Raw genomic sequence first — 60,948 nt, forward strand, 5'->3', positions numbered from 1 at the left:
ATAATACTCTGAAATCGTTTACAACCCGAATTAAGTATTATTAAGATAATAATTACACAAAAATAATCGTTTTTGTTAATTATCTACAGCGGTCACCTCCGGTGAAGAGCATCGAAACAAAAACATTTGTCGAAAGTTCGAGTCACAATATAAGATGATAACGAGTACCTATTAATTTGTTAACAATCAGTTTACGTATCGACTTAACTACGCTGCAATAATGCTCAGTATTATAATTAACTGACCTGATGAACCAGGCGGCCCGGTTGAAGCGAGTCCGGTTAACTTCCGGTTAAGTTCCGTTCCGTTCCGTTCACCGAATAGCGCATAGTGTTCTAAGTAAGGGAAATCTCAAATCGCCGAAAAACTATTAATTATTAGTGCTTGATTCACTCGGCTTACTATTGATTAGTCGTCCGCTTCAAAGCAAAAGAATACGAATACAAGTGTGTATAACTGCTACAGACGCGCGCAACTCTACAAGTTTAGGCTGTGTGTGAATTGTCTATCAGTTAGTTGATCAGTCAGTAACGTTACTATTTTATACGTAGGTAGGTACAAATTAGATGTTCTTTCCACATCTTTAACTTTCTTCTGTGTTTAACCAACTGTAGGTAAGGTTACACTGTAAGTAACTAACTCTCCGTTTAGTCATTTAGTATAACCGGCCCTCATCTGACCGCAACGGACGTATCACACCTATGCCGGCGGCATCAAACGCACCGCGACCCGCACCCCTCTCTTCTTTAACCCCCCTCACTGCTCTATCCCCATCGGCTGCATCACACGGGCCGACTCAGATGATAGTCCCATGAGAACTAAAAACGTGAACAAAATTATCGTAAAGGAATGCTAGATGTGCCTTGAGCGTGGTTGTTGAGTTTTCAAGTCCAAAAACGTAGAGTTTAGAGATCATAACTTAAACCTTATCGAAAAACATGGCTAAAGGAAATGATTACGGTTAGGTCTGATTTTAAAATTCTCAGATAAGTTCATAAATAAATAAAATAAATATCACGGGACAATTGACACCAATTGAATTGAATTGTTCATGTTCCTTCATATGTCAGAGCCTTTTGCCGGTGTCATGGGAACAGGTGGAAAGACTTATTTTAATGATAATAATAATTGAACATTTATTTCAGGCAGGTTTATTTAACGTTTATGTCGAATTTATTAATTTAACCACGTATTACAATATTAAACCGTAAAGTATTTGTAATGCGGTAATAAAACAGAGTTGCACGTTTTTGAATAATGCTCATGAGTTGGAATAAAATATGAAAATTATTATTTATTGCTTAGCTTAACTTTTAAGAAGGAAAAATAAGTTAATAAGAGTGCTCTAATCGTCTTATGTACCAGCAGGGCTACTTCGAAACTCGAAACTCGAAGTTCGTGTCGTGCGGACCCTCTGACACTTATACTGTTTAATACGAGAGCGAGAAGGACGATACGATACGAACTTCGAGTTTCGAGTTTCGTAGTAGCCTTGCTGATCATAATACGAGAGCGAGAAGGACGATACGATACGAACTTCGAGTTTCGAGTTTCGTAGTAGCCTTGCTGATCATGCATGACTTTTAAGCCTTAGATACTTTATGACTTTACCTGTTTACGTTGACAAACGTTTATATCATTTCATTACCAAATCCTCTTCCAGTGCGCATAATTTGTGTATAGCGAACTAATTCGGTCTTTTTCAGATTTTTATTGATTCGAAATACCTAATGGGTTGATTGATTTCTTTATTGCTGGCCGTTGCGGCTGCGCGGCTGTTGTTGATCCTATTGACGCTTGTCTAAGCATTAATTGAGATAATTGCCCGTATTAATGATGTTCACGCATAGTCCAGGACTTGTTTTGACACCTGGTTAAGTGCTATGAGAACATTATTATATTGTTAGATGGGCCTCGTGGGATTTTTTGGCTGATTGTTTTGGATTTTGTTGAAGTTTTATTGTTTGTTGTTAATTGGTCAGTTTTTGTAATACTAGCTCTTGCGTGCGGCTTTGCTCGCGTCAACTCAGATTAACGGAATTTTTCTCTTTGTAACAGATAATAGCGTGTTTTAAAGTCACATAGTCCCATGTATTGAATCTTTTTATCTTTATTATTTACTTACTTTAAAACATACACATACTATTCTACGGGAACCAGGATCGTGGGTTTAAGCCCCGACTTGCACCTCTGAGTTTTTCAAAATTTATGTGCGTTTGAAATTTACCACGAGCTTTACGGTGAAGGAAAACATCGTGAGGAAACCTGCACAAACCTGCGAAGCAATTCATTGGTGTGTGTGAAGTTCCCAAGCCGCACTGGGCCCGCGTGGGAGCTACGGCCCAAGCCCTCTCACTCTGAGAGGAGGCCTGTGCCCAGCAGTGGGACGATGAGGATGATGAGTAAATAAGCAATCGTGCCGTTTCCTCTCTGAATAACTCAAACTATAGTTAGTTCCTAATAAAATAAAATAATACATCCATCGATTCCGGCATTGCACAACATAAATAATAATTTCCTTAAATGCACTTATCTCTCAAATTAATAGCTCATTTGCCCGTGTAATAATGTCGTTAACTGGTCTCTCAATTTACCCTTTACCATGATGAAAAGTCTGTAATGATTCTGCGTGCACTAAACGAATGCTTGATAACTTTATCCTAAGTATCCAAACCGCCAATGAAAAGTGAACGAATAAAACTAAAAATGCTACTAAAACTTGTACTTTACGCCATTAAAAGAGGTGGGAAATTGCTGGGTTCGATTAAGCACCGTTCGAGAGGGATTAACTCGCACTAAGGAGTATTAAGAACATTTAGGGTATACCTCCACTACATACGTGTACGCATTGCCTTTTGTAAATGTAAATGTTAGTTGTTAATTTTTGGAATTCTGTACCTATCCTAAAAGTGCTCAACTAGGCTGGATTAGGTACTAAGCCTCCACTGTCTGTCTATCTGTCGCAACGCATAGGTAGACACAACAAAATTCAAAGATTGGATTACTGTGACCACTTTAAATAATAAAATAAAAATAAGCCAAATATGTGTTACGTACGGGCTACGTCTATTATAGAGTTCCCGGTTCGGTGCTGATATGCGGCAAAAATCGATATACTCGTATTAATCCAGTAAATTCGATTTAAGACGTGAGTTATTCATCAACTTTCATTTAATATTACTAGTTACATAACTTTTAGATCAAACTAAGCAGTAATTTTCAAGCCAATGGCTCTCCTTGTAGTTTACAACAACACTTACCTATCTATGACTAAATTATGCGTTTTATCTTAATATTTTGCGAATGGGTCCCTAAAGCGAGCAATGGTCTTAGTAAACCTACAATATTTATAAAAAGCCTATTTAATAATCAACAAAAACTAAATCTACACTTTGCATACGCCAAAAAAAAGTTTATAACATTATGTCGTTGTATATGCAGTTCGGGAGGGCAACAGGACAGCATTGGTAACTTCTTGGCTCCACGCAACCTTGTCCCAAACAATGTGATCTCATTGCCGAGTCAGCAGCCTTCGGCGGACTATAAAATGTTGCCGAACTTGAACAAAGTCATCAATTGGTTCACAATAGTTCACATTTCATCTCAAATTACACGTATACCCGTAACCTGTCCTCGTGTACTGAGCCAAGGCTCGCGCGAAACGTATTCTGAAAGAAATTGGTTATTCAAAAGGGCCTTTCCTTGAATTTTGCTTTGGGCCAAACTCTAAAGTGCCAACAAATAGCCTGAGCTCGTGAAGGCTGAGCCAATTTCTTTAAATTTATTCGTCCGTATGGTGGTATTAGTATCATGTTTTTTTTTAAATTGAGTACCTACCTACAGACGTACTTGGAATGCATGCGATATTATTAAATCTAAAATAACGATAGCAAGTACCGGTGCCCTTGAGTGATATAAACGAAATAATAACCGCTTAATTAAACTTCTAGTCTCCTTGTATTTCTTATCTTCAACTGTGAACTGCGACAGAAACTCTGGAAACATTATTTTGGATGGTATGAGATAAGAATCGCTTTTAAAAGTTTGATGAAGCATTGGCACACTTTCCGTGAACATGACTTTTCCATTCCCCCATTGTAGACTAGGTAAGTACATACTTCAAAAACTTTCTTGTTCTGTAATATCTTACAACAATACCAAGATAAATAAAGAACTGTTAGTGACAGATTTCACATCAAATGAAAGTAGGTAGATTTGATTATTTTCGCGGTAATGCTAATTTACGGGAACGACATTTGCTCCGTTTGTTTTCTAGAAAAATAAAACTTTCTTGGTGTGAAAGAAAGTGAAGGAAATGGTTATTTTTGTCACGATTTGACTATGGATGTTAACACCTGATCCCGCACCAGCTGGACTGGATTCGCCGCACCGGTCCGGAGACAACCGATTCTCCGAGCATTGCCGAGGTCAGCCGAGGTCGGTGGTTTACCGTTACAGCTTTCAGGTGCTTCAGTTTTCTTTTAGAACTTAAGCGTAGCTAACAACCGGACGAATTTACGATTTTGATTATACGAACTGTACAATTTTCGACTCTTCTATGCGTATTGTTGTGTTGAGTTCTTAACAATAAATTCAGAGTTTTTTCTTTAATTATGCTAAGAGCTTTCAATGTTTATATTTGCTAAGTCTGTGTTACGATAATTATTAAAACAATCTTGTAAATAATCATCGAGGTCCGAAAAAATGGATCTAAATCAATTACTACTTTTTTGTTTCAGTTTTTTAAGATTATTTTCCTTTGTCGTCAAGAAAGAAAGAAAGAAAAGATTAATGCTTACAAATTTGCACAATGTAAATAGACAAAAAATAAAACACTACAACTTTGGCGATTTACATCGCAATAAATCTTCTTGCATCGGTCCAAACAGAGCAAGCAAAGCAAGCATAATCGTTGAATGAAAGCCACACCTTATCCAACAGACATTTATCACGATGAATTAACAAAACTGTAACACAATCAGTAATTAATAGCCCATATTTATCGGGCTCAGCATAAATACCATCATCGTGTTCTATCACATCGAAACAACAACTCAAAATAAAATACTCGCCGGAGTGGTAGACCTCCAGGTGCGAGTGCATAAATATACTAGCCGACGACCCGCTGGCTCGCTCATGCCTGCTGTCATATTAACTGTTACATTAAATTACGGTCACAAAACTGATCGACCTCTCATACTTATTATCAAATCCCTGACCGAAACAAAACACGCTCTAACATAAAACAAAACAGACGAGATTTAATTGTCTCGTTTGAAAACCTTAAGCCGTTTCAAGCGCGAAGCGGCGAAGCCGGCAATGTAGCGCGGCTCGCACATTGATTTCGGCTCTTTCGAAAAGGCTTTTTTGTCGATTTGTTTGTTTTAATAATATTTTATCCGATGTGATGGAGCGGACGCATTTGTCAAAAGTGTGTGAAATATAGTGGGTCCTAAACTACGCCCTGGACGAAGGCACTCCTGGCTAATTAATTAGTGGGTATGTTAATGAGGGGATGCTTATACAAAGTAATGAGTTTTCACTATGCATATTTAATTCTGTATATACTGACGATGATAAATAGTAACTTATTGACTTTGGAGCTCACAGTAATCGGAGCCATTCCTTATTCTTCCTCGGTTACAAATATGCATACCTAACTCAGCATCGCTAAGTTTTGTCCGAAAATTTCACGTAGTTAACTCTCGTTTTTGTAATCCTCTTAAGTTTTCTTCGTAACTCATTTATAATTTACATTTCAGCAACAATAATCCCACAATACCGGAATCGGAGAAATAGAGCAGAATACAAAAAAAACTGCAATACAATCGCTCTGCACCAAAAGTATATTAGCGTCACAGTAGGAATAACGTAAAAGCAGCGTGTCGAATACGTTTCGGTGTCGCTTCGTTACGTGTCGTTTGGCTAACGACTGTAATAGGCGAGTGTCATTAACTGTATTAACCCTAGTGTCGCCCGTAATTCCGATGGTGAATATTGCAAGTCACTCTCGACTCACGCGCTAGGTTTGGGACAATCGCCCCTATTATGAATCTTCCCGAGATTAAGAAGCGCAGATGAGCAACATGCTTGTAAAGAAAAGAAGTACTGCCTATCTATGAAAAATGGGATATTTTTTTTTTTTTTTCAATACGTGCTTACTTAGTTTCGTTCAAAATCTTCTGGGATAAGCTAAATTAATACACCTGATTGTTATAAGGAATAAATAGGTACTTACTACAAATAAATCCTTGTCGCCCAAAACATTGTAATTCTTGCGTAGTCTGGGTACGCTACCTAACAAAACTATATAAGAAATACATAAGTTGAATTTGAAATAGGTAGTCATCGACCTATTGAAAATTTTATTTATTGAACTAGCTTTTGCCCGCGGATCCGCCCGCGTGGTATTCGGTTATCGCGCGCTGTTCCCTCGGGAACTTTGCATTTTTCCGGGATAAAAAGTAGCCTATGTCACTCTCGGGCCCATAAATTATCTCTATGCCAAAAATCACGTCGATCCGTCGCTCCGTTACGGCGTGAAAGACGGACAAACACACAAACATACAAACACACTTTCGCATTTATAATATTAGTATGGATGGTTTGCGATTGTCCATTTAAAAAAAAAAATTTGGTATGACGATTGTTGCAATAAGACAGTGAAGAAGAAAAAAGGAAAGAAAGAAAGTGATGTTTAGGTGCCAACAAATACCATTTGCTGAAATTTACCAGATAATGGTATTGTTAAATAACTTTCAAAATCAAAATCAATGAAAATATTGCTTATGTAATGGGCATTACCTAATACAAAGTCTTTTTGCCAGTATTGGGCAGAAATTGTCTCGATAATCACCCGACATTGCAATCTACTTAGATGTTTATTCTGGCAACACCACTTCCCGATTATGAGATACGATACAGCCGTCGGCGCCTCTGATGTCTTTTTTTGACAACAAAGGAGTTAGTGAAATTAGTAATTTCTATTGTTTATTTAAAATAAGAATAAATGTAATCTGATAGCCGTTTGTTTGGAACAGAGGGAACTAAAAAGTTTGCAGAGTTCCAACGCAACACTAAAGCCATATATGCCTAGCAGAAAGTTGTTAAACAATCCTCTCCTTTAATATGTCAATTATTACATTTATTTCGTAATGTTTCGTAAAAAGACTTTTCGCAGTTAATCTAAACATGCCTAAACATGCATTAAATGTGAAACTAATATCAAAAGGGTTATGCACAATCCAGATGGCACGTCACGTAATTCCGATAAGGCTGTTGGGGCCAAATAACCGTTCATTAAATCCAATTAGGGACATTATTATATTCACTTAACTCTGTCACGAGGATGTGACGCCACGACCCGTAAGTGAATGTTTTGTCATAGCCTGGCAGTTCACATGTCGGCAACAGTTTTCTCTAAGGTTTATGAAGCTTATGGAACCGCAGTGCAGTACCTGCGAGTAGTAGGTGCTTTAGGACTTATTGCGGACTGTGTGACGAGATAGGACCTATTTCTTCGTTAGAAGTGTCACTTTTTGGTAGTAACAGATTTAGGTTCGCATGTCTGTAATAAAAGTGACAAAAATAAGGATATACCAATTGTTTTTAGTATAATTCGGAATATTTCAACAGATGGTTTGGTTAGTTTGACTGAAAGGCTTTTATCGGATTTTTACAACAAAACACGTATCATGCCTTGGACACGTTAGATACACTTTAAACATTTTTTTATGATTAAAATTCGGGTTTTATTCCGCGTACCTTGTTTTTAGAGAAGCTGATATTTCGGCACAGTTGCATGCGCCGTGATTACGAGACGTATGACTTTGAACATTATTTTCGAAGGCACGAGAACTTTGTCAACCGTAATTAAAAACTAAAATAAATAAAAAATGGATAGGTAAAACGGTGTTCATCATGTCAGCCGAAAGACATCCACTGCTGGACATAGGCTTCCCCAAGGCTCTCCACTCAACTTTGCTAAGTTTTAGCGCAATTATATAAACTTAAATTGAATAATTCTCAAAGAAATTAACTTTTGTCCGCAAGAAAGACCTTTTGTTACTTATGGCCACTTACTTGAAAAAAAAAATATCTATTTGATCATTAACCCTGGTATGAATTTGACAGTTTCATAAATTTTAATAAGTAGTACTGCATCCCCCAAAAATCAAAATTTTCATAAACCGAACAGCCTCCTCATTTGTGTAATGTCTCTACGTCGACATTGGCAAAATACGTCTTGCTAAAACGGCAAGAGTGAAAGCCATATAAAAAAAAAGTAGTACTGCAAAAATAATATGAATTCTTAAGAATAACAATAGTTTATTTGTCAAACATTATCTGTATATATGTGAATGATAAATTTAAAAAATAATTTAAGTAATTCTAACTTGAGATTAAAGAAATTTCAACAAGTGGCCATGCATTGCAAATGTTGAGTTGACCTTTATGACAACACTATATCAGCCGTAACAACAACGTAGACATGTTGCCGCCAAAAATCTTTCGACATATTTGAAAGCTTTTATTCCCTTCTTGGCCAATGTTATTGTTATAACGATAACACGAAGAACACGACAACCTTTTCTCTGATTTAGTACCCACAGTACAAGTTTAGTGTAATTTTACACATAAAGCTCAACATTCTTACAGGGCCTATAGAACATGCGATAAGTTTTATCGGCGTATTGTTGGCAGTTGTTCAGCTTTGCAGGGAACAGAGCTCAATAAAGTATGAAGAAACTGCTTCAGAATTTGTTTCACCTATTTGACGCTTCTTTGGCCAGATTTCAAGGGATCCATCGACAGTTCAGACCACCGGGACAACTCGGAGAGTCGTAAATTCGCCAATATATTAATGGTAAATGTCAGCCTGAAGATGCCGACGGGCGTTTTGCATATGATTAGTAAGATGATGCTAAGAAATCTGACAAGTTTGAGGAACTTTGTGTACGTGTAATGCATTACCCGTCCTGCTTATATCACATATTTTTTTACCTGTACAGCCAACGTTAAAACATGAAGTGACGGTAAAAAGGTAGGTAAGTACAAAAATGTAAATAATTCTTTGACCCCGACGTAGGTGTACATTTGATTAAAATGATCTAGGTAGCTTTATTTAATTAAAAAAATCCGATGAACGTTTCCACAGGAAAACTTATTATTCGCATCGGTGCCGCCGAAGGTTGTCGCATGTCACAAAGTAAACGGTTTTACAAGCAATAAGAGCTATTTTTGGAACAGAGAGAGAAAATTTCGTCGTAAGTTCTCGAAATGTTTTAATCTACAAATATTATGAAGACAAGCGTGAACAGTGATAGATAAAGACGAGGTTTACTTTGCAAGAAATAACAAACTAAAACATAATAATTTTAGAAAGAAAAAATATATTTGTTGACTGAGAAATTTGATGACTGAGTGTATGCTTAAACACTTTTCAGCGAAAACTGTGTGTATAGGTGCGTTACACATATTAGTTATTACTACGACTACTGGGTCTTCCTCGCAAAATAACATGGTTCATAATAACCCCAGCAGCTTTGCCGAATGTGATACTGATGTAGAAGTAATTTAAACAATATCGTTTTGCGCGATATTAATAAAGCTATTATTAGTGAAAATTTTAAACATTTTGTGGAGCGTAACCACATAAAGGTAAGTATCGCAGTTAAAACTCACTTCAGAATTCATGGCGTCGTCAATCAAAAAGTAACTTAATATCAAGGAAATACTACTGCAGGCAATGACATAAATCATTGCTGGTATTACCTATACAATAGGCAAGTCGGCAATTCATGGGAATAAATTATTTCATCCGATTTAGTATTAGTGCTATTTTCTTTGACACCCTTTTGAACAGGAATCGACAAATAATCGACAACCTCGAACAAGACAACAAGCAAACGGTACGGTTTACAAATAAAATTAATGGGCACTCTCTGGCAAGCGAGCAAAAGAAGAAGCACTTACGCGGCATCATTATAAAATCATCATGCAATAAAGGATTTTCAAGCAAGTGCTAATGAGCAATACACATTTATTTTCTATGCAGTTATTCGACTTAACTTTCGTTATACATGTAATAGTCCAAAGAAAAACCGGCCAAGACCGTGTCAGACATAACGAAAAAATTAAGTAATATTTTTCTAAAGATTTCGTATTTTGTACGGAATATTCCAAGTTTAGGCATATATATACCTTAGGCTGCTATTTACCCTTAAACTACTAATAATTCCCAGCGCTGGTCTTATTTTTCTGGTTTTTCTGTGCATCTGTATTTCAGTTTGTATTTTCGATATGAGTTTTACGGGATGACCGTAAAAGTAACAAAAATTTGGAATTTACATAAAAAATACTAAAAGATTCCAAAAACCAATCTTACTAATAATTCTCAAGAAATCTTTCCTTAAAGAAGAAAGTTTTCCTTGTAAGTTTGATATACTTCCTACCATCCAAAAAAACACTGAATCGAAAAATCGTTTTAGCAATCCCCTAAAAGGATCTAAAAAATCAAAAATATACGTTTGCGTTTTTATCTGAATACATTTAATTGGATGAAAGATATTTGTATTGAGTAATGTTGTATCAATAAAACCATTTTCACAAGCTTTTTTTAGTTTCACCTGTCCCGTTGTCTGTCTGTCTGTAATCAAATCTTGCAAGTTAAATTCGACCAACATCCAGTAGTTGGATTGACTTGATTTTTTGGTATAGGTACTTATGTAACTTGCGTGACAATACAATAATCTGGTAGTGACATCCTGGTAGTCCGGCCAGGATCGACTCCACAGGATGGAACTCTTCAACGGTTAATGGCATCGACTTGAAATTTGGTATGCAAATGTAGTGAAAATACAAGTGCAGTCAACAAAAATACATTCAGCAAAAAAAAGTTAGTATTAATTTTTTTTTTACCAAAAACTTATTAGACAAGGAAAGTTATAGGGAATTGTAAATATTTATTAGTATTTTCCTTTTACCGATGAAACCCACGTGGTTCCTATTTTCTTTTGGGTAGTATATGATAGCAGAGTCAGTTGAAGAATAATAATTAATAAGCAGTCTAAAATTACCAATCACAATATCATAATAATTAAAATTTGCTTTTCCCTTTTATTTATTTTTTAAACATGGCTGATTTGCGTAGTTTCAGCGTGGGGTTTTTTTTTATTGCACAAAATATGAAGAATGTGAGCTTTCATATTTGTGCTTACTGCGTAAAGCTAATAAATTAGGTAAGTTCTGTTTTTAGTGATTAATAGTTTGTCTAGTTTAAAATCCATAACTGTATCGTGTAAAACGTGCAATGAATGTATTCACATAGTTGGATAAAACGGTGCCAAATACCGGCGTTCATACGGTACTTGACCGATAATTGTCGTTTCAAATTACCCCGATCGTGGATCGCATAGCACAATCGATTGCATGCCCATTGCCCCGGCGAACAATTAAAAAAACTCAATCATAAATTCACAGAAACTGACCAAAATATTATTTCCCACGGCTTCCAAAATCACCAACATACTGTACAATTCATTATTATGGTCAACGATTATATCGTACGGCATTCCGTTTTTTTTTTATCAGCCAATTTAAACAATTCTGTGATTTTCATCGAGTCGATATTTTACTGACAAAGTAATATACAGTGAAATTTTAATTAATCTTAAATAAAAGCATAGGTATTGATGTTAAAAACATAGTACGTAATAAATCTCGATCTTGGTAAAATTAAGAGTAACCAGCCGGCAGCTAGGAAACTAATTTCATGGTTCACGCAACTGTAAAAACCTGATCGATCAAAAATGAGAACATCTGCTGAAAATTGTTTAAAATTATAAAAAAGGCACTCATCGTGTATCTTAAATAGGAGCTATCCATTCAAAGCGGTAACAATAGGGCTTCCTTCATTGGCACACTGACGGTTGATTACAACCTTAGTACGTACCGTTTGCATGGAAAATGTTTCAATCCAATTGGTTATAAATTGCGTGAATATGTACTTATATTGTATTTGTTGGTGCATCGTGAATAGAGACATAAAGGAGATAGAGATAGGAATAAGGCATATCATTGTGATTTATTTATAGTGAAAATGGAGACAAACGCTTAGAAATTAGTTGAGAGCTCTGTGACTGTGACTTGTAGAGGCTGGACTCGGAACGACAATGTTTTTGAACAATATTTAAGTTACCGCAAAAACACAACCTTACAATTATTAGTTAGCGATATGCAAATCTATGGCATGTTCACAGTTTCACACTGAAATAAAATTTTGCCTAAAACAATCCATGTTATATTAGTGAGACTAATTTTATTTTCTATCCTTACAAACCTCACCCATACACACCACGTATATGACGAGCATAACTAGTTAATTTCCTTTGTGACAAAGGCCGTCTCGGCGGGATGGATGCGTGAAAATCGCAATGCGTTACGGTGTGCCACGCACCCGACCGGGTGCATGTAGCCCCACTGTCTAGGGCCTAAAAAACGTCTTAGTTGGCCATCATTGACCTTAGAAATTAAACAACACTACATGAGGCTACACTACATGAGCCTCGGGATTTGGTTTATAAATTTAGTTTTTTTTAAAGAGAATTTGTTGGTCTTGTTTAATTTTCTGCTTCATTATACGTTACATTATTTACACCTATTTTGTAATCTTTACCTTGTAACCAGCCTATACAAGGTAATGTAGGTAACCCTTTGAAGTGATAGGTAATTATTGAAGGACTATTCCTTTAATACCTATGTATTAAAGATACGTCAAATAGAAGTACAGTGCTTTACGTTTTAGCTGTTTTTATTGAAATTTAAGCATCTTCACGAAGGTCGAGGTCTAGAACATAGTCCAAGTCTAGGAAAAGCCGCCGCGGTGTCTGCGCGTGGACCTCCGGCCGGCGCATGCGTTCCCGGAATACAGTCACGATTAATAGCGACACAAACTATTTCCGGTAAACCGAAACAAATCATAATTACTCCTCCGGGTTTGCTCTTACGCGTCCCCCTTTGATGTTTTTATTTAAAATCCCGGTTACGGCCAACTTAAAACAAATAGGACGGCTCACGACCGATTATACGTTTGCGTTAAAACGATTCGAAACGGTGATAGCTTTCTTGAATTTCGCGTGTGACCGTTTCTTTCTGTGTGGTCTAGCCGCTTGTTTGTTTTAGGAATTAGAGTTTTTATTGTTTTGGTTCAGGAGTCAAAATAGCATCATTCGGAAGGAAGTGAGAATTATCAATTATCGACTGAGTTACGAAATTTACATCACAAATTTTACTCTTTGATTAATAATTTACTGTGTACACAACAATCACAGTGACATGAGCATATTATTTAGTGTATGTACTAGGTCTAGTTTAAGTAGATGTATTAACTAGTTTTACTCTCCTTTTCTCGTAGTTATACAGGACATTAATTTACTTAATAAACTAACAGTGGGTAACTGACTAAGTAATAGTAGCCGCTTGCCGGAAAAATCTAGACTTATTAAAGTTGGTTTAAGCTTAACATTTTGATACAGTAAACTGTAAGTCAAGATTTATCCAGACAAGTAGCCATAAGTACCTAACAAAAAGTGCACTTTTTAATGTAAAATCAATATTATATTGTTAGATATAAAAATTATAGTCCATTGTTTCCCTCCACAAGCGGTTGGCGCGTATTTTGGGTGCAGACAGCCGCGTACAGTCGAGCGCAGATGCGACATCCGTCGGTCCCACGTGGAAATCGATTTTCCACGGTACGGCAGCTGGCGCGGGCGACAACTATAAACCAAACGCTTTATTCACCTTAATTAAATACCCGAACACCCTCTGATCGGGGAGTAAGGTTGATAATGGAATGAGTTCTGACCAAAGAATGCGTTGTATTAAAATTTGTTGCGGCATTATGTACTATGAACGTCAAAAGTTCCTTTGTTGATACTTTTAATGTTTCGCACATTGTTGGTCGGAGACGCGGACCCACCGCGTTTGATCCGATTGCTGAGGTTATTTATGATTATTAGAATAGCGTGCCGATGGCGAGTAATTAATTTTTAACGTTCAATTCTTTATTGTAATGTCCCGGAATTGATGATCGTAATGTATTAGATATTAATGCTTCGACTCTGGATTTTGCTTTCGATTTATTTGTACCGGTTATATTAATTAACTACCTAGCTGTTGCCCGCAACTTCGTCTGCGAATAATTCGTTTATCACGCGCCCGCGGGAACTTTACAATTTTCCGGGATAAAAGCTATTTTGTATCCTTTTAAGGGTCTCAAACTATATCCTTACCTAATGGCTGTTGGCCCCACGCGCCTATGGATGAATGAGATTCCATCATTAATGTTGAAATTAAACTTTTATAATGTTATGAATGATAATTTAATGTTTGAATACTTTTAATTGCATTATACATAAAACTTCACAGTTATTGTCAATTTTGTTGTTTAACTATCTACTAAGGTAATTTCTGTGTACGCGTTAGGTAAAACTACTACAATGGTACAGTCGACGTCCTAACCTAACCACTTTTCTACGAGTATGCAACTAATATGAAAAAGTGGATACATAAGATAGACAACCGCCCGTACATGTCGCCCTTTAGAGACCTATTGCCAATTACATATAGCTTTATTTCTGTCCTGTATTGGATAACAAAGTGGAAATAGCTATAAATGTCACAGAGGTTCTTGCTATCTTTAGCTTAGCTATAAGCTCCTTACACCCGCGCTGAAATACGCAGAACGTCTACTTTTCTCATTCGCATCCAGTGCTTGGAATTCCTTTATGAACAGGATAGTAAAAATTCTTGTTCATCAAAAGCCGGAGATTCTATACTTTATAGAGGGTATCTCTTGATATTACGATAAAATAAAATGAACAAATAAAAACACACGATTTTTTTGTTTGTTTCAAGTATGTTTGACCAGCAGTCCTAATTAGTGCTGTAGGTTCTAAGGAAGGTGGTGATGATTTAATATAAGATGAAGAACTGACATAATAGGATGAAGAACTGACAAAAGAAGTGACATAATAGGTCATACTTAAATGTCTTCTCTACCAATATATTTTAAAATAGAACGAATTGTAAAGGATGCCTGGAAGAGATCGCTCTGAAACGATAATGCCACCTATTGCTTACCTTGGAAAATCTCTATATACCTGTACCTGTGTATTCTATGTATTGGTAATCAATATGGAGTCATTGTAAGTTCACTGTATGGTATTTATATTTAATTCAGGAGGTCTTTAGAAGCTATCATAATTTGCTATTTTATGATGAAAATTAATCTGAAATAAACGGAACAGATACATTAACTGCAATCGCTCGAACTACGCCAATATCGACGGTATAAAACTTTTAATAGTTCCGCAAATTTATGTCTCCGGCTTTGTGTTCAAGTTTTATGATTAATCATGCATTGTAGCGAGAAGAATTTTAATTAAACTTCGATATTCTTCAAAGTTGAAAAAAAGATAAGCAAGTTTAAGGAACATCGGTTGATTGACGAGCGGCCAGCGCTGCGCAGAAAGACGGATTACAAACGTTCGTCTCGGAAATGTCCAGCTTTGATTGGTGATTCCCATGTGTAAAACTAGTAGCCTCTTTAACAAAGATCTCAGCATAATGGCTTGCTTGCTCAAGCGTTCTTTTCCGAACGTCAATTTTAGTTGAAATGAGAACGGCACAGCGCTCGCGATCCATCATTGTCCACGCAAGGTCGCCCATAGAAAACAATACAAAAGGCTTATTCGACGAAATGAATAGAAAACTAGTAAAAATGCCATTTACCGTTTATTATTTGTGTTTCGCTGACGTCCACACACTTGAAATAATAATTGAATCAATTGTGGAAATATATTTGCCAGGAGCTAAGATTTTTTTTAATTTTACTTGTTGTTGTAAAAAGAAACTTTATACCTAACTAAGTATCTATACAAACCAAGTAAGAGTCTTTACTCACCTACTATCATCACAGACTTGAAATAATTAAATCACAATTATTTTAATCAATCTAACTCAGTCAAATAGTTTTGCAAACATTTTTAAAATAGATGCTTTGTACTATTAAATAAACGAGCCTCATGATTATAACAGCCGACGCTTTCTTACACCCGCATAACCCACGTTTCGTTCTAATCCTATTAAAGGCGCGACTATTGATTGTGCACGAAAAATTAGTCTTGACATAATTAGGCATATGACATGAATTCAACGGCTATCACAATGGAACAAACGAAGCATAGAATTATGATATGACGCGCGTTAGCTGCGTGTCGGTGCTCTATGCCACATGATGTGACTGCTCAATCCGCGGCAGCCACTGAATACCTGGAGCTAATCAGCATTTCTACACCCATTTTTAACACTTAATTTTACACGTATCTTACCATTATGCGTCTGATTTTACGGATGCTCGGTACGTTCAATCTTGTGAGGGAAATTGTAGCGTGCTGCCGTGCTTAATTGAATTAACGCTTTGCGACATTGTTGGTTTTTTAATCACATTTTTTGTGTTTTGTGCTATTTATTACCGTAAATTATTCTATTTTACAACAAACCTTTAGTTTGACATTCGCAACGCAAACTTTGGCAGGCTGCCTTTTATTTTTCTGTTACACTCTTATTCGTGTAGCAATACGTGAACCTGAACTACCTACTACCTAGTTAACTCACTTACCCGTAGTTAATTCGATATGCCAAGGAGGGAGGGAACTCATTGAATTCAGTCTAATATAACTCAGTTTGTCATTAGTAATGATTCTAATGATCGACTAATTGAGCAAGGCTAAAGTTTAGGCATAAGAGTGTCAAATAGAGACTATACAACTATCAAGTGTCAGTTTAAAGACTTATTTGCACTTGTTTTCCATATTATTAATTTTTTAGTTAATATATTTGTGTTTTTATTTAATAATTCAAACATCATCACTATGCCATTGCTGACCTCTATATTAAAAGGCTTTAAAATTAAGTGCTCTGTACGTGAGTAAGTACCTCCGTAACAATTTTAATGTCCTTGCTACTTAAATCGAAGTACTTATAAAGCGTAAAGTCGCTCGTCAAAATGCTTTCGTACTTGAGGGGAAAACGAGGGAAATAGTTACTGAAAGTTATTACTTTTTAACATTCACTTTTATAAAAGATTATTCAGCGTGACATTGTTGTATTTATAATTATTTTGTATTGGAAGAGGTTCATGACAGAAAATAAACATTAAAAAAAAAATGCTTCATAGTTTCAATCGTTTGAGAATCACATCAGTAAAATCTTGACTTGAAGTGCACCTCAAAGAATACCCTAGTTTTTCAAATTCTAAGTCAAATGCTGTTCTGGCTATGTTTATTATCAACCAGTAAATGAAAACATTGGCTGGTGTAATATCGCTAGATGGCGTTAGTAGTATCACACGATACGTTCGTCCCACGGTCCGTTTGACATTTTTGTGTCAAATTTGTTTATAACTAAACTAGCAATCTGCACAAACTATACTACCATCCATTGATTAGTGTTAACTGGCGGTTAGGTGTGATGCCGTCTCTATTTGTTTTGTTCAAATAGAGGGAGACGGCATCACATTTAACCGTCGGTTAACGCTAATCAATGGATGGTGAAACAGCCCCTAACTCTAAAAAAAGTAAAAAAAAATAAACAAGGCATTTCACGTTTTTGCCTCCTTTTCCTCAAAATTACACCTGCACGAAACGGGGCCGCGTCGACATTTTATACGTGAAAACAGCAGGGCTACTACGAAACTCGAAACTTGAAGTTCGTATCGTATCGTCCCTCTCGCTAATAGTATAAGTGTCAGAGGGACCGCACGACACGAACTTCGAGTTTCGAGTTTCGTAGTAGCCCTGCAGCATTCAGATCCGTTCCGTTCTGTAGTGTAAAAGATCTAAGCGTATATATACATACCTACAGTAGGTACTATGATAAAGAGGGACGGGCGTCGGGAAGTAACTTTATTTTATACTATAAATAAAATGAACCAATCTCAAACAAGTCTATAACGTCAAACGGACCTCTCGTCAGTGACTCTATCTAACAACATTTATTGGACAAACCCCTCATTGGTCGCATTATATAACTTTAAAGATGAAAAATCAAATACATATAAAGAGGTTGGTGCAGCTGCAAGTTTCATCCAATCGACTAGGTACCTCGTCTATTTAACGTTTATCCGTACACATCAAAATCACCCATGCAATTCAACTTACAAAGGCTTTGCCATAAATGTTATAAAAGCTTCTTGAAATGCCATTAATCAAGGCGGATAAACTGACAAAGTCTTTATATAAAGATACACCCGAGTATCCGGATAAGGCATCTCTTTTCCGACGACCCGCATATCTCATTCTCATAGCCCAACAATATTTTACCGTTGGTAGTAACATTATTTCAAAACAAACATATCTTTTTCAAAAAATATACGATATTTTTTGTGCAATAATGAAATTATAAAATGAACAGCAAACACGTCCCATCATTGCCGCATGGCTTCAGTCAAATACGTGTATCTTCTCGAGGGTGTCACCCTGTGTCGTAAGAGAGCTCTGTTACTTTAATAACTAAGTAAATAATTTCAAATTCTAACTAACGACAAATTGTTCTCCAAAATATTACGACATTGCTTATTATCAAATCACATAGTAATGGCAGCGCAAACCAGACAACGAATAAGCATAATGATACGCAACGATTGTTTCCCACAATCACGCCACGCTATTGAGGTTTGGCAATATTCATATACATAATAAAACAATAATGGCCACTATGTAATTCCACACGTGAATCATCACGCTCGTATATTAAACGACGCGTGAAATCTTAAGAGCCCGAATATTCGGGATAAGTAGTTCAATAAATGCCGAATGTAAATTGCTCAACTGCATGAATGATCATTAAGCCAATGCTGAAGAGAATGCAACATATAGATTAGTGCATGAATAGTACATTGTGTCTTAAGGGCGGTAAATAAGGAATTACGAACGAGAGTCTATTAGAAGCCCGAAGTCGAAGACTGTGGGCTTTAATGTGTCGATGTTCGTAATTCTAGTACCGCCCGTGCGACATACAATGTTTTTCATCACATTTGCGAGTAAAATTGTATATTTGTAGAATAAAAACTAATATTTTTCAAAAATTGCCGATACCGCTGACTGCGCTCTTGGCAGTGCCAACTCCCCGCCGCCCTCCCCCTCCGCAGCAGCAGCGCGCAGCAGTATTTCATGACAAGCACATTAAGGTCGAGGGTTTTATTTGGGGGGTTGCAAGCAAGGTAGCCTGCATGTTACGACACTGTTTACGAGCAAGTGTGATGAAAAAAGGATTACAAGCGTGAAATAGTCAAGAGCTATGAAGTCGTTGACTACATCATCTGACTGTGTTTATAATCATAATCATCTAGGTATCAGTCGTAGGTCGTCCACTGTTGGATATAAGCAGGCCTTCCCCAAATACCACCAGTTGCTTCAGTTGGCAGCGGCCTGCATCCACCGTGAGGCTGCGGCTTTAACCAGGTCATCCGTCCATCTCGTTGGTGGACGTCCTACGCTGCGCATTCGCGGTCTGCATTCGACAACTTTTCAACCCAAACGGCCATCAGTTCGCCGTGCTATACAGGGTGTCTCTGAACATGGGGCTTTAAATTTAAGGTTCGATTCTACTCACAAAACTAAGCTACTTTTTTTGTAATATTTTCAAAAAACTTAAATTTAGATCAAAAATTCATCCTCAAAGTTTAATCGTTAAATCAGAGTATCGGACATGGCGGTGTTTTCGCTTTTGGTACGGGGGCCTTTAAATAGTTTTTGACATTTATTTTTAATCTCTAAGTTAAACAACACATATCATTGTGTCGTCAATTTAGTATGAAATCGCACAAAACATTACATTAAATTTGTATAAAAAAAATTGATAGTGGTTATATTTAAAAAAGTAGCAGAACAAAAGTAGCTGCGAGCAGAATCGAACCCTGGATTTAAAGCCCCATGGTCAGAGACTCCCTGTATAACCTGTTCTTCAAGCTAATTTACTTCGCTAAGGGGCTGTTTCACCATACATTGATTAGTGTTAACTGACGGTTAAATGTGATGCCGACTCCGTCTATTCGAACAAAACAAATAGACGGCATCAAATTTAACCGTCAGTTAACACTAATCAATGGATGGTGAAACAGCCCCTAAGTATGTCGGTGATCCTCGTTCTCATACGTATTTATAATGTGATGTAAAATATTTTACTAGACATAAATCAATTTATCAATACGTGAAAATTATAACAAAACGTAGCTTAATATGTAGCAAAATCCGGCTTACGAGGTTTTGCTACGTGTTTAATATTATTTTACATCAAAAAAACAGAGTAAGCCGAACTGTAATACCCTATCTCGGTACAGTCTTTGCTTGGTATGTAAGTAATAAAGTCCTGTGACAAAAGATTTTCCTGCTCAAAGCATGATCTGCAAAGGCTAGCTCTGATCCGGAAAGCTTCTTTGTAGTAATTGTGCGTTGTCGTGCCATGAAAACTGAAAATAATATCTGATTCTCGTGCTAATACTACGTGCCTACCTACACTAAAAAAGACTATTATAATCGAATTGAATGACATGAAAAAAGCTTACAAAACAGCGATGTGACTAAATGACTAACTCACAAACAACACACACACACACAGCCTAAACCTAAACCATTAGAACTAGAGTCTTGTAAATTGATAAGCTTAGGTATCACAGCCGATTCACGTTCCACTATTGGACACAGGCCTCCTCTAAGAATAAGAGGGTTTGGGTCATAGTTCCTATGCGGGCTCAATGTGGGGTAGGAATTTCACACACACACACACACACACACACACACACGCACGCACGCACACCTACATGTACCTAAGACATCATGTAAATGGACTGAAAATGCTTTTGAAACCGTTTTAATAATTATTGTCCGGACAATATCCCATTTTTACAAGCTTTCATTTAACTTGCTACGTATGTACGTATGTATCTCTATGTATATACTTGTTTTCTCTGTACTGTTTACTGTATTGGTGTGCAATAAAGAGTTATTGTATTGTATTGTATGTATGTCTGCAAGTTGAATTTGACCCACTTTCAGTGGCCGGATTGACTTGAAATTTGGCATACTTATGTAAATTTGATGTCAATACAATAATCGGATAGTGACGTCCTGGTAGTCCAACCAGGATCGTCTCTGAAGGACAGAACTTTTCAACGGTTAGTGGCATCGACTTTAAATTTGGTATCAACTGACTCGTTATATGCATAAAAGCTTGTAAAAATTGGTATTATCACGAAATTAGTTATTAAAATGTTCCAAAAACATTTTTTCAGTACATTTACATGCTGTTTTAAGGGATAGGGTATATAAACAAAATAGACCACCGGATCTCCTGGCAACATTCAGAATCATAATTTGCAAGCTTTTCTGAGTTCAAAACTATTAACAGAATGCGGTCCTCCAATTTTGCATAATCAACATCCGTTGGCGCCTGCTCTCATTACAATTATTTTTACGTAAACTTTTAACAAAATAATTACAAAATAGCTCTATCTTACACTGTAATGCTCATAAATAGATACATATCTTGTATTATTTTTTTATAATAAAAACACTGTTCGAGGGAGTAGAAAGTAGACAGTTTTCTAAAATTAATTATTTTCGGTAATGGTGTTTCACAGATTCAAACATGTTTCTCTGTAACAATTCATTACCAAGATCTTATTTGTCGTTTCTAATATTTTCAACTAGCTGCTACTTGTATCACACATGGAGAGTTTTAATTACGTACCTGCATACCGTATTCAATATTAATTTAAAACTTTTAATCTTGATTATGTTGCCCTCATTAGCCTGCATTAAAACGACGTTATGTCGCCGAACAGTTAGCAGCAGAACTGGATGAGCGATTACGGTGCTTAAATTGAATTACACACGACTCTACTGCAAAAGTAATAAGAGTGTTTAGATCATTTGGACCACCACAACCGCTCATCTACTTCTGCTGCTGACTATACACAGCTTGATTAAATATCTGCCTGTAACATTTTTGTGGAATCCAATCAATTAAATCGCAAAGTTATTTTGAGGTAGGAATTCTAATCTCAATATTTATCCGCGTCATAATTAAATCACTAAAGTGGAATCATTCGCGCCATTTAATATAAGTTTCACGAACCGTATAAAAATATCACCCCTGCCAACAAGCCATGGCGGAATCACCACCCCACAACTAGTAACCCCATGTCAAACATAAATAGTGAAAAGTAAATAAATGAGCATCAGTGCCCTGATTATTTCGTTCCTCTACGTTCACGCGGCCATTTTGAATTTCTATTTTTTTAGGTCCATAAACGTTAGGGCGATAATAAATGGGATATTCACTTATTACCAATGATAAAAAGTATTTACTTAGGGGAGTTTTATTACTGGATATGCTTTACAAGAAATTGCTAGTTATTATACTCGTATATTTTTTCGTAGTCTGTTCCAAAATTTCAATTTTCGCTTGTATTTTATAAATATTACATTTACTACTTACTTTCTAAGTATTTAAATTTTCCCCCTGTAACCGATTATACCTACAAAACGCACGACCTTACCCAATTTAGGCTATAGGCACTGATGTGGCTATAGGTATCTATGCACCCTTCGACATTGACATTGAAATAGGAAAGGTCGACCGCCGTTCCCACAGGCTCAATGCTTTTGCCCCGATACTTTTTCCAAGTAAAACATATTGGATTTGTGTGATTTCGATAACATTGATTTAGGAAAAAAAATAGATTTGGTCGTTTTCTGGTCTTATGATTGGGATAGTTAGATCTTGTTATATGTAGATTTTATGTTTTCCAATATTATACATTTAGATGTTGGACGGCACTTTGTAATATTCCAAAAATACTGATATTTCATATTTAATACCTATATCGTGTCAGAAACAGAAAAATCGTTTTACCTGGGTAATTGAATTTATCGCTACTAACATAATTATGTATAGTCATTCATTACCTTATCATCTTTCATCACAAACTTATGATCTGTCATAAATTTTTCAATTTCCACGTTTAACGGCCATTTAGAAATTTATTTTCCACAATCTACCAAGCAGAGGCATACTCAAAACGCGAAGCTTAGTTCATTTCCGCCACAGACCGCCCTATAATAACTGAAATGCTTTAAGTTAATGCTTAGAAGATGGTAAACGACGATACTTCTGTTTACTCTCTACCTGTAAATTTTATTTTCTTGAGAGTTTAATGAGCGTGGGACCGCTGTAAATTACAATTTCTGAGCAAAGAAATGCATTTTTTGGTAATAATAGTTCCCTAAGAAAATAAAGCTAGGTATACCGTAGGTAGTATAGTTATAGCCTTTTCGAAAAAATGCGACTAATAAAACACACTTAGGGGGTTTCTTCTAGTAGTAGCAGCACTAGTCTATTTATCAGGAAAAAAAACGAACTGCTAATTGCAAAGTCAAGTTTGCGTAGAGCGAGAGTATTATTTTTTGACGGTCCATGCTAACACTTTTCTTTTTTTTAAATAAAAGCCCAATTTCTTGACTTATACTTTTGATTAAAATTTTATTGTACTGAAATTACTCTTAATTTTCAAGAACTTGTCGTTTTCACTTAGCGAGTTATTTAATTAAATGATGTTACTTGAGTTGCCAAGATTTTATACCATTTTCTCTTACTTTGAACGTTTATCCTACTAATATTGTAAATGCGAAAGTTTGTAAGTCTGTTTGTTTGTTTGTTACTTCGTCACGTCTAAACCACTGAACCGATTAAGATGAAATTCGGTATTCGGGTTTGAATCCCAAAGAAGGACATAGGATAGTTTTTATCCCGAAAATTGCATAGTTCCCGCGGGATAGCGATAAACGAATTTTGCGCGGACGGAGTCGCGGGTAACGGCTAGTAGGTATATATTTACGTTTAATATTCATGAAGTAAATATACTGTTTTTAAATTTTTGATATAAATACTATGCATAATTCCTTTCTTCACACATTGACAAATATACCTACTGATTGCATATTTTATTTGTTGGTAATTTTTAGATCCTTTTTGATAAAATATCGACATAAACGCACAAGTTATCTTAGTGCCAACACTAAATAAATTAAGCATTCGGCTATGTGGAGAAATTTCAGACTTGTCACGAAGAAGTATTGTATTGCAGACATTTACCATTTACCCCACATAGGAATTACGGGCCACGTAGGCATTCACATTTACAAATAAGTAAAACAAATCAAAAACTGCTTCTAACTCACACTAGGTAGCTACAACCACGTGGCATTATTTATTACAATCTGTGATAATATTGTTGGTGGAATTCACATGTGAAAAACCAAGGCTGAAAAACCAAAAATAAACATGAGTATCCTTATAAGTACAGAAATAAAATCATGGAGGCAATCTTTAATATTTTCTTAATTTAGTATCTAATTATACATTTTCACCCAATTTTATATTCCTTTGTGTACAGCCACGGGTAGGTACTTAAATGTCACATGTCGTATATTATTGGCAGATCCTTTAAACTTCTGATGGCATTACCTGTCTTGAAAAACAACTCACAATGCCCGAACACTTCACACCTATTACGATACACCCCGCTTCCATTCACAAATATGACGCCACACACAAAGACTCGAACATAAACGTCACGGCGGTGGTTTTTCAAAAATCGAACGGTCTTCATTTTATTTCTTCTCTCCCAGTATTTGATGCATTAGGCACGAATTAGTCGGCCAGTTCTTTCACGACGTAGATATAATGTACAGTTTTTTTGATGGTATCTGTTGCATTCACAAAGTGACAAAGTAGTAACGCCCATTGCTTGTGTGTGGCGGAGCTTGGGTGGCTCAGAGAAAACCTGGAGAGCGTCTTTCGAACAATTTCATTACCTAGTTGGAAAAATGACCTCCTTCCTTTTTATAGAAAATTCTTGTTATTTCTCCAGATGTGAACATAATAATATACAAACTTGTGTCTAACTATCGATATAGAAGTAAGTAGGCGTGGTGGCCTGGTGGTTTGACCTATGACCTCTTAAGTAGAGGATCGTGGGTTCATATCCGGGCTCGCACCTCTAAGTTTTTCGGGATTCATGTGCGAAGCTACAGTTGAAATTTACCACGAGCTTAACGAAGCAGGAAAACATCGTGAGGAAACCTGCGAAGCAATTCAATAGTGTGTGTGAAGGGGGACGTACTTGAATATAGTGATAGTCTAAAACAGAACTAACGTAGTTGTATTATTTTTGAGGAATCTAGAAACGGTCTAGAAAACCAACACATCGAGGTTCAAATGGTATTTTAAACACTTGAATTGGTTCTCAACGCCCTTAAACACAAATACTTACCGAGAAACAAACTTCACGCTTAAAACAGAATTCCAATACTCAATTACGTGGCCACAAAAATAGCTTCAAATTGTTACCTCTTCATTTTCTGAGCGTGAAATATTCGTTAATGTAAGGCTAACCACACAATTCGGGACCTCATGCAGTCTCTAGAACAAAAGGTATGGTTACTGCCCAGTAGCAAGTAAACCCCCATGATGCCAGTGCGTTGTATCAAAACCACAAACAAGGCTATTGAGACCAGCGTACTTTGGCTCGCTTTGTTTTGTTGACCATAGAAACTTGTACTATGTATTGTTGGAAACCAAACTATAATATTACCGGTGGGTGGCTTGGTTCGATATGTAAAGGCTTCACCCAAACGATGACAGATTTGCAACCTGTTATTGATTGCTTCCTCGGCACAATCAATTGTAAGTGATGGAGACGTCTGCTACCGTGCAGAGCGAACTAAGAGTACAGATCTAGTGAACAGTTTTTTTCCATTTTATTTTGTCGGATAATCTAAATTTATCTTGCTTCCTCAAGTAGTTTATTGAAGTTTACTGAAGCAAATTGAGAAAGCAAGATAAAATACGCACGACAAAATACGATGGAAAAACTTAATTCAATAGATTTTTATGTAGCAGTAAAAAGCAAATTTTGTATTCAAAAATTGAAAACTTTGTTACACCTATTTGAAAATTAACGAGTACCACCACGTGCGTTAGTTTCAAAAATACGGACTTTGCTCTCCAGAAAAGTATCACGCGTCTAACAAAACTTGGCAAACTAAGTTAAGTACAATTATCTTCAGACTAGGGCCTGTTTCACCACTTGTCGACTAACTTTAAGTGTCAGATAAAAAGTAATGCCGTCTTTATTTATTCGGACAAAACAAACAGAGACGGCATCATTGATATCCGTCACTTAAAGTAAGTAGACAAGTGGTGAAACAGGCCCTTAATTTGTGATCATAACAGGTATTTCCGAAATTTTCTTGGAAATATAAAAATAATGCTTCTCTCATTCTCTCTCCATCTCTTCCTTTCTCAAAATTTTGAGTCAGTTCACTTTTCTTGAGACAACTTCATGCAGCACCAAATGAATGAGGACAATCTGAACTCTGAATCTGAAATAATCTTCGCCAATAGGACTCGGCACAGTTTAAGTAGGTACTACTGCTATTATTTCCAATACCTAATATTCGTTTATCCGTTTTATAAATACATATTTATAAATATTTAAACGTCATGACTTCCTAATAAATTGGTTTTAAAGTTAGAAATAAGCGCAGTACGCATCTGTTGTGACGACCACAATGAACGTTTATTGTTTATTTAACGACACCAACGGGTTTATTAAGGCCAGCGTTTATGTTTCGAAAATTACAGCGGGGAACAGTGCGCAGACATTTAAGTCTGTCTCCAACAGTCAGCCATTAGATTTCCAAGTCACTCTACCCTTCAGAAGTTGGTACTTATCTAAATTTATATCACAGCTTTCAAGTATAATAACACAAAATTATAGACTTATACCATCGTATGTGTAAGCTCAGAGTTGCTCAGCGAGCTATGGAGAGAGCTATGCTTGGAGTTTCTCTATACGGGATCGAATCAGAAATGAGGAGATACGTAGAAGAACAACGGTCACCGACATAGCCAAGCGAATTAGCTCGTTGAAGTGGCAATTGGCAGGCCATCTATCCGTGCTATACGGAGAACAGATGGTCACTGGCGCCGAAAGGTTGTCGAGCTGAGACCGCGGATCGGCAAGCGCAGCGTAGGACGTCCACCAACGAGATAGACGGATGACCTGGTTAAAGTCGCGGGTTCACGGTGGATGCAAGGCGCTTCCAACCGAGGCAACTGGAGGTATATGGGAGAGGCTTATTTCCAATAGTGGACGTCCTACGGCTGATATGAGATGACGATAATGATACCATCGTATAAATGGACTAGATCAGGTAAATGTATGACTGAAAAAGCATTTTTTTCATTGACTACGAATCTAAAGCATTCCTCTCTAATTTGTAATATTAGGTACTGCCTGTGATCAAAATGAAAAAGAAGTCCCTTCAAACAGATGGGCATTCTGTCACTTCAAAGCTCAAGTCGATAATTATTAAGAAACTAGCTGTTGCCCGCGACTCCGTACGCATAGAAGTATGACAAATAGTTAACGTCCTATTCTCATACCTACCGAATATGCACAAAAAAATTCATAAATATCGGTCAAGCCGTTTCGGAAGAGTTAGTTCACAAACATTTGTGACACGAGGATTTTATATTTTAGAAAAAAGCTGTGGTGCTTGAAAATTAACACGTACCTAATGGACTATTAACCAATATCGCTTGGAAAAAGCAATGATGAACAAAAAAATACTCTTTTCATCGACCGTTTTTATAAATGGAAATGCAACAAAATTAATAAGAATATTAGCGATGGCGATAGTAAATATTATTGAAATCCGTACCTATTTTTATAATAAAATGCAATGTTGCACCGTTATTACTCAAATGTTTCCTTTTTAAAATAGGATACTCAGGATCGCCTTGTTTTGTCTATTACACTATTTAAAGCCTGTGAATGTGAAAATTTAAAGGACAATAATTACAAGGAATTGAATAATTGTAAAGGCAATAGCTACTCGTAAGTAGACTTTTGTGAATGTTCCGGGAACGTTGACGGTTGTAAATCTACTTAATTGCCTGTAATTTAGTTCAAACACTTTTAGGGTTCCGTGTTGATGAACTAATAAGAATAGTTTATTAGCCGATAAAATAGATACACATACAGAAAATAGTTACATTTGTTCGAACTTGATGATGGTTTTCAAACTAATGTTTAACAGTATTATTTTTACGAGTAAATATAGGCTTTTAATTGTGCCGTACTCATAGTTCCCACGCGGGCCCAGTGCGAATTGAAAACTTCACATACACTATTGAATTTCTTCGCAGGGTTGTCTAGGTTTACTCACGATGTTTTTCCTTCACCGCAAAGCTTATGATAATTATTAAATGTAATTTTGCATGTAAGTTTCGAAATACCCTCTGCTTGAATGACTAAAACACTAGACTCCTACGGCTTTTTAGATTAAATACGGTCACGATCTTTAATTTGTAAACCACGAAGTAAAAAAATCATTTTAATTGTCATACAAGATAACAGGTAATCGCGATCTATTATATTGATGAGTTTCAGTTTTGAGTTTTTCAGTTTTGTTTCTATTTTTTTTCTTCAAAAAAGTGACACTCTCCAGTAACTAATTGCAACATAATTTAATTTCGTAAATTATATACATAAAATCACGCCTCTTTTCCAACGGGGTAGGCAGAGACTACATCCTTCCACTTGCTACGATTCTGGCATACAACTCTCGTTCCTCTACATTCTTAAATTGACTCACATAAACTCAATTTGTAATAAAAATCGTGAAGTATTTGTAACAGAACCCACCTCCTGGACATAAGCGTTAACTTGACGCTTACCTACTCAAAATTTTAGGGTGCTACCTCCTGCGGCTTCGGGAGCCGAGTCAGTAAAACAATAAAATCGCCTGCCGTACTGTTACTTGTATTGTGTGCCCAAAGATCCGCCCTAACTGCTTGCCTTTTGTTTCACCATGGCAAACGAAGACATTGGACAATGGTGTATGCGTGCTTACAGTCGTTTCGAAAAAAAAACAATTGATGAGCGATGATGAATATTCTATACGAAAGTGCGTTTGAAAGTGTAGGTATGTGATTTTTAATATGATATGAGAATGATATTTGACATTTGCTTGGTGTTTTGATTTTATTATTTATTTATTTCGTGCGCTAGGTTTTGTCACATTTCATTTACTAAAGTTTGCATACCAAAGTTTCATCACAGTATCAATGTAAATTTTTGTTTTAATTTAAATTTAGCGGCAATTTTAAAAAAACAGTGTCTCGGTACCTACCACGTGCCATGACATTATAAAATATGCTAAGTGCAGTCCTTTTTATGAAATAACTGCACTTCTGCTTGTATTATTAAATTAAGTAGTTAAGTTGTTTTATTACTACAATCGTATTTTAATTTTTCGAAAATAGAGATTTTTATATTTTCTATTCTATTCTTCTTCTGGGATTACACTGTTCTATGTAATTTATTCGTAAAATACTGCTTATTCTGTAAGGTTGGCACGTCGACAGGGATAATTGAGACATAGTAGTGTAAACAAAGATTAAGAGTGAATGTGAAGATGACACAAATCGTTGATATTAGGTTTTACGTAAGTCATCAACAAAACAAAAACAATGTATCACAAAAAGCAGCTAAGTGCGAATTGAGCCACGCGTGTATGTTTCTGTAGGTCTATCATGCAACTAATATTAATCGACCACGTTAAGTTGTTATAATTTTCCTTTTGAATTCGTTACTTTATTACATGATACAACTATTGTGATTTTTCCTGGATTTTTCAAGCCATAGGGATTACGACTACTTTACCAAAAATTTGCACTTTAAAGGTTTTTCTAACGGATTCCTAAATCAAAAAACCGGCCAAGTGCGGGTCAGACTCGCGCACCAAGAGTTCCGTACAAATTATTAAAAATATGTTTATTATTTAATTTAACCAAAAATTTATGCTTTTCGCAATTTTTCCTTTATCTGTGCTATAAGACGTTGCTTCATACCAAATTTCAAGATTCTGAGTTTACGGTAAGTACTCTGTAGGTTACGATTCGCTTGCGAGTGTCGAAAATTTTCAGCATAAACGGTTGTATCTTTTGATTGTGTTGGTTTAGAAGTTTGATTTTTTCATAGCTCCAAGGGACAGTAGACCTGAGTATTTGATATGAATTTCAGCCTAATACCTCTACGGAACCCTAAAAACGATAGAAATCTATAATGTTATTGGAAGATGCTTCCAATGATACTTTACACTACGGGTTTAGACGAGAAAAAAAAATTACGACAAAAAATTTAACCGACTACAAAAAACTATGAAAATATTTTTCTACCAGTCTGAAGTCGGTCGGTGCCTCAGCACGAGCCAGCAGGAGTGATTGAAGCCCAATATAAAGTGCGTAGCTAAAGTAGATGACTATAGGTCCACTCCTGCTGGCTCGTGCTGAGGCACCGACCGACTTCAGACTGGTAGAAAATTATTTTCATGGTTTTTTGTAGTCGGTTCAATTTTTTTGTCATATTTTTTTTTCACGCTTTTTAGTGTAAATAATCTAAGATACAATACTTTAATATCAACTGCTCGTCACCCTTTACGAAAGATTGCTTTTTCCGATGCAGAGACGTTCATTATTGAGGAGTCCTGGTGCTTCACCACCCCCGTTTTACTCCTGGTTACCCTTTGCTACACCGTAACCCTAGTTTTGAGTTAAATAGTTAACTTAATAGTAGAACGTCTAGAGTTATTTTTGTGCACCTTTCCAATAATGTAGGTGTTTTTAGGGTAGTGGCCTAGGTGCCCAAAGGGTTAAAACGGGACCCTAAGCTATTACTTCATTTCGTGAACCGTGATAGCTAGATAGTTAATTTTTTTACAAATGATGTATTTCTGTTGCCACTATAACAACAAATACTAAAAACGGAATAAAATAAATATTTAAGGGGGGCTTTAAAAAAAATATTACTTGGAATCATTCCAGAAATTGAAGAAACCAATGAAATGTCAGAGAGTTTTTATTGTAAATCGCGAAAGAAATTAGAAAAAACAAATCTTTACACTTCTATGTAACAGTTTGTGAATTTTATAAATCTCTCATCGAGCAGTGCTATGGATTTCGAGTAAAAGCTCATTTATGAACTGTGTGCTTTGTTGTTTTGAAGATATTACCTAAGTACTAGCTTTTGCCCGCGCCCTTGCCCACGTGGAATTCGGTTATCGCACGCTGTTCCCTCGGAAACTGTGCATTTTTCCGGGATAAAAAGTAGCCTAATGTCACTCTCTGGCCCATAAACTATCTCTACCTATGCCAAAAATCACGTCGATCCGTCGCTCGATTTCGACGTGAAAGATGGACAAACATTCAAACATACAAACAAACAAACACACATACTTTCGTATTTATAATATTGGTATGAAGTATGTATGTACCTATGTAGACATATTTTAAAAATTGCTCGTTTATAATAAATAAGTAGCATAGGCTAATAATACTTATATATATAGGATTCGCCTACCATATTCGAGAACTAAAGTTTACTGCTATCTAATATCATATCTCCACCAAAGCAGACAATAACAGTTCGACATTAATTCAATTACGCTCCAACAAAGACATAAATCATTCATCTCCTATTGGTGTCTGCACCTACACTCAATCATTGTCAGTGCAATACTATAGTCCACCTTCCAAAGAAGCCATTAGACATAACACCTCAATAAAATGTTTGTAAACAAGCAAAGCCCTCCAGCTGCGCAGGCGCTGCTCGCGGACGCGCCGTAAGACAATAATGCACGACTAATAGCTACCGATGACTCACACACCATAAATAAATCATTGTTTTCATCAGCACTGAAAACCTACTAACAAGAATCACGAGCAATTGTTCCCCGCTCTATGCTAAACCAGACTAATAATTCGTTCAGAACAACACACGCTACGCTTTCGTTTAAAGGGTCGCAGCAAGAGGTCCAGTCGTCAAAAGAAATTGTCATGTCCATTGTTAATTAAAAAACAAAACACCGTGTCGACACCCTCTTTCCCTTTGTTCCGAATAAAATGAACAATTCTTAAAAGACCGCCAGGGGTAAACAAAAAGTCGTAACGAACGGCACGTCACTTGATTCCGCTCAGCTCAAGTAACAAGATAACGTCGCTTTCGAATCTAAATTACACATTCAGCTAAATTTCATTAATGAATTCTTTGGTTGGAGACGACGGGTCTCTTTTTGACGAGCATCTTTTTCCATCGGCGATTGTCAATAAGCGTACAAAAAGCAGAAACCGATCTGTTGAACTTAATACTTTTTTGGTCGAGCGATCGGTGGACATGCACGACTTTCGCGTTTGATCGAGAATTCTGTGGACATTTGTCCGGAATGCCGGATGATTTCTCGTGAGAACCGATAATGGCGGCGCGGACGGCGCGACAAGTGCCGCGCTCCGAATTATTGTTGGGTGATTGTGGATTTTCGCTAAGCAAATGGTTTCGTTATGCCTCTGAACAGCTTTCTTAGGAAGCAATTTTGAACAGGTGAATTTTAATAAAATATGAAAGTTAAATTATCCAGTCCTGAGAATGGTGTCAAAATTAGTTCCAAAAGATTTTCGTGTTAAAGATTTTTTTTATTAAACTTTATTGACTAGCGCGTATAGGTACATAAAATCTGAAATTGGCGCGAATAATAGCAGTATTTTTGTGCCTTACTAAAACAGCTATTGCAGAGTTGTGTAAACACTTAGTAGAAAAATAAAACCGTATGACTGACAATTATTAGCACCGGTAATTTTTCGCCGCTCCTAAATCTTGAAATCAGTCCTAATGATACTCTCAATGTATTTAAAATTATTTATTGAGCAAACACCTGCCATTCGCTAGTCGTGTCTGTCCACGTCTTAATCGGGGCGCGGTCGCAGACGCATCGAATCGCCGCGACACGTGCGTGCACTATCCGCTGGAAAATCGATCAGGCACCGAACTTTTCCCGAAAAACTCAGAGCCGACGACCGATTACTGATGATTTTTGACGCCCGAAATCCGAGAATCACGATACACCTGTGATCACCCCGAAATTAAAAAACTACCTCTCAACTCAACCGCAAATCACGTTCGTTATTGCTAGCCTTTACTCACCTAGAAGATGTGAGTAGGATGAAAATGTCGATTGCTAAATTGAGTGATGTAAAGTGGAAATATTCGCTCTGTATAACTGTCGCTCTAGCCGAATGTTTAATTGCCCAACAGTTAGCCGTAACTTCATTTTACTGTGATTTTTTCTCACGCACTGATGTGTGAGAACAATCGTGATTCATGTTTGGTTATTTTTAGTATTCTATCGCTAACCGTAACAAAGCATTGTCAATCTAAATAAGCTTCAAAAATCACCTCATAAAAATATATCGTTAAGGTACGGTACATTTATCGAAAGTAAGAAGATATACACATAATAATTATACTCAATGTTTTTTCTGTAACATTAGCTAAAATAAATGTATTATTACCATCATCATATTTACACAGGCACAGGCATAGTTGGTTTGATTTTTTACTGTAATGCTGTAATTTTTGTTGATAAATAAATTAATTAATTTTGTAAGGGAGTGAGCTACGTACGAGTACTTACCTAGATAATAGAATTGTGCTTTTGAAAGATAGAAAGATTTTTTATGTTTTTTTTTTCGCATTCCAAGTATGTATATACATACAAACTCTTTATTGTATGTAAACTCTTTATTGTACAAAAGAAAATGAACAAAATACAATTGACAAACTTTGCGATACTTGAACAAAGGCGGACTTATCCCTTTAACCTACCAGTCAACCTTTGTCAACCTCAACCTGAAGACTAAAAGCCATGAATACCCTCGGACTTTCATAGCCGCTCAAGTTTCTCACTAACCTCAACTAACCTGGCTAACCTAATCTAACCTGCTCGGATTTGTTAAATGGGAACTATATTTTCTGTCACTTAAATTTAGATTTGTCACTATACTGCGATACCCTAATTATTATATCTATCCCTAAGTTATATATGTACTCTGTGCCCTAAGAAATATATTGATCATAAGATTAATCAAATCTGTCTCTTAGTATGAGTCATCAGATTAATGTGAACCAGTATCCTAAATTATAGTTTAGATCATCAATATTCGATCACCAAAATAATAGATCTGTCACCTAATAAATAGATCAGTTCCTTAATTCGATGTTTCTACCTATTTTACTAAGGCAGGTTTGGTTAGGTACGACAACGAGCGAAGCGAGGAGGAGTGTTAGGTAGAACTGCGACCCTCAGTGCGCGAGCCGAGCGAGCGAAGCGAGCGTGCCGCGGCAGCGGCCGGCAAAGTGCCAGAACCGAACATTTTTTGCTAATACTTGTATGATGAATTTGTAGTACGTACTTGAGTCTTGGATGTTTGTATGTATTTAAGTATATATGTATGTATGTCTACCCGTTGTTTAGTACCCATAACACAAACTTTGCTTAGTTTAGGGCTGGGTCAATTGGTGTAATTTGTGAGAAGATATTATTATTATTATTTCATTCATTGTACTATATCATTATCGTCAAATTTCAGTTAAAATTATTTGATGATCAATATTATTTTCCAGTGATTATACTCGTAATTATTTTTTAGGAAGCCATTTCTATATTGTTTGGTGATTCAGTTTTAGTGATACATCTATTATTTTGGAACCCAATATAACTATCTGATGATCGATGTTATTTCCGAGTAATTTTTAAATAATATTTAGGTAACCGTTTTAATACTATTTGGTGATTCAATTCAGGTGACAGATATACTATTTTAGGAACAAATATTATTTAATAGGTCGCCGAAAACGCATTTATATATATTTAGGTGATCAATAAAATCATACCCTTATAAAATATATTACTATTATGCGTAGGTATGTTTATGGTAATACTTCTTGTATATTATCCCGAGTGTTGTTTCGAACTCACGTCAGCGGGGCTACTACGAAATTCGATAATTGAGGTTCGTGTCGTTCCATCTCTCTGAGACTTATACTGTTTAATACGAGAGAGAGGGATGGTACGATACGAACTTTGAATTTCGAATTTCGGAGTAGGCCCTCAGGTTAGGTCCTAAGAAAACGGAAATTGTGTGGAAGAATATTTAAGTTATTCACGCATACTTTTTTCTACTTGAAGATTTTGTAGGACTATCAGAGGCCGGAAGTGTTTGATAAAGCCGAAATTCCAAAAACGGTGTACATTTCTGTGATTAAATTGCTTAAATAATATTAGATTGCAGTGGAGAGAAGAATAGTGTGTCAACGAAATAAAATGTGTGTGTTGATTTTTGGTAGTAAATTTAAAAGGAGCCTTTATATATCTAACAATTAATTTAGAAACTACTCTGTCGACCTTGTCATATAACACAACAGTTTAATATATAAACTTGTAGCTTACATTTTAATCCGGAAACAATACACTACTTAGGTAGGCATCGTGGGATTCTGGCGAATTCTACACAACGGGCAATTAATACAAAACTGCTTAAAATCTTCGTATTCCGCCTCCACAATGTTTACGCCCAGTTTTTCCAATAAACTTGATTCGTCATGTCCAATTAAAATAGAAGCACGACTTCGCTGTTACTGGCCTAAAACTGGCCACCTGGTCAGACAACACATAGACCGAATATTGAAAAATCGTCTAAATATATCCCCATAGGTTAGGATCTTCAAATGTTTCCTTTAATTAAATAATAATACTTGTACGTCAGCATTTTTTAATTAAACAAAGTTATCGAGAATTATAGACGTTGGCGCAGGAGACTGTAGTAGGTGTGTAGTAGTTGTAGGAGAGGAGGTTGAAGAGTAGCCAGTTTTAAAAATCACAATCGTAAAAGTAATGAAAATCTATTGTATCCATCCACTTACTACGAAATTACCACTCGAATTTAATTTTAAATTACTTTCGAAAAGTGGTATGTTCACGTTTTCACGTGTTCGTGTTTGTTTCTTGTTGTTGTGGTGTGTTATGTGGTGTGGTGTGTGCCGTGTGGTGTGGTCATCGTGTGATAATTAGCTTTATCCTAGTTAATTTATTTATTCATTAATTTATATGTGGCTGTTTATCCCATTGCCTATATTTATTTTAGACGTATGTACGATAATGTGTATGTGTAGATGACTTTTTGTTGCATTTTAATTTTTCTGATCTACTGTTAATTTTTTGGAAGGACTAGTTCACAGCAGGTGGTGCTGCTGTGAACTAGTCCTTCCTTCTTTCTGTAAAAAGGTTGCCTGGAAGAGATTGCTCTTAAGCGATAAGGCCGCCTATTGCTTACCTTGTAATTTTCTCTGTGTACCTGTTTTCTGTATCGCTTACTATTTCTGGTGTACAATAAAGAGTAATTGTATTGTATTGTATTGTATGTTTTTATACTCTATTCGTATTTGACTTTCTTTAAGGTTCAAGATGTCCGGTCAGCGAAATCAATGGTCTTTCTGTTTTAAAAAACTTCTTATCAAATGACTACAACGCTAAAGTCGAACTTTTAAATAGATATGAACGTCGTATCGACATTATTGTTTGCCATGGCATGAAATTCCCAACATAATCAACTTTAGGGTGGTGGATATATTTGACTGATAGAATCTGGTATCTGACCAACTGGATCTTACTTGTGCTCAATCATAATTATCATAGTGCATGGTGTACTAGCATTTAGCTAGGTCTCTCCAAACCTCTCTTCTTTTCACAAAAGCTAAACTCTCTCAGTGAGCCCTTCTCCATCTTTTACCATATTTAGAGACACTATCCATCATGTCTTTAGAGTCTAGAATCATAGTAACGCTTATAATTCTAGAAATTATCTTAGCTGCCAGCAGCCCTATCGCCGGCTCGAGCTAAGTCTGTGGTTCCCACGCGTGTGCCTTACCGGCGACTTTTTGCGCTCAGCTCCGTTTATAGGAAAAAAGATGGCCCCGATCACGTTTTCCATTGAGGAGTTTTTCTGTTTACGCCTTCGTCGACGATTGGATCACTCTGATACAATATGACGGCATCCGGGCCGCCATGACAATTGCATAATACCTAAATAACAGTTCTGTGCTGTAACTTTGGTTAGTGGTAGCAAGGGCAATACTTCTTAATGTGCGAAGTAAACGTCTAGATAAGTATTTTATACAATACAAGCCTTTACCCACGGCTTCGCTCGCGTAAACCATTAGATTTAGCAGTTGAATAAAAATTCTAGGATTTCACTAAATTCCCACAGAGATTCCTAGAAATAAGGTAAGTCGTAGTCTTCATATACACTTTATAAAAATCACGTGAAAAAAATCATCTTTCGGTTAAGATTTTGTGATTTTACATGCGTTGCTACACCGTAGCAATATTGGGATAAAAAGTACCTCTGGTAATAATGCAATGATGCAGCTATTTACTTTAAATGTAATTTAAACCGCACAGTTTTTGCGTGAACGTCAGTGCTAACAAGTACTACTCCTTTAGACTCCAAGTGCCTGCCAGGAACTACCAGATGTTCCTGCGTTCCAACTTCCGGCCGCAGTGTTCCGTCGTTCAAGGGAAGTGAAGATGAAAATTCCTAAATAGTTTTTACTGTAACTTTATGGGTATTTAAATACTAAATAGATAATGGAAGTTATGTATGGGTAGCTAAATATATACACATACATATAACATATTACGGAGTATGAAATGAACACGGTTCACGAAATATCGCCTAACATTGTTTGTCTGCACACGTCGACTGCAGACTATCATAGACCTTAACGTAAGAACGCTCCTATTAACAACATTGTGTTTGGTGCTTATCGCAACGGAAAACGGTTGCTACTATTCTTTAATGAGGAGGTTTGTCTGTTTTCTTCAGAAAATGTTTCATGAGTTGAATACTTTTAGGGTTCCGTGGAATAGTAAAATAAATAGTTGCACATGTCAGGTACTTACTTGAAAAAATTCACGGAATTAGTATCTACGTCACTATAGATTTCACAAATAAACGAGTAATAGTCGATCGAAACTTAATTTTAGAATATTTACCTCATAATAACAAGGAACCGTACACGCACGTGATCCGCCAGCTTTTCCAGTTTTTGTTTCCTTACCAAATGGGTCTACTGCTGTCCTTAGTGTATTTGTCTGTTTTATCCTCTGTATCAGGAGTCAAGCCGTTGAACCGTTGCAGCTAGCAGATTTTAGTATGTATAAATCTCCTATGACAATGAAATTATCAAGTAACGTCAGTAATAGTGTTATAAAATGATTCCACTGAAACCTAAATATACTAATGTATTTTTGAAAATTTTAATTAATGTCAGGAAAAGCTTGTTGAAACCAATATTTTCTTGAAAATTTTACGATCAATTTTTTACCTAAAAATTTGAAGGAAAATTAGAAAAAAAATATTTCAGAAAACTTTAACTTTATTTTGCGTATGTAAAACCTTCGAACGCAAGGTCAACTAACACTAGGCTAGTTTTCTTCGTTTGCTGTGACACCGATATCGACATTTTTACTTTTGACTGGGTTAAAACAAAAAGCAACCAGTTGAAAATATATTTTAATTTACCTTATTATCATCATAATTTTCGACAATTTTGAAAATGAATGCAATCATTCAATCTATCAAGTTCCAAGTAATATTGACAATTATTCCAGTTGCCATGTGCTGTACGAGTTGTACGTAAGAAATACTTTGTAGAAACGATGGTTTCGTTTTCGTTATTGACGCCAAAATGTGTTAAATGAACACAACATAGTACATGGTTTTTTTTTCAAATACCCAAAGTACAACACAGACAAGACACTACAGAATAATAGACACTTTCAAACAATGTTCGGAATGAAACAAAGCAACCAAACTGCATTTGTTGCCACACGGGCCATTCTATTTGCTGTTCGGTATAATTTTTCGATCAGAAATTTAACATTAATTTCAAATTTTAAACTTATATATTTTATACTATGTCCTGTTTCATATCTCATAGCTTCATAGCTCATCAGCTGTTTCATAGCTCAGCAGGTATAAACCCTCTTAACGCATTGTACCTTTTAAATTTTTCTTTCTATCAATGTAAAAATGAACTACTTACCTAAATTGGACTCCAATCGTTTCTGAAATACGCCATCTATTTCACTCGCCATTATAGGAGTTAACGCAGAATTCGTCTACCCGTTTCGACAATGGCTGTCTTTCACCGCCGCCTGGCAAATTAACGTCAAATGCAATTTACCTGGGACAGCCGTAGCACGAGAACGTATGGAGCCGCAATGTGTACAAATTTCAAGAGAGTATGTGGGTAAATTGTATTACATGTTTGAGGTAAGTCTATTATTGTGATAGGAATTATTTCTCATTGCAATAAAATGTATAATGTACACGTAAAAACTCATTAACAGATGCAAAAGGGAAAGTTTTACAAAGATATAGAACATGACGTGCCGGTGGCGAGTTTAGTTTTAGGGAAATTGAGGTGAAATATGTGAAGTTTATTTTATTATTTTTTCACTTTTTTCAAAGTTGCACACGTACCAAGAGGGGCATTAGTCTTAGTTAGATACGAATAAAGTAGTCAGCAGATAAATAAAAGTTATCTTTGCATTAGGATTCATTTATTTCAGGTAAATTATTATTACAAAGGTGCTTATTATCTACGTCATAAAATTCCTATAAAATAAATACATCCATTATAATAAAATGTCTAATCACAATTTATAGTAAGGCATTTTGTGGGAACAACCGTGTTTGTCAAAGCGTGATTTAGTTAGTTAAATATCAATTTAATATTTATTAATATACATTTTACAAAATACTCACTTGTAAATGACATGCTTATCTAATATTCAACAACATATTCATACATTTAACAATTTGATTAATCTACTTTTAAGCTCACCATCCATAGAGAAAAGGAGCGAGTTTAGTGATGGCATAAAACAATAAACAATAAAGTCTGTGCATGATGGACAACGGCCCTTGGTTCTATTTACAACCTCAGTAGAATCTTGGTGCGAATTTAAACTTGAGGAACCGCAAAAGCTCCTAACCTAAATGAGAAAATTAATTTATTAAATCTATGAATCGTAACTAACTAAAGCTGTAAATATATTACAAATCAAATAGTAAGGCTAATTTAGTCTTACAAATTCTCGAACATACAACATTTTGACTTTATTTATGTAGTTTACAAAGGCACTGCCGATATGTTACCTACTCGCCAAAAAAGGTCGTAGTCATAGGTACCAGCAATTGAGAACCGAGCTAGTTTTTTATAGCTTAGAACTCGTTTAATGTCGATAAACGGTCATATTATTTTTATTGCCACAAATATTTTGCAAACAGGTTAATGAACTCTGCCCATGTCCATACCGCCAAGTTGTCCTAAGTACGGGTACCCGGACTTCGCCTCGCCGGGCGAATGCGCGTGCGACGCGTAGTGCGGATTTGTGCCGAAGAATGAACTGCAACAAAGGAAAATAATTCCCATAAGTATGAATATTTTTACCTTTGTTCGCCGCTGCCGCTGCGAAGTTACAATAAGGCCTGAAGCCTGTTTTTCTAATTGGGATGTGTCTGCACTACTTGCTGGTAATGTGCGCTTAGTTCGTTATTAAAGTAAGTCACAGTTCTACACGTGACTGTAATAGGTACATTTGCTGCTGATAGGCCCGTGACTACTTTATGAGCCGCAAACACCTATGTGCGTTCAAATGGATTCAAGATTATGGCAGCTGCTCTAGGCAAAGGTCACGAAAACGCATTTGTGCGTTGTCGGCACGAAATAGCACTAAACTCGAATCCATCTGTACGTCCGTTCATTCGTAAGGGTATGTTATGTAAGTAAAGTGTTTAACGCTAAATAAGTAAATATGACATTCGGTAAGGCTTAAACTTCTAATACCTAATTAAAATGTTCAATGTAGACAATGTGTAGTTGCTCTTTAGTGTTTATGCAGTGTAGTAGTATATACAGTGCTGAGGTAGCCGACTAGTCGGCAATGCCGAGCATTGAGTTCGGTTAGTGCAGGTACAATTGGAAACGTTAGTTATGTAGTACTAGTAATGAACTATTTAGTCAGGAGTTCGAAACGCGCCAATCTTCTATGAAGTGTTTATAATGTTTGATATGTAAGAGCAGGAGAACAGGTCCTACGTAGATACTTATGGATAGGTATATGTGTCGCACAGACATAGCCGTTGTGCACGATTTGCAGTGGAGAAACAAGGTAAAATACATAATGTAATTCATTAAAATAGTTTTGTTTACGTTTAGTGATTTACTTGCTACACCGGCCGATGTGCTTCAGATCACAGAAGAAAAAAAACAAGACAAAACCATCTGCATATTGATCTAATTGTTTTGTTCGAACACAAATAATGCTCTTTATTTGTATAATTTCCAATAAGATAAAGTACCGAATTTACTGATTACAATAAATGTGGCCGGTTAGTCGGCTTCCCGACTATGATAGTTGTAATAATAGTTGTCATAGTTGGTACGAGTAAATACATCTCTAGTAGTAAATACGTAAAGAAAATATGCCTGTGAAACGGTATTCTTTCGTAAAAATTAGAGACGGCGAAGATTTTGTCGCTCTGGCAAATTACTATTAATTAAAATGATTCAGAAAACTTAAAGCTTAAAAAATAAAAACGTGGGAGCTAAACATGAATGAATGTATTAACAATTGCACAATGTAATTGACATACACATAGACCTGGTATCAATCAATGAAGACCGCTGAGAACTATCGACCACCGAATTATTATGAACGTGTAATAACATGGTAGAGGCTCTAATGCCCGTCTATAAATGGTACTTAGTATTGGCCTACCGAAGTGCGTAATTTAACTAACGTCGGAATGATATGCAAGAGTCGTACTTGACAGAACCAAATGGCATTTTTGGAAAGAACTCGTGACTAGAGCGCGCAATAAAATTATTTTTTTATTTAATACAGTGGCTAATACGTTATTAACGGTCATTAGTGTTGGCTAACTCGTAGGAGGTCGAATGGTGTTCCTTAATATCTTTATAGTTTCTTAAACAATATTCGTGAAATGTTTAGGTAAACTACGTACCTATTAAATAAAACAGTCCTACGATTTATAATAATTACAATACGAAATACCAATACATTTTCTAGAACAAGAAAGGAAATGAAGCCATGTAAAATCTTTTTGCGTCTGAGGACCTGCTCATATTGTTACAAATTACCGTTTCTATCTTATTTTATTTACTATCCAATTCAGGAAATTCTATTTCAGATTGGAGGAAAAGTTTCTCAATAATACGAATAGAGGTTTATATGGTTCAATCATTGAACTGTCTAATGATGCCTTTTGTCTTTATTAATATGGAGAACCCATAACTCGAAATTTCATTTCTCATTCATAACGTTGAATTGAACGAATGAACTAATATCTATAGTAATAGTAATAACGTCGATTGGACGCAAAGCAAATTGTGCTCAACAGAAAAAGAGACGTTCCTAAATACTACAAACTAAGTTTTAATGTTTTTAACAAAATATGGAATAAGAAATATTAACTGTTTTTACGCTGTGTATTTATACCGTTGGCTTAGTGAATTTGTATTTTAGCAATCTAAACAAAATTCATACACTAACGAATTGAAACTATAACTAAGCGGAGCGTAAGATAAAATGCTTACCATCTATTTACAACCATACATTCATCGCTAACTGTGTTTTCTAACAAGACATCACATGCTTGTTGATAACAGTTGGCAAGGACAAGGGCGATATTTAATGCGATCAAGTTATCAAATTTACTTAATTATGAACTACCGGTTCAAAAGCTTCTTCCCATATTACCATAAATTGACAGGTGTCTATAGTTCGCAAGAGAAATTTAGTCCGTGTAATTTGCTGCTGGCAATTATCACGTGAGTTGTGAGCTCGATATCAAAATCGCATCGAATGTGAACGTTCGAACTGTGAATCTGAACACGCGAGCCGTGCCGCGGTTAGGAAGTCGAATGTAAATAGCTGCAGATAAGTTTTAATACTAGGCTCGCCTTAGTTTAATGCTCGGGTTCACTGCACTAATGTCACGTTCGGCCTCCCATTAATTGCTGTTATGCTCTCTACAAAGGAACGTGTGTTTATCCGTGTTTTCCGCAATGAATTGCGGTTGCGAACATTGTTGTTCACGAATGTATGCAGATGTGTATTTAACTATTTTTTGTCCGGAATAAGTACATCGAATATTTAGCAGTCGTTATCTATAGTTAAAAACTACCTTGATTGTCTTTTACATAGTATTTGCTTCTGGTTTGGTTTTAACTTCCCCTATTAGCTTGTCTTCACAAAAGTGATATAATTGCGGAACGACCTTAAATTGGCATTTAATTTGAATTGTGGTTTAGAGGGATAATGAAATACTGACCAAGCAGCCGCTGCACCCAGCCTCAAACTGGCAATCACAATCACTGTTTACGACCAATGACTGTGTACTTAATTACTAGTTGCAAAAGTATTACAGATGACTAAGCAATTAGAATGCACATGCTCCTAGATTTGCGTTATAAAATCATAAAATACGTTGACTTGATATGAAATAAGTTGCTGTAAAAGTTCAGAAACATTTATAAAGCTTTTAGTAAATTTAAATTGTAAATGCATCGGGAACGCTTACCACACAGAACCGCGTCGCGCCATATGGACGCGGAATAATTTGTTCTCCATATTCTCTACTTTGCATTATATTTTTGGCAGGCGGAGTAATAAGTACAATGCGCGAGCACAATGGAGTTGCGTCAATCAAGCCGCGTAAAGGACTAGATAAGACAGACCGCCGAATAAACGTGGCTAACCTATATATTATTAGTTTGTCCGTCATTGTGCACGACGAGATATTGTGTGTGGTCCAATGCGAGGTTTATAGTCGTGCTTTGTCTCGATAACACAGATAAATGTCGTCGCCGTATAGAGTACAAAGCGACAATGAGTTTGTCACATTCTCTTTCGACAAATTCACTCTGGTAGGAACACATTCTACGGGCGTACATAAATGCGTCCACGACGACTAAACTGTTTCAACGCTTCGCCGCTTTTGCTGTTTCAAATTAATGCCCGAGAGCAATATTTCAAAATTTCATGAGAAATGAAAATAAGTAAGCAAAATTTTAATTAAAATTTGATCCAAAATCTCTATAAAATTCACAGCCCTATTGCATTCACGATCGGATCGGCGTATTACGAAGCACGGGCTGTAATAACCACCCGCGCGGCGGATAATGGCCGACTTCTTACACTCTTAATTGATTAGCGGCCGCTCCGACTAATGATAAAGGAAGGTGAAAAGAAATAAAATGAACGCACCCCGATTTGCGATCGAGCCCCTTGCCTGCCGATAGCCACCGGACGCAGCACGCTACGGTACTTCGCTATGAGCCACAACTATGCATCATCCCGGTTGTAACTTCTCGCCAAGTGCCATGACTAAAGAACAAAATGATGTCATTGCTAAGTACAATCCCAAACCTACTTATTACAAAAACAATACTCCCATCTGGGATTAGCCTAATGGTTAGCTATTTGTATCTTCAGATACAAAGGTCAGTTTTTATCCACATAATTGTATATTCATCCGTACAATCGCAGTTGGAATATGAGTAGCTGAGCATCAATCAATAATTCATAAGGCTACCTGGCTGCCGCGGGGCATTATTGAAATGTTTATAGTTCGTGCTTATTTATAAATTCCAATACTACTGTCTGCTGTTTTATTATACTAAAACTATTAATTACATTACAAGATTGTGCACAAGCATTGTGAAACTCACCTATAATTTTCTGGCCAAGCTCCGACTTCAGCTAATTTATTGGAAGCGTGTCCGCTGAGTTGTCTCGAGGTCCAGTGATTATGTGCGGACATGGCGTGGTCTTGTTTCGCATAATCTCCGTAGCCATAAGGATGGGACACAGGGTCGCTCGCGTATGTAGGATGGTGGTAGCTTATTCCACTGCTCTGATTCACGGAGGGACTTGTGGCAGAGGGACTTGAGCTGGGTGGAGTGGCATCTGATGTAGCTTGCAAAGGAGTAGCAAGTTCAGATGAATGAGACAACGGGGTTAAATTCCCAGGAGTAAACGAACTTGACGTAGGAGGATGTAATGATGAAGCGGCTAACGCTGACTGACATACGGACGGTGTTAGCGCCGATTGATGTAAAGAAGGCGCCAAGGCTGAATTTAGTACAGAACTTGTACCTAAAGCAGATGAATAAGATTGTTGCCAGGAAGCACATTGGGCATTGAAGCTGGATGGAGGTTCATATTGCTGGTGGACTGAAGGGAAAGCCGATTGTAAGGACATTGTATTGAAGGCACTAAGTTGTTGAGAGTTAAGTTGCTTTCGAAGGCGAGCTCTTCGGTTAGAAAACCAGACCTAGACAAAAAAACGCTTTGTTGAAAACAAATACTCAATTTAATGTTTTTCATGAACATAAATGGAATATCAATGCGAGTAAATTCATTTCACTAAAGTAAATCGTTTGGACGCCTTAACTTGTATAGAGGCAATCGCATAATAAGTAAATAGATTTCAGTGGGATTTAAATGCATTTTGCTTAGCGGCCTTCTGTCAACTGTAGTCATCATGACGTATCAAATATTTAAATCAAGAAACAAAAACAAACCCAAAGTTAAATTACAGTGTAATCATCTGACAAAAAAACTAAAAGGAAACAGTAGCGGCACAACATATGGTAGCTAGATTAATTGCGTACGTCATAATTAATAATAAATATAATTACGTAATTTTTTACATTGCTCATGCCTCTGGGGCGGGAAGTGAATTTGATCCAACAATAAGCATGTTTTATTGAGGCCATCTATCTTCGGGACTTCATTCAAAATATTTTGTGTCCATAAATCCAATTAAAAAACCATCAAACCCCTATCTACTGACTTACGTACCTGAACTCTGGCTTCTGTTAGTTTCGTTTTCTGAGCCAACTCCTCCCTTGTGTAGACATCAGGGTATTGTGTTCTAGTAAAAGCTCGCTCTAAAGCCTCTAGTTGATCTCCAGAAAAGGTGGTCCTGGATCGCCGTTGCTTTCTTTTTAAAGTGATTCCGGGTTCTGATTCAGTATCAGAGTCTTCGCATGACGATGGTCCTAAGAATAAATTAATTACTGTGTTACAATTTTAGCAGTTTTTCTTGCATCTTTGTCATGGACAACGATAGCAACTAGCTTATAACTACTTGTACTTACAAACTAAATTTTCAACAACATGACAATTTTGTATCGTCATAAATCTTAACTTTCTAACGTTTCGTTATTTTTCTGTTGTTTTATGTCCATTATCGTCGCGCTACCGCGGGACCACACGCGGTCTTGATTAAATTAAACGTAACCGCATTATAACAGCTAGTGAGTTTTTTAAGGCCTTAACAAAATTACATTACGTCAAGATGTTGAATTAGATTGGTAAGAGGCAGATGACGTAGATTTATAATTTGATTTGGTGTGACTATTGTACCAAACAAAATTGAATAAAAGTGAGATTACATTATTAAAATGGGTGGCGAGTGTCGCACAAGCGCTGTACGATAGTCCGGAGTATGTCGGCGCACCGTTACTGTCGTCACAGGGCGAGCACGAACTGGAAATTTTCAATACGCGCCTTCGCGATGGCGAGCAAAGGGGCCGCTTTTCCAGTGTACTTTAGCCGCGCACAACTTAATATGCATAATCTTATCGCGGCGCAGAATCTCTACGGCGAAACCGCGCCGTCGCCGGACCGGGATATTAGGAGCGCCATTTTATATTGGATAGCTATACGGCACAAGACGTGCAGTACGGACAGATTGTCGTAATGCAAGCCCCGCGGCCAAACGCGATGGGATAATAACAGCTTTGGGTACTAATTTCATTTTTATAACCTACAATTTCGAAGCCGACACAAGGGGCGCTGCCGTGGCGTGCGCCCGCTTCACTTTTGTCTTGATTATTAACTTTATACGCCATTTTGCGAAGTTTGCAAATGTTCCGACAATCTCATTATAGGTATAAATTTATAATAATAGTGTGTTTTGAACTAAATTAAGTGATTATGCTTTGTAATAAGCGTTAAGGACTACGATGACACGGTTTATTAACGCTTCATTAGCCTGAAGATGCTGTCATCCTTTACTTTTTAAACAGAATTTGCAAATCGCCGAGGATTTCTGCACAAATCTTGATTACCAAACGAGCGAAAAATGTTACTAAACCAAACTCACGTTACCTTTTACGAGTGGTCAATTCTGTGGTTTAATTAAGAAAAGTGTGCTGAGCACATGGCAAAACTAGAGCAATATAAAGTTTAATGCAAACTCTGGCCGTAAATTTTCTCATCAAGCGCTTAAACACGCAAAAACTCTGCCTTTAGAGTGTTTAATGTGGTCTACTTTCGCGGTGAATAGTTTTTCATTAAACACTCACGTTTCCAATACTTGCATAAAACTATAAATCCAGGCAGAATGATTCCTCACGCAAACCTTTTTTACTTTATGAATAAAAAGACATTACAATACAATACAATAACTCTTTATTGCACACCAACACACACACACATTACTATCGAATCATTAACTGAATCATAAAAGAAAAGGAGCTGGTTTCGTATGGGCGCTCAAATCATAGACAAATCACAAGTTTGATATTAATTGCATGTCAAACAGTTTTCATTAAGACAAATCCAAGGTAAGTATAAACACTTACCTAGAATACCATCAATGCTGTGATTTCTCCTAGGATCTGATTCGTCCCTTTTGCCTCCTCTTATGAGTCTCGATATGGAACTGACTGACGGCGCGGTGTTTTTATCACAGATGCCTTCTTTTATTAGTTTATCTCTAATCTCCCAGGAGAATATACCTGGGTTTTGCCTCTTGAGTTCTTCTATCCTGTTCTCAACTTCTGGCGTGGCTACTCTCGGTTTTGATCCCCCAATCACACCAGGACGAATAGAGCCAGTTTCCTGATAACAAACAAAAGAGTATCAGCTATGCTTACTCTTACTACGCTGCAAAATTTTAATAATTTCTGGAAGTTTTAAACTTTAGGATCTTTACCTGATACCTATTGAGGATCTTGGAGACGCATCCGTGCGAGACACGCAGCTGCCGCGAGATGACGCAGGGCCTCACCCCAGCCGCCGCCATCTCCACGATCTTCAGACGGATGTGGTTAGGCAGAGGCCTCCCGTTGATGAATACCCCGCCTAGTTGATTCATACGACCTTGACCTGAAACAATTACGGTGTTTGTACTGGATCCTAAAGCTGTACTTAGATTGCAGTTTCTAACAAAAGTAGTGTTTCATAAAATTGCGCCTTTTCCAAAGAATCCAGGCTTTAATCGCCTTATCTACCTAGGTCCTATACCTATAAAAGAGTAACAAGACTGACTGTGTCACTTGCCTCAGTGAAGAACAATTCACGGAGTAAATCATTGAAGCTAGAGACTTGACATTTGGCAGGCATATTCCTTATAGTTTATAGAGGTGAACAAAATAAATCCCGTAGGACAGAAAACTAGCCTATTTTTATTCTACTAGGTTTATGGGCACAGGCGTGTGCATAAATCATAAGATTAGTAGACTTGTTGTGAAATAACCGAAAAAAACCATGTTAAACAAGAAATATCTGGCAATGGAAATAAAAGATAATATATTTTTTTATTATTACACAACTACTGAAAATTAGGTATTATTATTAAAAATGCATTCAGCCGTGTTAAGTTCAATAATGCATAAACACATCAATAACAACAATACGCTGACATAATTCTATAAGGCCACACGTCGGTAGCCGATCGTCTAGCAATTTTACGTTCCATTGCAAGTGTTCTCATGCAGGAGTATCCAATTTCTTTTACACGAATGCGGTGGAGCGGGGCCCATAACATGTCTTTGCTAATTGAAGGGTATAAAAGATTACCAATCAAACCAGTTTCATTAATAAAATTTGGTACTAGATACTATGCTTTCAGTAATTTAATATTGAATTCGCATCTACAGTGTTGCGAAAAAGTATTCTGTTGAAAAAATGCTACGTGCGCTGTATATCTAAATCAAATATTCCTGCTGAATGAGTAATAAAACCTAGATGCCTTCATGAAGAAGTGGCTTTAAAAACTAATTGCGAATAAAACCCTATGGGAAATGGAAGCAAGTTAAAAGTGTCGCTATTATAATCGCATCACGCGACCCGGACCACCTATCGTCAAAAGACGCCGCCACTCCTTGATTTTTGCAATTGCTTTGTGAACTTCTATTGAGATGAGATGGTTTAAAAAAAACTGTTATTATTTATGAAGCTGACGTAAATTGTGTTGTGGATGAAATTACCGACCTTTAAGAGCTTCCATGAAATATAATTTATGGGGCTGCACCAGACTGCATCACTTAAATTATTCATGCAGAATATAACGTAGGCATATCAATTTGTGATGTAATTAAATTGTGTACAATGTTTTTTTTTTCAATAATTTGATACATTGTAATATGTAGCTACATGTAACACAATATATATCTATATACGAGTAGAAGAAATGTTCATCATCTCTAGAACCACAAAAGAAGCTATTTTCTATGCCAGAAAGCATAATTAATAACTGCTATTACAAAACTCAAAATTAATACAACCTCATTTTTCCCAAATATCCATTGACCTACCCTAAATTTGACTGACAATATATTCTCACAAAAAAGAACAGTGGCATCTTCCACTTGCGACGTCATTTATAGTTTATCAATTTCAAATAATTCCACAAAGGTGCCGCCTCGTGTAAAGCCCTAGACCCCTACTGAGAACCACCAATCAATTAGACAACATGTCAACAAGTATGTCCTTTGATAAGATATGCCGAGGCGTCTGCTGTCTTTACTCAACCAGAAATCAACCGTAACGCAAACAACATATGGTCACTGCTCGCAATAACCAAAACTTTACACTTGTTGCAGAAGAATATTGGAATATGTTTATTAATTTTGAACTTTACACTGTAAATCTGAAGGAGTTTTATTCTGGAGCAGTGTGTGACCTTTTGTAGAGCGATTGGACTCTCGCCTCGGTTCTGCATGCGATCCTCGTGTTTTTTTGTCGGACCCCGTAGACGCTGCGGTGCCTCGAAAGACTCATGTTTTTGAGCGTTAATTTTATGTTCCCGAAATATTTATGACGCATAACGCGTTCATAATAACCCTGCTATACAAATGTGGGTGGCTTTGTAATAATGTATCACTTCATTATATCTCTCACTCTTACCGCGCATGAATATTATTTCTTTGCCTATCATTTAGCTATTTAATTGGCCTAGTTTTAAATTAACAATAACTTACTCGTATCACGGAGACTAAAATGAAAACCTAGGGATTGTTTTAGAAGTTATTTTTCACATGTGTTTAGATCCATGTCGTAAATTGGCTTCGTTATTTAAATACCTGTGAAATTATTCAAAGTACGAAAGGTAGATACATACTATTAATTATACTGAAATACAAATGAATATTTATGATTATGAAATAGTTTTATATTTTAATCTCAATAATATTTCGAGTAGCAAGCAGTAGTTAAAAGTAAGTATTACGAGTAAGTGGGTAAGTATGGAACAGCTTTACACGTAGTAGTAAACGCTTCCATATCCAAACAGGATAAGCCAAACGTGCAATAAAACTGACAAAAGGCACACAATCGAACAAAAAATGCTTCAATTGCACAATGCGTAATACAGTTCACAAACACTGTAACACTATTATCGCAAAAGGAGGTGAAGTTAACAACAAATTCAAACATTCATTGGCAACTAATCGTCCGGAAGAGCTTTACGATCATGCACAAGTTGGTCACAACAATGGCTGCTTCTAGGGTGGTACATGAATGTGGAGCACCGACAATAACACCACCGAAAGTACAAAAAATATCTATGTCAGTAGGCGGTCGATCCTCGAAAAAATCTTTACTTACGCGCTTTATTCATCGCAGGACTTCCCTCTTCAACTCTAAATAGCACACTAACTGTTTTCTCGATAGATATTGGAATATGGAAAGCATAAAATTTTCTCACAATCGAATAATCTTGTAGCAATTCGTTCAACCGCTGCATTCTTGTTAAGCTAAATTGAAACAGAGTCAATCATTTAAACTTAAATGCAAGTGCCGAGCCGTGACCAAATAAATGAAGATTTTGAATTCACCATTCGCGTTTCTGTGTCAACGTTAATTAGCAATCACACTTTTATCAACCACTGCATCTGGCTAATTTATACTTGTCATTGGAAGGGACGAGATTGGATTTCTTCGACCTTCCGGCATTGCGTAGATTTGCGTTTTCAATTTGAACGACTTTGATTTGGTAATCGTTTAAAAGAGTTTCACTGCGCTTTGTTTTAGGTTAATTGGAGTCGGTGGCCTTTGGCTAATTATTTCTGCCCTTCGTTGACATCGCAATTGCTCGAAAGTGACTGTTCAGTTTGATCATGTTATAGTTTAGCAAGGTAACTACTTATGCATACTGTGTGAATTGACACAAGGTGATGGATAGCAATTAAACTAAGTACTCATTTTATTTGCATAAAGCTGCAGCAGCCTGTCGCAAGGCGTGCAATGATTGCACTATTCGTTTGTATCGTGAGAAGCTTAAATCAAGAGATTATAAAATTAATTTCACTTCTCGATTAAGTGTGGAAAATTTCATGTGTTTTAGAAGCTATCATAGTAATCTACGCGTAACTTCCGATTAATACTTTACAATTTACAAATGCGGCGTATAAATACTCACAATAAACGTCTTGTAAATTAATTTCTCGAGTGTTTATGAACTCAAGTATACAATTTATTCGTGAACATTCCGCTGCTTAGCGCTAACAACGGTACAGTGATAGTTTGTAATGTTTAAAGTCGATATCGTATTGTGTAAATAAATCGTAAACCCCGTTTTCACAATCATAATATGTTTCTGCTAGCAAATCAATTTCACGTAGCGACATTAATATGCCTATAGTAAAATTTATATGACGCTTTACGTCACACACCACACCGCTTTCTTCCACATGAGTTGTGCGCCGCGATAACCGCGCATTACCTCGCGCGGCTGCGCTGGTCATAGTACAGGACTAATTAGTAACCCGCTAAAGTGCATGATTAATTATTTGATAAATATTGTATTTATAATACAAAAATTTCTACCTCAGTATACTGCGCCTAGCACCATGACACAAGGAGGTCTTATCCGATATCCTTGAATAACTTATTACTTTTAGAATTGAAACAAAAATTAATTTCTAAAGGTTATCATTCTATCACCCAGAACCAGAGCTTGGTAAATCGGGTTTGATTAACTAGATTGTTTTTAACATATCGAGGAGAATTTCGCGCTTGAATTACTTACTATACGTTTCATATACAAAAAATTGAGTTTAGGTATTCTTGCCTAGATGACAATCGTGTTTCGTTATTGACACGAGGTTTCAACTTCGTAACCTGTTAAAATTCATCTATAGACTAATAAAATTATCTATTACTATCCGAAATCAAGCAACAAAGAGAAGAAATGCCATCTGAATAGGCTTTCGAATTGGGCGGCTTCGACAAAGGCTGTGTCATTCCATTAAGCCTTCTTCAAGAGTGGTCTGTGTGGCCCATGGCTGCGCCCGCGCCACGCTCGTGCCGCCACGAATGTAGCGCGATCGAATATCAAATCAATTCTATTATACTTTCATAGAGAGCATTTGACGATCTATTTGACGTATTGGTTTGTGCAATGGGTCATAAAGCGAGGGACCGTTGGTTCAAGCCCTCATTGTGCTTTCTGTTTATTATGCATCTTCGTGTGTACAAGTCAGTGAATGTGTATTCGTGTCATTCTAAAAATTTAAAGGAAAAATCACAAGCAGCCGTTGTATCAATTAGTAGGTACCTATTTCAATTTGATTCAGGCTATGAATATTTTTCTTTTACCGTTTTTCGTCGCGTTCACGCAACACATGTAAAATGTACTTCTAATAGGAAAAACATAAGAGACTCAGGTGTCGGCACTAGGCAAAAGACAAATATTCTAATAACCACTATGAAACAAGAGTGCCTCTTCCATTGAAGCAGCTGCCAACTGTACAAACTAAGGCAACGCCTTTCGGCATGTCAGCGCAGCACTGAACCAAACACGTACCTTTAAGTAATGAATGGAACAGAATATTTTATTTCTGTATAATGGCGTATGTTTGAGAAAGCCCTGTTTCACCTCATTTACATTCACACCACGTTATGTACTAATTTGACGGATTCTTTCTTTCGTCATAAGAAATGGACTCTTTGAGCGGACGTTGCCGCCCGTCTATAATGGAGTCACTGGACTGACTAGAGGAAAGGGCTACGGAAGCTGTGTTGGATTCAATTTATGAAGCAGCCTGCTTATTTCAATTTACAGGGGAGACCGAGGAGAGTTGTGATAGAGGAGGGTAGTGACAACGTCGATTTTTGGGAACTTATCAACTGCTAGCGAGCTTGCAACAGCCCGCGTTTGATAGGTCGAGACTTGAACTAAAAAACGCGCGCTATTGCGAGCTCGCTAGCAGTTAATAAGTTCCAAAAAATCGACGTTGTCACTACTCTCCTCTGTCACAACTCTCCTCGGTCTCCTTTTTATATTTTATTAAAACCTCCCTTACAAATATCAATGTGAGCTTAGTCTAAACCGTACAATCGCGAACACTGTTACGGATATACCGTATCAAATGAGAGACAGTTACATATCCATTAATATGGAACTTAATTATTTAGTGTCAAATATCAACACGAAAATTGTATATTAAATGATAATGTATCGGATAACTCACATTTGAAATCGAGTTTATCTCGACATGTTTCGGGCTAATCCTGTACAGTCACCAAGCATTAATATCTGCCACAGCGGACCGTGCAAAAATATCTGACACGTCCTTCCGGCTCTAGCAATAGAGTCGTATCAGATATTTATGCACGCTTGTTGTGCCAGATATTGGTGCTGGTGACTGTACGATGGTTACTTTTAAAGTAATACGGTATTTGACAACTCCTGAATTTGCCATGCCTGATATATTATTAGGAAAATATAAATATACAGACAGGTTTTAGCGAAGAGAAAACTTAAATCGGTTGAAAATTGGATTTATAGTGATTTTTGGAAAAATCTTTATGCTTGCCTCTTTCTCAAACGCTTTTCTCTATGTAGCAACTATGGCGCTACTTGCGTGTTACGTCACATGAAAGTATGTATTTCTCTTTTTCTTTTCTAATCTTCAATTTAAAACTTTTATAACTTTGTTATTTGTAAAGGTAGCCTAAAAATTGTTTCTCTATGCGATAACAGACATTGTGAAGTTTTAATTTATAAAAAAATAGTCAAATACCGTGTTGAGAGATCACGATAAATATGAACTTTCCTATAAAATACAATGAAAAATGTATCTCTCTCTCTCTCTCTCTCTTATCGACTCTACCTAATTGATATCGATATATATCTTAGACTTTAAATTAGATTGTAGTACTGTACAAGAGAAGAATTTCAACATAAAACAAAATAAAAACTGAACTGAAATTATTAAATTAGAAATTGTTATCCATTCATTGTTCATTGCATATGTCTATTTCACATTTTCAACTGCTCGAAAGGTAATTGGAAGAGATCGCTTTTTAACTTAAAGCCGCCTATTGTTTACCTCTACTTTTAATATTTTGTGTATATTATACGTACGTATATCGGAAGCCGATAAGTGAGAAGTCACTATGACAGGTCAAAAAATGCCATGAAAATTCCGGTCTCTGCTTATTACAATGTGACAAGGAGGTTACACGAATGTCGAGTTAATGATGTTGGCGACTGTACATAGCGTTCAATTTATGTATGATAGTATTATGAAGAGTACACAATTGAATTTATGTGCGTATTAAGTACGCACTTTGAAAAGTATTGCCGTGAAATAATGGCCACAAAACACGAGCTACATGCAAACAGTAGTAACTGCCTTTTGCTCTTTATAGTTGCAGATCACCATATCATAGCGTGCCTATAAATGATAGATCATGTTCGCATACAAAACTATAGACTAACGTCTAATTCTTGAATAATAACGATCGTTTATCGCTCAGTAAGTTTTCATGCCCTCGGGTAATTGTGGTGAATTTATATTTTAATGGAACAATGATACCTTGATCGATGACCGCGCCGTGCACGTGAGCTATTTTGCGCTGCGCCACGATGCCAATGGAGAGAGTCGCAAGTGAAAATTCTACCATGTAACATCATCTTATATTTATTATTTATACACCTTGCTTAAAATTTACGTGATTTTATATGAGTTGCATATTTGGTTTTTATTTATTTATTTATTAAAGGAGGGCTTATTACAACTTTAATTTTTAACTGTATTATATTTTAGATTAATTATATGTAATTACGTTGTTTTAATTGTAATTAAGGTCCAATTTAACCAATAAATAGTCATATTTATAGTAAAATGTCATGTAATATTATGATAAATATGAGGGAAGTGTTGAAGGTCGCAAAATATGGCATAAGCTTGAGGCAATGGAGATTTTGATCAGTTAAGCTACGGTGCATTTATCAGACTTGCATCGTTTAGAGCAATCTTATCTGAAATCGCCATGAAATTTATCCGGTTAACCAGTTTTCCAGTTTAACCTGAAATACAATATTGTTCAGGATATATTTGATTACTATTTTATTTGTATATGTAACACAAAATATAACAAAAAGTTAAATTAATGCTTAAATGCCATAAGACAGCCCCGTCCAAATTCACTTATCTAAAAAACGAAACGCGATCCTAAGTAACTGCATCTTACAAATTGAAAACACTCCCAGTAAGCATTCGTAATATCCTAATATCAATTTGTTTATTAATAGATCGGTATGAGTAATGGCAAGTAAGCGCCCCGGAGGCCGAAGGCTCGGGCGAGGCATTTCGCCGGCCGCGGGCCGGGGGCGGGGGGCGCGTCATATTATGCGGCTAAAAGAGCCTGTCGGTGCCTTTGATCTGCGCGAGCGCGCCGCGTTGTGTGCGTGTGCGCAAGATGTGCACCGCTTGTCGGCCCTTGATATGAATGTGACTAAACTTTGATTATGGTACTGAACTCTTTACAGAGGTCAAGATTCAACGCTGGTACTTGAAGACATGGAGTTGATTAATCGTATAGCAGGAAATACAAGTCTAATCTCACTATCCTTATTACAACAGTTGTTTTATATATAAAAAATAATACCAATATCTCAGAACAATCCTCAAATGTACAGGAAATTACAAGGTGCGCAAGAGTTGCCGATCAGTATCGCGCTTCATCGCGTCCGCCATCTAGCCCGGGGCATATCTGATTGCAACTACGGGCCGTCATCGAACGCATTATGCAGTTTAATATCGATTTACCTCTTTAGAGTTCTTTTAACTTAAGAAAAAAAACAGACATTAATCCTCTTGATGACTTGTATCTACTTAGATTAATATCGCCACTAAGCACCGTTTTAACATTTCAAAATCAACGCCGCCAAAAAGAATATTTAAAATCAATGATCGTTTTCATACAAATCATTCGCCATTGCATTTGCTACAATAATCTCCTTCGGCTTCGCGTATTAAACAAATGTTTTCTGACATCAAAAGCGTATCAGAACGACTGTGACACTAATTCCGACTTACATCGAAAAGTCGTATAAATTGGAGTCGAATTAAATATTTAAGATATATTTTTAATAACACGAAAGGCTAACCGCCCGGCGCGCTTTTGATTGTGACTCAGTAAAAAAATACAAAACTTTTTGTTATTTAGAACAAATTCTTGGTTTTGTTAACATAATGATACTTTTTACTTGACTACTTTTCAAAAACTAGTGAACTCAATAGCTGTTAATCTATCTTTTAACTTACTGATATTTTAAACAATATGTACCATATGTGACAATTTTGTCACTTTTGTTTTTCTTTTTTAGGTCGCATACTTATAATGGACCTTTTATTTATTTTGGCCTATGTATGCAGTTATTCACTAACACTATTACGTACTTAAACCAAAACATTCCATCCCAGCCTATATACGTCCCACTGCTGGGCAGAGGCCTCCTCTCAGAACAAGAGGGCTTAACCAAAACATAAAGAATGGGTAATTAAAAAAAATCTGTAATATAATAATAGAATTTTAAGCAATGCAACAAATTTTCTTGAAGACATTCCAAACATGACAGAGTTGTGAAGAAAAAATGAGTTCGTCGGCATTCTTCAATAGTTTGAGCTCTCTTTCTCACTGAACCCTTCTACATGCATTTGTCTTTTTCTGATTTTAATTTAGCTTAGACGAAGCAGGTCATAAGTCGAAGTGACATTTTTAACAATGCAGTCGAAATGTTTTCGTATGGTAATGATTTATGTGTAAAACCGTCAGTGCAAGAGCTTTTTGGAGCAGTATTCGTTGTTATTCATACACGGTAAGCCTTTGAAACGATCTTTAAAGTTCAGCCGCAGGGGAAACAATGGCAAATTTAATTTAATATCAATATCTATAGGCAGACGACATCGTGAGAGTAGCGGGAAACCGGTGGATGCAAGTGGCGAGTTGTCGTTCATTGTGGCGTTCTAAGGGGGAGGCCTTTGTCCAGCAGTGGACGTCTTCCGGCTGATGATGATGATGGTGTTGATCTAGAGGTCCCAGCTTGTTGCTTTTTCGTTTCAATGTTAAAAGATCTAACCGATAACATTTTAAAAGAGTGAGAATGTAAGCTTCCGTTTCATACTGAATATAAGCCCATAAATTTAAAGGACCGTAAAAAAACAACTGCCCCTAGACAGAAACGGTTATTCTTCAAACCACTGTCGTCAGCTGTCATAAAAGTAGGTACCTATCGATACGAGGAAAGGACATTTGAAAACAAAAGTTACTCAAAACTTTATGCGGGGTAATAATTTCTTTTAAAACTCTAAGCTGTTGTCGTATTGTATAAATAATGTTTCAGTTGTGAACTTACTTTATATATTTAACTATATTTTAATAATAAATGCAAATGTCCTTAATAATTAAATTTGCTAATCAACGGGCCTTATTATATAAGTACCTAAGAACTAAGGTTTCTTAAGGCTCCAATTGAGAATACGCTAACTAAAAATCAGTTATAGGTAAATATCCAAAATCTTACTTGCTTTTGCATAAATAAGTGAATAAATTCCAAAATGACTCTAAAGATCTCTTTATTCTTTGTCCAAATTAAGACAAGACTAAGTTGCATTCTAGGTAGGTACCTACCTAGTTTCTAGGTAAACAAGTCTACAGATACCATTAAAATTAATGCTACAAAACACTAACTATAATATTTTCATTTAGTCTAGATTATACTGAAACTAAGAAACAAAAAAAAAATAAGAAACAAAAATTGAAAAAGAAAAAATTCAAATTTTTGATGATGATAACCATTGTAATAAAATTATTATAAACAGTAACTTAACTACGTATCTAGATCAAGATCATTTGGAAAGGTACAAAGTAAAGATAACAATAGAAGCGCGTCTAGCTCGTGACAGAAAATGTTATTGAGATGGAGACAAAACTTTTTTTTATTAAGCTTGTCCTTGGCTGTTTTGGATAAGATTTAACAAGGTTCTGTTACGAAGAATATTTTTGTACCGTTTTATGGCAGGCGCGGCCGCGTGAAGATGAAATATTGCTATATTGGTAGCAATAAAAGGCAACCTTAGTTATTATCCTTTCCGAGTTTTTATTTATTCTTAGTTGCATAACAGCCCAGCCCATTCTTATTAACAGAATGTATATCAGCATCAAATGTATCATCAATATCATTATCATCATCATCTCGGCCTATATACATACGCCTCACTGCTGGGCACATGCCTTCTCTCAGAACTCTCATCAAATGTGAACTTAATTAGTATTATGTAATCAACCCCATAATTTTGTCATGTACATATTGTGTGTTGAAGATAATTTACAAATAAGTTAACCGTCATTTAAAAAAAACTCAATCCTGTTTAATGTTGGTAACAAAAATGCAATAGTTATTAATAACTTACTGAAAATAATATAACTTTGCTGCTAGTAGTCGAAATGAGCTAAATCAACAGCGATCATTTAAGTAGGTATTTTGTTTATTTTGGTATGAAAACTTTGAGCCATAGAGAAAAATAATACAATACAATACAAATAATAAAAAAAAATTTGGCTGCAGTTATAATTAATTAATTATTAGATACATTTTTTGACCAAAACTAAAATATTGTACGAGTATACCGTAATTCGGTTGATTCTGACGCACTATTAAGTAAGTATGTAACACCTGTATGATTATCGACAATCTGGCAATAAATAGATTTGAATTTGAATTTAAAAGGTTCAAGCTATATTCAGTTACAATTAAATACAACAGCTTAGGTCAGTAAAGAAAACAAGAATGAATAATGTAATCCATATCATAATTTCCGGTCTATGTAAGTAGTAAGGAATTTTGGATTGTTAGTTCCTACGCGGGCACATTGCGGATTGGAAAATTCTCACACACCATTAGAATCTTTTTACAGGTAGGTTTCTTCGCGACATTTTCTTCCACTGAAAACATCTTGGCAAATTTCAATAAAATTTTGAAATACATTTTGTTTATAAGTAGATTCCGAAAACTTCAGAGGCAAGTACAGTACAAGCTTGAAGTCATGATCCTATACATGTGAGGCCATAGGTCAAACCACTAGGCTGGACTTGTGGAATGTAATTTATATTGAATTTATAGTTTTCATAAATGAATTGTAATTCGTTATCATTGACACAAGTGCCAACCAATTTTAATGTTGAAATATTTGACAATATAAACAATAAGTTTAAACTAAATGAACAATGTATTTCCAAAACCTTACCTTGGAAAGAATATCCTGTAAAGTACGGAGTCATGTTCAAAGTTGAAACAGCCATCGACACCGGGTATGATAAGAACGATACAAATGAACCGCTCCAAGCACCAGGTCAGTCCAAACACAAAAGTCCTGAAGATCACTCAGTCTAACACTATCCACAAATTGTACGGAGACATGATAACCTAAAAGAAACGGCGTGTGTCAAATCCGTGTTTCTTTGAAGACAGCTCAGTGCCCACTGACGTGTGATGTAAAGATGTATTTCGACTCTCAAGTGTAATCTTTCACAATCAGCGGTGCAACAAAAAATGATCAAACTGGCCGCCTTCACAGCCTTCGAAACCCCTCCGCTCGTTCATTTGTCTCTTTCTGACACCCGAACGGTTACATCGGGCAAATTTCAAACTGATGGTAAAATCTTCACTATAACCGTAATTTATTTTAGAAAACTTGGTCACTTATTCAATCACGTTAAATAAGAAACTGGAATAAATTCAAAACTAGGTTATAAATCTACTACTGCTTAATAGTACCAAAAATATTCTACAAATCGTTTACAAGTTTAAAGCGGCCGGTGAGCGAGCGAGATAGTATGAGCAGTTGGATCCAGTGTCTTCAAAGCGAGGAGCGCTGCTAACATTAACAATGTGTGAGTCGCGCCTGAGTCGCTGTTCCGTGACGAAAAACATGAGGCGTGTTGCCACAACGATCTATGCCTACAGCGATCGCCGATTGGTCAAAATTTATTTAGGGCGGAGTTTGTGTGCACACTATGAAAATCAGGTAGTATTTCTGTGTGAGTTAATTGCATTGTTGTTGATCTGTGTTCGTGTAAAATACAATTTTATTTCGAATGTAGTTTTTTTTCCAGCGATAAAGATAAGTGTTATAAATAGTGCTAAATATCTTATGAGTTTAATTTATTTCATGAACTAGGTACTCTTAGTAATTATTCGATTATAATTTAACATATTTCATTCAATAAAGTTAAAACT

At 36.3% G+C, this 60,948-nt stretch overlaps 1 protein-coding gene across 4 annotated transcripts; it reads right to left on the reverse strand.

Annotated features, from left to right (window-relative positions):
* Positions 1 to 39,651: 39,651 nt before the first annotated feature.
* LOC141440863 (protein gooseberry-like) lies at positions 39,652 to 60,550 on the reverse strand. 4 transcript variants are annotated; one of them, XM_074105439.1, is made up of 7 exons: positions 59,957 to 60,550; positions 48,130 to 48,302; positions 47,777 to 48,035; positions 45,987 to 46,186; positions 44,852 to 45,456; positions 40,411 to 40,502; positions 39,652 to 40,088 (listed from the first exon to the last, which is right to left on the reverse strand). In XM_074105439.1, the coding sequence occupies exons 1-7, from the start codon at positions 60,009 to 60,011 to the stop codon at positions 40,084 to 40,086; spliced, it is 1,389 nt and encodes a 462-aa protein (XP_073961540.1). In that variant the 5' UTR covers positions 60,012 to 60,550; the 3' UTR covers positions 39,652 to 40,083. The 4 variants fall into 4 exon arrangements, with proteins under 4 accessions (XP_073961540.1, XP_073961539.1, XP_073961542.1 ...); XM_074105438.1 differs by having other exon boundaries at positions 39,652 to 40,502; XM_074105441.1 differs by having other exon boundaries at positions 39,652 to 40,502; positions 47,933 to 48,035; positions 59,957 to 60,547.
* Between the last annotated feature and the right edge of the window lie 398 nt (positions 60,551 to 60,948).

Source organism: Choristoneura fumiferana, chromosome 23, assembly GCF_025370935.1.
Source record: "Choristoneura fumiferana chromosome 23, NRCan_CFum_1, whole genome shotgun sequence".
Classification (NCBI taxonomy): domain Eukaryota; kingdom Metazoa; phylum Arthropoda; class Insecta; order Lepidoptera; family Tortricidae; genus Choristoneura; species Choristoneura fumiferana.

Coding starts and splice junctions, on each gene's coding strand:
- LOC141440863 (XM_074105438.1), bottom strand. CDS start 60,011: ATGGCTGTTTCAACTTTGAACATGACTCCGTACTTTACAGGATATTCT. Junction 46,187..47,776: donor CAGCATTGATGGTATTCTAG/GTAAGTGTTTAT, acceptor ATTTATTCTTAG/GACCATCGTCATGCGAAGAC. Junction 45,457..45,986: donor TAACAGAAGCCAGAGTTCAG/GTACGTAAGTCA, acceptor TTTTTTGTCTAG/GTCTGGTTTTCTAACCGAAG.